This window comes from Diadema antillarum, unplaced genomic scaffold, assembly GCF_040938485.1.
Source record: "Diadema antillarum isolate AM-2024a unplaced genomic scaffold, OU_Dant_1.0 seq00001597_RagTag, whole genome shotgun sequence".
NCBI classification, from domain to species: Eukaryota; Metazoa; Echinodermata; class Echinoidea; order Diadematoida; family Diadematidae; genus Diadema; species Diadema antillarum.
Genome location: NW_027272313.1, coordinates 147,802 through 219,890, shown reverse-complemented (window position 1 = coordinate 219,890; position 72,089 = coordinate 147,802). Strand labels below are relative to the sequence as shown.

The following is a 72,089-nucleotide window of genomic DNA, read 5'->3' as shown; positions in this document are numbered from 1 at the left end:
TTGAAAGGGGAAAGACATTGACCACTATAGATACCTCTTGACTATATTATACACATAGGCAAGGTTTCCCTTTCTCCAATATCAACATCAGCTTGATTATGATTATGATCATTATCATCATCATCATCAATCATCATAATTATCATCGTCATCATCATTATCATCATCATCATTAGTAGTCTATCTCCGTCTCCATCTCTCGCTCTCTCTCTCTTTTCCTCTCACACTCTGATGCACTGTATAAGTAACGCTCTCGCCGCTTCTTTTACTCCGACCGTCTAATAATCATATCATAATCATAATCATAATCATCTGAATGTGAAATTTCACCTGCAAAATTTTGTCATAGTTATCAGTTCTCGTTACCCACATTTGTGAGTTGTGTCGATTACACTCTATTTAGTGTCCAAGCAATGAAGTGTGTGATACCTCCTTCAATCAAGTAAGAATTATCAGCATATGGGAATCTACACCCTATATACAAGCAATGCTTCTATGTAGATTCCTCATATTTCACATGTTAAATTGTCTTAAATGCTGTACTTCACAATTCATCCATGCTTTTATATTGTTATGTTTATGGTTTATTTATTTGTTGAAATGTGGAATATAGAATAATAAAAAACAAAACAAGCAAACAATTATTAGTCAGTTTACTTGTATAAAAAAAGTGGAATGATAATACAAAAATTCAACGTGTACTGAAACAGATTAGTGTATAACTTTAAAATTTAACATAGCTTTCCTATTTTCTTATTCATTGAATGTTAAATGGAATATGAATATAATTGTTTCATTTAAATGTCATTGATTAAAATGTAATTGACTTGGGTTTCAATTTCTCCTTGAGATACAAAGCCTTGTGATTGCTCGTCATCTTTGCTAATCTCTTATTAGTGAAGCCATGTCAATCAAAAGTACTTATGGGCCGGGAATGCAGTTCAAATTTTCGTGTTTTTTTTTTCTTAAGACTCCTAAAAGGTGCAGAATCAATCTGATGACACAGAATTCTTGCCGTCGATCGGGTCTTTTGGGGAGGACTTATGTAACGATCTCCGATTCCTCATCGAGTCAAGGGAATGAATATCAAAATCTGTAGGACACATATGCGATCTGTCAGCTTTGCCCGGCAAAGTGACCTATATATAGATCAAGAGGAAAGAGTGAATCAAAATGATTACCTAACTTGCAGTCCCATCCGTTGAGAGCTAGGAAGAGTGACGCCCGTGTTGGGTTTAGGCTTTCCCGGTATACCCATGTTCATGTTGGATCATAACAATTTTTCAGTTTAACAGATGGCTTGGTCAATTTGGTATTTACTTTTATGATTCATAACATCCCGAGGCACTGCGGGGGCGAGAACTCGTTAAGTGTATACAGGGAAACATAGAAGAGAAGAGAGACGAGAGAAATAAGAGAATGAGCACGCGTGCCAGCCTGCAGGACGAAATATCAGTACAGAAATAGCTTGAAGACAGACGTACAACTAATGAGGCATAATTGACAAAGTACATGATCAACGGTCCAAGGATATAAAACGCCAAATAGACTCCCCTCAAAAACAAACAAACAAACAAATAAACACACACACACACACACACACACACACACACACTCACACACACATACACACACAACAATCTAACAAAAAAAATCGTCGTAATAGTCCAAGAGCATTAGGTCAAAATAGGCCTTAACCTGGACATTTTTGGTAACAAGCTGATTTTTTCAGGATAGGTCCAGGAATATGTCTAGAATAACATACTAAAAGTCCTCATAAATCCTCCTTGAGCGTTTTCCGCAATCCAAGATGGCGTCCAAAATGGCCGCCTCTTCTGTTTTTCTCATAACTTTGCAAGTAGGTTTCCCCAAAACACACTTTAAATGTCTACACATATGTTTTGAAGTGGTAGGAACTCATTAGAATACATCTTAAGAGATGTTGAAGTACGCAAGTACCAATAAGACCGCTTGAGTTCTTCCAAAAGTCCAAAATGGCGTCCAAAATGGCCGCCATTTCATGTTTTTCTCATATATTTGCAAGTAGGTTTCCCCAAAACACACTTTAAATGTCTAAACATATGTTTTGACGTATGAGGAACTCATTAGAATACATCTTAAGAGATGTTGAAGCATGCAAGTACCAATAAGACCGCTTGAGTTCTTCCAAAAATCCAAAATGGCGTCCAAAATGGCCGCCATTTCCTGTTTTTTCATATAACTTTGCAAGTAGGTTTCCCCAAAACACACTTTAAATGTCTAAATATATGTTTTGAAGTATAAGAAACTCGATAGAATACATTTTAAGAGATGTTGAAGCACGCAAGTACCAATAAAACTGCTTAAGCTCTTCCAAAAATCCAAAATGGTGTCCAAAGTGGCCGTCATTAACAATTTTATCTCAAAATTGTTTAAATATATATCATTTATTAATAACCCGTGATATTTCATCCTGAAAATATTCAACAAACATTTCAATTAAAAATGTGGTTGCTGTCCATACAGTATTCAAATCACTTTGAATGTTAAAGTCTTGAAGTGTGCTCTTAATCGCTTATGACATTACGAGGGAAACACTTTATCATCAGTTTGATGCTAAACAGACAGGGCGACATATTTTGCCATATGGTCCATTTTCGTCACCTTTCGTCACCTTTGGATTTTGGGACGAGTTCAAGTGGTTCTATTGGTATAGATATGGTTGTTTCAAATTTGCGAATAAGAATTTATCTAGATTCCTTGACTCCCATAACATTTATAAAGACATTTTAGTGTGCGTAATTGGGTTACTTAGTTGAAGGGTTATGAGAAAACAACAACAGGGAAAGGGGCATTTCGGGCGCCATTTTGAATTTCAGGATGACCTCAAGTGGTTTTATTGGTAAATGCGTGTTTTTAAAAAATATCCAATAAGTATATGATTCATTTCATTGAGTCGCAAAACATATATTAAGACATTTAAAGTGCGTGTTGAAGTACGTTGGTGTAAAAACAGAAACGGCAGCAATTTCAGACGCCATTTTGGATTTCTGGAAGAGCTTAAGCAGTTTTATTCGTTTTTGTGTGTTTCAAAATCTTCCGATATGTATTGTATTGAGTTCCTTATGCTTCAAAACATATATGTTTAGACATTTAAAATGTGTTATAGGTAAACCTACTTGCAAAGTTATGAGAAAAGAGGAAATGGCGGCCATTTTGGACGCCATTTTGGATTTTTGGAAGAGCTCAAGCGGTCTTATTGGTACTTGCGTGCTTCAACATCTCTTAACATGTATTTTAATGAGTTCCTCATACTTCAAAACATATGTTTAGACATTTAAAATGTGTTATATGGAAACCTACTTGCAAAGTTATGAGAAAAACAGGAAATGGCGGCCATTTTGGATGCCATTTTGGATTTTTTGGAAGAGCTCAAGCGGTCGTATTGGTACTTGCGTGCTTCAACATCTCTTAAGATGTATTCTAATGAGTCCCTCATACTTCAAAACATATATTTAAACATTTAAAGTGTGTTTTTAGAAAACCTATTTACAAACTTATGAGAAAAACATGATGTGGCGGCCATTTTGGACGCCATCTTGGATTGCGGAAGAGCTCAAGCGGATATATTGGTACTTGTGTGCTTCTACATCTCTTATAATGTATTCTATTGAGTTCCTTGTACTTCAAAACATATATTTAGACATCTAAAGTGTGTTTGTGGGAAACCTACTTGCAAAGTTATGAGAAAAACATGATGTGGCGGCCATTTTGGACGCCATCTTGGATTGCGGAAGAGCTCAAGCGGATATATTGGTACTTGTGTGCTTCTACATCTCTTATAATGTATTCTATTGAGTTCCTTGTACTTCAAAACATATATTTAGACATCTAAAGTGTGTTTGTGGGAAACCTACTTGCAAAGTTATGAGAAAAACATGAAATGGCGGCCATTTTGGACGCCATCTTGGATTGCGGAAAACGCTCAAAGAGGATTTATCAGGACTTTTAGTATGTTATTTTACACACATTCCTGGACCTTTCCTGAAAAAATCAGCTTGTTACCAAAAATGTCCAGGTTAAACCCTAATGCTCTTGGACTATAAAGACAACGGGGAAAAGAGGAGTCGTTTGCTCCCAAAAAGAGTCCCAATCAGCATTGACAAAACAGGTTTCATATAGCCCTAACAACACCGCATACCACAACATGAACACATGCATCATGTATGTTCTCTATGTTGTCCGAGATCACAGGATGAGTCTGACGCACTTGGGAGTAGAAACTGTTAAATATCTGTCAAAGAGGGCGTCTTCACTTTAAGATATACAGAATCATAATGTAATTCAACAAGAATTCACACAAGCGCAAAGGCAACGAATGATATTTTTTGATAAACAATATGTATTTCAAAATATTTTACAAGAGAATGTACAAATATATCACAAGTTGCACATGAAGCTCGAGAAAGCTTACATTGCTTCCCAAATTTTTGCAATAATAGTGTTTGTGGAACACGGTGCATGTGATTGTAAATGCTTAACTTATTCAGAATGTTAGCACGCGACAAAAACGCTTTACGAATGATTTGATGGAAAACCAACGCAAATGGCTGTAAAATGAATCCCCATGAAAAAAGAAAAACCAGTAAAATGTAACATCACGAACCGTGACCTGCACGAATAGTTTAATAACACTCTTCACCATCTAAGAAAATTACAAAAGTTTATAAGTGGATGCTACGAAAAATTGAAAAACACGTAAGTTTTGAGGCAAATAAACGATCGCTTCTCAGGAAGATTACCCGCTGCTACACCTTTCGCATACTTCCAAGATTGTGATAATCATTATTTTGTCGATTCCAAATAGAATTCTTCATCGTTTGGAGTTAAAGCTGTAAAAGTTCCTTTCACATTCAAAAATTGCTGAGTGTCCTGTATAGGGAATAGAGATACATTGTAATGTACCACCTACAAGTACGTACCGTCAGCTGATCGGCCACGTTACGAGTCATATTATCATTTTTTTTTTGTCTGTTTCCCTTTGATTCAAAATGGTGTTTTTATCTTGAAACCTTTCAGCATGAATCAATACAGAAAAACAACTTTAAACAATGGCATGGTTAACAGGTTTTAATTTCATCGTTGTCCACACTATAAGCCTATGGCTTACAATGTTATCAGGTTAGGCTGGATTAACCCGTTGAGGACTAGCTGATTTTGCTACAGCACATAACCCCATAGACACTTGCTTGAGTATACTCGGGACTCGCTCTCAATGGGTTAAGGAACAAATTAAGGAAAAATTACTGCAGTTCGAAAGTTCAATACATTATTAAATGTTATACTCAACGAGAGTTCGTAGTCACTGTAGTACCGGGGTCCGTTATCGGTCAATAGTTTTATATTATTTTCCCAGGTCTTGAAGTTGATAGCTTTCCTTTCGTCTGTGGAAGCAAGTTGAAGGTAGAGATTGATAAAATGATATAACTGACGTCGTGAACCAATCCAAAGGCATCTGCAATATTATGATAAAGTAAGAAAATGATGGACAAGGAAGTGACATCAACGCCGTTTGACGAAGTAAAATATTCCGCCTGCTACGACAGCTACTAGTGCGATGACTGCGATGGCGATGCCTGCCTTGGCCCCGTTCCCGACGGCACCTTTGTCCGTCAGACCGCTGGCGCCATTCCCGAAGAGGTTCGGCATGCCGGCACCATCGCTGTTGAAGTCGTTGTCGTTGTCGTTGTCGGATTCTTCGTTGTCGTTGCCGAAGAAGTTGTTGCCGTTCATCTGGCCACCTTGGTCGAGACCGTTCCCCATATTTACGGACGACATCTCCCCGGATGAACCTCCGTTGGATTGGGCCTCAAGGAGAGACATTGATGCTGTAAGAGGAGAGTGAATACAAGATAGGAAGAGATTTAGAAGACAATCTATTAAAGGTATTGTATGGTATTGGTGGAGATGAGAATTGGGCTTTTACCTTTTTGTGAGATACCAAGAAACCACTTATGAAATAGTACAGAGCATATCATATACCATTTCAAGAGAAATTCAAAGCTTATTAGACGAAAATCGGTTTTGGAATTGCTAAGACATCCAAAAACAAAGTAAAACAAAGTGATCCTAATAAAAGGTGGGTGCCGCTTTTTGTTAGGAATGCTCTTTTTTGGATATCTCAGCCATTGATTTTCATCAAATAAAATATAATGTTGAATCCCTCTTGGAATTACATGCTCTTTCACATTTCATGAGAGGTTTCTCATTATCTCCCCCCAAAAGTATTAGAAACCTGACGTTAAGTCTCAACCAAAACTATACGCTCCCTTTAGATAATTCTACCACAAGTTCTGACAACGATTATGTTTTCGATGAAGGCAATGGCTGCGTCAGGCAGTTAGTTCGTAAGTTAAGCAGATATAATTATTACTATAGTAATAGAAATAACATTCGTTGCACATGAGCACATAACGCAAAGAAGGGCGTCTGACATGAAAAAAAAACACCCTTAAAATAAAAACTTTGGTCTTGTGGGTATAGACTGTTTCCTCTTCATTTGCTTTCACACATTAGGCATGGATGAATTAACTTCCCCTGTCAACGAGGTAAACGGATAGTATGATAAATCAATGCCCTTGATACTTGACGAGGATAAAGAAGGCGATCATCCTGTCGAGAAATTGTGATACGTTGTATTATAGTTTAAATTAGTGACGGCTCCTGTCTTCAAGGAAAATGCAACGTATCATAAAGTTACAGAAAATGATACACAAACACTTTTCTGGGAGATTATGATTCATTAAACCACTATCATGCATCGTGTACGAGAAATCAAGCTATAAATGAGAGCGACTATGAGCTTCTTCCTTTCCAGTCGTGTTGTTTTTCTTGACGTCTATAAGTTCTACAAGTTGTGACGAGAGGGGTAGGCTGTCAAGTTAATTGATTTAGTGGACTTGATGCATGCTTGCTCCGGAAATTTGACAAAACTTTTCGCCGCCCACACTGTAGCAACAGTAACTACATTTAGTGGGAGGGGGGGGGGGCACTGAGAGATCGCTAGTTGTTTAACACGGGTAAACGGGTAAATTAATATGAACCGGTAATTCTGGTTGCAATTCAAAAGGCAATATACCACACTGGTATTGTATGTTACTGAACCTCCAAATGCAAATATACGTGAAACTAAGCTCGCAAAATCACATAAAGCCAAATTTATCACCCAAAGTTATACAATTATATGTTGTAGAGCTACGTTGACAGAAAATTCTTCCACTCATTAAACAACACGTTGAAAACTTATAGTTCACGTGAAATACTTCTGTTTATCTACATCTAAACAGAGATTTAAACACTTTAAAATCTTGTATCAACATCATTGAAAGTTTGAGGAAAATCAGACAATCCGTTCAAAAGTTATGAATTTTTGAAGTTTTTGTGCAGTCTGGAGGAGAAGACTACTGCAGTGTATGAATAACTTACATGTCACATGCGTACAACTATATAAGGAAAATATAAAGAGAAATTCACAAAATGTACACATTCCCCTGACTCGTTACCGATCAGAAAGAGGCAAGTCAATTGCATTATGTCTTTCCTCTTTCCAAGTCGTCAACCTGTTGCTGTCCAGTGCATTTTCTCAATCCTTATGCAGTGCAGGGGGATCTAGGTATTATATGGTTAACTCAGGATTTCCTGTGGTTTAAAACCCTTAATCGAAAATGAGGCCACATGAGGCCCCCACTGCTCTGTCGCATCGTATCGCAGGTTTGATGGAGCTTAAATCAGGTCACCAATTTCTGCACCAGCCTGATATTCTACAATATTTTCATCGTTTCATCTTTTAGGTTTATAATCAATCTATATCAAATATATATATACATATAGTATGCATGAATGTAATAGGGCCTCCTCATCTTGTTCATAATATGCATATTTCAAATAATACATGTGATGATCAGTAATTTTGGGGTATATAATATACTTTCCTTTTTTTTTCAACTCATCATAGACATAATGCAACTATTTAGCCAGTTACCAAGTATGAAAAAGAATATCGTTTATAATATTGTGTATACACAAACACAGTACCACAATCATTGAAATGTGAATATACATATGTATGTATGCGCGGGAGATTTTGGTAGCAACCACTTGTGAAAACGCAAATGAAAGCGCTTAAACTAAAATTCTGATTCTGATTAATCAATAAATTACAAACTTGGTCACAGGCCATCGGAGGTAAGTTCTGAAATTTGTTACTGCGATTTAAAAAAGAATAGTGTCAAACAGTCTTTGGCATAACTTCATTATTATACTTAATGTGTCTGGTTTTGTGTTTTAATCTATTTTGTATACTGAAGAAACGCTTGTAACTGTATAACGTGCATATTGAGCAAACAACTGTAACAAAAGACTACGAAACCAACGCCATTGAAACCACTGAAACCAAGACTAGGCAAGGAGGACAAGTGCCTAGCCTTGCCTATTGTAATAGGGATAACAACAACCGCTGGCAGCTAGAGGACTCGAAACAATGACCTCAAGGATGAGATTCAGTAGTCTCATCCACTGGGCCACAGAGGTTTCATGTCACGGGAGCATTTTGGCTTGAGCGCCAATAATGGAAAAGGCCATATTAATCTCATCATATCTGTAATTTACGGAGGTCGAGAAGTTTGAGTAGACCTAATTAGCTATCAGGATGACACTAGGCTACACCGTAAGCCATTACTTTGATCCCGTCAACAGGTGATATTATGTAGGCGGCGGTTTTTTGGTCACCGCGCAGCTTGTACTGCAGCTTTTACAATCTAAGCATACACTGCGACACGAAACTTTTGGTGTAACGGGATTCTCTAATAAGAAGTCGAATTAATGTGAAGAAATGGTATGTTTTATGCACGTATGTACATATCTACTTCAAAAGCTCTCTGTCGCTCTATATGTATTTTGTATAATAGATGTTATTTACTAACTCACATTATCTGATTATGCTAATGAATAGTACACATAATAATCTGTATTCTTTTCACAATATTCCGAGATACGTTTAATAGTTTTGGTACATAAAAGTACACAATCTTGTTTCGGGGCAAAAGATGCACACACACACACACACACACACACACAGTCGATCACACGCACACACACAACGTTTGTATGCAGTAGGTATACTATATCATGTCGAGTAAAGACACTCAATAGAGAATGTAATCACCACCCTAGCTTTATAGTTCATATCATCCGGGAATTCTGATCTAACTATGACGTCATTTTCTATTTCCGGAAGACTTGGGACAGAATGCTAAAGTTTATAATCGATAGTGATAGCAAAAATAGGAAAAAGAAATGGAGATAAGATAGAGGAAGAAGGAAAGGAAACAAGAGAAAGGGCCGTGCCGAAAAACAACAAAAAGGTAAGGAGAACTCTTGCTTGTTTCATAGGCCACCTGTTGGCAGTATGCTGTTTGTCACTTTTTCTTTTTAGCTCAATCATGTAGCCATAGGCAACAGTATTTTGAAGCTGCCTTTGAGCTGCCTATTTTAAGACTTTGGGGTCTATATTTACGCCACTTCTATTACGCGTGCCAACAAAAATTTTCCTGGACGTCTATTACTGGACGAGTTTACGACACGTCATGCTCATCTCGTGCCACTTGTTTACCTATGATAGAATAAAAAGAAAAAATAAAAACAGCCAGAAGGATCTGCCCTATATTTCTGCCATTTCTGTTGAGTACACGCTCATGCACTATAGTCTCTCCTATGGTTTACGTCCGTTTTAATAAGCTGCCTACTTTGATTTTGGCTTGGGCCCACATTCGGATTTTGCACGTATCGTCCTTCTGTCGAGCTATTTAGACATTTATAATGCTATTTTTGCTTATGATCTCAACTTTTAGTCGGCATTGTTCATTGCACGATACCCTTTGCTTCCTTTTCCCCAGGTATTCCCCTCCCCCCTCCCCCGTTGCTTGGGGGACTTGGCAGCGCTTCTCAACTGCATGTCGGAAATGCACTAAAACTAAAAATATCATGTCAAACTCTTCTTACTCATACAACCTCCTACACATTTACATCAAGGTTTTTGCTAATCTAGTTATAATCTAAGCTATATCTTATTATCACTTTGTGCATGAATGTTCTTTTAATAAAGTTGTTAGGATTTTTACAAACATTTTTGTCACCATCTCTTCACAAAGTGGTTGATGTTTTCAACAATAGTTCCAATTAAAGAAAGATTCATGTACTGAATGTTGCCAGGTAAAAATGTCAGAGGTTAAATACTAGAAACGTACTGCCGGAGATTGAAAATCAGTTGATTAATTCCTGTTATATTCCACCTATACAATTTTAGATGAGATAGTTTTACACCAAATAAATGTCATCCTTCCATTCAAAGCATGCAAGCGCTATTGTCAAGGTCCTTGGATATGTTGCCCGTATTTTTAATTAATTAACGATAAAAAAGAATATTGCATGAAAATGATGTAACGGGGGAAGCACTCTTTTTGTATATCACTGTCATTCCACCAATGCTTGAAGTCAAACTCCTACACATTATATAGGATAAAGGGAAAGAGGAAGAGAGAAACCACCCATATCAATTTCAAATTTACAGTTGTTAACTTGAAAAAATACACGTTTTTATTGTTTTCTAAAACATTTTACGGACACTCTTATAGTATCGACACCTTTAATACGATAACGGGCCATAACAAACTTCATATAATGCTGCCATGATGGCTTAAAGGGAAATGAAGTCAAAAAAGAAGTACGTCTTATTATGTGGAATGAGTGAACACAATCAGCGAAAGTTTGAGGAAAATCGGATAACCCGTTCAAAAGTTATGAATTTTTAAAGTTTCATGCTGCCATCGCTGGATAAGAAGATTACTAAGATTACTGTCACTAATTTATGAAGAACGATATAAAGAAAATACAGCAAAAATTCCATAGAATTCATTTAAAAAAATGAAAAGAAAGCATTCCATCGACTTGTTGTTGATCATCTCAAGTGATATGATTTCCCCTGCTTTCTAAAAGAGATTAATCAAGTGCTCTTTCGTTAACGCTTTAAATCATATATAGAAAAGTGATAAGATATAGTGCAACCGCTACACGATATAATATATTTGCGATGCTGGAACATGCCCGAAAGTCACAAAAAAGGTTGCAATCTCCAATGTATATGCTTTTGAGTTGTAATTGTTATTTGTAACATGTTGCTTAACCTACTGTATTTAGCGAACTTCCCTTGACTGACTCTATATGCAAATTGAATTGTATTACTTTTGGTAATTTTGCAGCTCCTCTCTCGATCTTCAAGATATTGCCTTCGTTGTGATAGATGGGCAGCATCAAAATGAAATGTAACTTTCATAGTATCATATAGTGCGTTGATTATATCTGCACATTGTCGTCACTACCGGATTTGATTTGATTTGATTACTGCATTTTCAGATGATAAACATATCACAACTAAATCTTCTAAACATAATTATACCATGAAAAATATCAAGTATGCTTATCAAACAATATGTGGCAATACACTAATGGAAAGTAATAAATCATTAAAACAAATATCACATGATCACAAAGAAATGTAGGAGATTGCTATGTGAAGCGGAAACGTGAATTTGATAGTGGCTATAAATAATGTTTTAACGGCATTTCACTAATAACGTCAAATAAGAGCATCACAGCTCAAAATTACACACAATGGGATGGAAAACCGTCATGTTTGGATAAATTCTGCATCGTATTGTGACTCAGTGTTTCGCAGTATAAGGACGAATCAAAATAAATTTTAAAAGCTACCAAAGAGTTTTAAAACAGACAACCAATCTCTCTTTCATAAGCTTGTCATTGCTAAATCTTAACGACCATTATGGACTAATTTCTCACGCAAAGATGACCCGCGGAGTTTTAACATCGGATGAAGAGATATAATAAAAAAAAAATACTTTCAACAACAACAAGAAAAATTAATGAATCACAAATCAGTCCAAATAGGGGATGTCAAACAACTTACCAAAGATGCAGACAAATGCCAGGAATGCCTTCATATTTGAGATGGAATTATTGACCGTGGACGGGTAAAGTTGCAGAGAAACGAAAATGTCCGTATCTTAACGCAAGTACCAAGGAAGTGAGCTTCAAAAATGATCCACTAGTGTTTATATATAGCTGGCTCCTATCTTGCCCGTCCTCACCACGAATATTTATGTCTCATGAGATTCGATGACATACGGCATAAATGTCGCTAACACTTGTTGACCACCACAGCCGCTTGGCGAACCTCTCCTAGTTAATTTAGATATAGAATATCCGTTGGTTATGCAAGTGATCTGTGGCTATAAGCAGGTCAAGGTCCACCACGTGATTTGTGACGTCATATCCGGTTCTTGCCCCCCTCTCAAAAGCTTCAAATTATTAGTCATTTCAAAAGTTTGCATGTATTTTCCGATGTACCTTAATCATGATGATATGATTATAAGAAATATATTCCACTCCAAAGTGCTTAAATTGGAATTCTGCCTGCTTATACAGATTTGGTTGAGATGGGGCTTCAGGTTTCCAACTTTTTGTGAGATAATAAGAAACCTCTTATAAAATATGAAAAAGCATATAATTCTCAGAGGAATTCAAACTTTATTAGATGAAAATTGGTCTTGAAATGACTGAGATATCCAAACAAAGCCATCCTAATAAAAGGTGGGACAAAACCTTTCGTCGTAGGTTTGCTTTGTTTTACTCTGTTTCTGGATAACTCAGCCATTTCCAAATCGATTTTCATCAAATAGATTTTGAATTCCTCTTGTATGTTCTTTAATATTTTATAAGTTGTTTCTACTTATCTTGCCAAAAAAGTGGAAAGCTGAACCCCCATCTCAACCAAAACTATAACATCCCTTGAACTCCTGCATGAATAGATAACAGTAAAATCTTGTGTGTAACGTAACGAGAAAGTCTAAAATGCTGTGTTAATAATAGGAAAACAATTTCTGTCACTTATGAAAATTGATCTATTGATGACATAAAGCGTATAAATCCTATAAATCCTTTCATTGAAAGATAATGACATTCACACGCCAATATTCACAAGTTTGTGGCGAATGACATCTCCAAGAAACCTATGAAACTCCAGATTGATGACGAGTTAAATCAAAGCACATCTTTTGCTGAGACTCTGCAAGCAAGGATGGCAGATTTTAAACATATACTAAACAGATGTCTGCAACATTATTCAACCCCCTTTTTTGATATGTCAATTTCCTTTAAAATGATATATGTAAAAATGATCATATTTCCAGTTTCATATCATTTGCATGACAAAAAGAAAAAAAATGAAAATGAGGGGATATCTATTCAAGACTTTTCAGACTTTTCTGACTCTCCAGATCAGTCACGCACCAAAGTACGATCATTCCATCATTCATAATACAGTATATATAGGGAAAAACACTAAGAATGTTCTAGGGTATGAATACAATACTGTCAACTACACACACACACACACACACACAGACACAGACACAGACACACACACATACACACACACACACACATATGTATAATCATATTCTCACATGGTAATATCACGTACCATCTAATATAACAACTTACCTTGTTTTTTTATAGCTTGTAGCGTCTTCCTTTTCAGTCTTTCTTTGTGACGTGTATTTTGTTGTGATTATGATCATACATTGAATATATCTTTTTTTTTTTAAAGATTAACCTTGGAAGGTTGTTCTTAGCGTATACTGGTTCCTCAGCTTTCTAAATATGTTATATTTATATTAGGTGTACTCCGTTTTAGGTAGCCTCTATTTTGTACGTGTTCATAATACAATAATTCTAATCACTATGCCCGTATATGCCTTAAAGGGAACCCAAACCCAAAGAGCAATGTGGATTGAGTGAAAGCAGTAACATTAGTAGAACACATCAGTGAAAGTTTGAGGAAAATTGGGCAATCGATGCAAAAGTTATGAATTTTGAAAGTTTCGGTGTTGGAACTGCTGGGTAAGGAGACTACTAGAGGTTATGACGTATGAGTGGACTATACAATATAAAGAAAATATAAAGGGAATTCAATAAAAAATGATTTTTCATGAAAATTACACATTCCATCAACTTGATATACTGACATATATTATATTAGGGGTATAATCATTCCCCCTGCTTTCTGAAAGCGGTTAGTCAAGTGCTCTTTCATTATGCTTGCAAAGTGAATTTTGGTGGAATTCTCTTTATATTTTCTTTATGTTGTTGTCCACTCATACGTCATAACCTCTTGTAGTCTCCTCATCCAGCGGGTCCAACACCCAAACTTTAAAAATTCATAACTTTTGTATCGATTGTCCGATTTTCCTCAAACTTTCACTGATGTGTTCTACTAATGTTAATGCTTTCACTCAATCCACATTGCTCTTTGGGTTTGGATTCCCTTTAATATAATTGTGTATATCAGATTTGTGGAATATAAATTTCATTAAATTGTATCTATACTGGATGATTTTTTTTTTGCGACGAAAAGATCTCGACTGTCATGACTGTTTACAAGAGTGGGGATGATTTTCTATTATACTTGCAGAACTTTGCGATGCTCCTTAATGCTGTAAAACGCATTGCATATTCCTTTTGCTTTGATACAAAAAGATGCGGATAAACTTGTGGTATTTGCACGTTTAGAGAAACATTTTGAATATAGCCACTAGCCTTAAGTGATTAAAAAAAATGCAATGGCACTAATTGACAAACTTATATACATAACTTGTTAAAGTACATCATGATAATAATATTGTAACTTAGCGAAACGTTAAAAAGTGGGAGTTGACATCGCTAGGTCATGACATTGTACCCCACAATGAATTACATGAGTATCTCATTGTGCGGATTCGAATGATAATGATAACTTGAATGTGTTTTCAGGATATCATATCAATTACCGGAGTTCCTTTTTTTACGAATAATTAAGGATGACATGCCGTAGAACTTTAGATACATCATAGCAATTTTAAAGGGATGGTACAGTATTGGTGAAGATGAGAATGGGCTTTATCCTTTTTGCGAGATACCAAGAAAACACATATGAAATAGTGCAGACCTTACCATTCTTAGAGGAACTCAAAGTTTATTTGATGAAAATCGGTTTGGGAATGGCTGAGACATCCAAAAACAAAGTAAAACAAAAGCGATCGTAATAAAAGGTGGGTCCCACACTTTATTGGAATCGCTCTGTTTTGGCTCAGCCATTTCAAAACCAATTTTCATCAAATAAACGTTGAATTCCTCATGGAATTACATGCTCTTTCATAATTATTTCATAAGAGGTTTCTCATTATCTCACCAAAAAAAAAAAAAAAATGTTAAAAACCTGAAATTAGGTCTCAACCAGAACTATACGATCCCTTTAATTTCTATCACCAGCAGATGACCATCCAAACATCTAGGAGGTAAAAGGCATAACTTCGTAGCTGAGTGCTGGATATATTTTAGGCATACATCCAAGAATATCTTCGCCAGTTGCTCTGAATCCATCGCGAATTAACGGACTCGCTGGCAACGCCTACATCGACACTCAGGAAGGACTTTGGCCGCCAAAGTCGTTAATATACACAAAACTATTTTTCCCCTTTTAAGCCACAGAAGTCATGAGGAATATGTGACACATCAGTTTCTCTGAGATCCAATGAATATACCATTCGAGCGATGCAGCAAAAAGTATAAACAAAACAATGTAATTATAACTTGTGCGAGATTGAATCAATCATCAGCCATGGCATAATTGTTCCATTTTTTGTTTTCTGTATGAAAAATTTATTGACCTTATTGGCAATGACTCTCTTTCCCCAAACATCATTTGAATATAGGTTTCAATGTAAATACAAATAGTCATATAGCAGCATGTAGCATACATCCCTGACCAGATATGACAATTTCCTATATGCAAGCGTGAGTATTATCGTAATCCTTCAACGTTCAATGACATTACGTTCGACGTTCTCCTGGTATGTTCCTAGAACATAATGCTGAAGTAGACCTACAGTGACTATAATATTTGCGTTAAGAATCATGCGATTAAGTATGAACTGGGTGCGATGAGGGTACTGCTATAAAGGATGTCATTATTTTCGTGTAAACTGGGTGTTAACCTCTATTTAAAGATAAAGCCTTAAAAAACAACAACAACCCGAACGTTTCCAGTTAAAACTCGTGGTCAGACGCAACTGGATTTTTTCTAAAACAGTGCATACCCACCTTTTTATCTTTCTTATTTTTTTTTCTCGCAATGTTTTCATGCATTCTTAATTGGAAAATAAAATTTGTCCGTAGAAATACAATTTGTAAGAACCAATTTTCACTTGTATAATTAGTCTGTGTATAAAGATACCTTTACTGGTTTAGGACCTAATAAGAAATCAGTTCTGTACCGAGCGCAAGGTTTGTATGATTCTGTAAATGTATTCCACGATGTCTTCCTTCCTCTTGCTCAATTTTCTCACTGCCAAGACGGCAATCGTAATTAAGCTTTCGTTGCCAACTGATTGACTCCACACTAAACATGCTACAAACCCGCTTGCTCGGGTAAAAATCCACCCTTATCATTTTCAACATTTTCGATAATGTTCCCTCCAGAGGCCTGGTCTAATATATACATTAGACATATCATTCTTGATTGTCATAGGCATTGAATATTTTGTCCATGCATTTCTTCATCAAAAGTATGTTTATTGTCTCATTGTAAACAAAATAGAGACGTGCATTTAAATCTCATTTGGATATGTAAAAGTAACATTGTACTTTACTTTGTTGCAATTGTCATATTATTGTATACTTTCGTCGGAAATGAAATAAAGTGAAATGAAATGAAATATAGGTCTAGATGTGCGCCAGTGAACAACAACAATAGCAACGGCAGTCATTTTCTTTACACTGCGATGTTACACAGTTGTACATATTACTCAACCTACTTTGAAATGTTTTCAATTTGTTATTCTTTTTTACTTTCATTGGATTATACATTGGATTATCATTTTGTTCTACATATTTATAAGGGCCCTTTGTATTAGTACCCTTTCCCAACTATCATCGCACAGCATTATACTGCTAGGTTAGCTTATTCATTTTAAGCACATCAATTTTTCTGCAAATTCCTTGATCATTAATAATATACTTCACGTCCCTGTAATCCTATCTTTCATTTTACAAGAGGATATACCCCCTATATTTTGTAGTCGATCTCTGAATTACTTTCCACTCCGACACCTGTCCGACAAACAGATGCAAACTTGTCACTTAAGATCCCTGCCGTATAAGTCAATTATTTAACTTATCATGAATATTCACTAAAAGTGGGGTAGATTGTTGGAGTAATTACAATTTATAAGTGTATAAAATACATTAAGTTCATTCAATACAAAGCAAGATCCTTGTAGATGAACATGAGAAAGACCTTGGAGTGACCTTTGATTCTGCACTTTCGTTCTCTGAACACGTCGCTGAGATAACCAAAAGAGCCAATCCCAAGCTTGGCATTCTGAAAAGATCCTTTTCCAGCCTGAATGTAAGAGGATGGCTCAAGCTCTACAAGTGTATCATCAGACCCACACTAGAATATTGCAACTTGGTATGGTGTCCAATGTTAAAAAAAGAAAAAAAGATGAGTATTTGTTAGAGAGAGTGCAGCAAAGAGCCACACGTTAACTTCCACATCTTCACCACCTGGAATATCCAGACAGACTGAAAGCCCTGAGTTTGGAGACTCTCGCATACAGGAGACAAAGAGCAGAGGTTCTACAAATCTATAAGATCATGAACGGGATTGACCACCTAGATGTACACAATTTTTTTTCCAATTGATGGATAGCTGCAGAACCAGAGGCCACAGCATGAAAGTCAGAAAACCAAGATCCAGATATATGTTGCGTCACAAGTCCTCTGTTCGCAGTTGTAACAACTGGAACTCCTTGCCAGACGCAGCTGTCAGAGCAACAAGTGTAAACCAATTCAAAACTATCCTCGAGAAACACTGGAACAGCCATCCCTAAAGTACAGCCCATATCAGAGGGATAGTGAAACCTGGAGGGGCAAATAAGCAGCGATTTACGTCTCTACATATCCAAGTAAACTTACAAGTAATACATTGAGCGCACTGTGCAGTTAGTTTACCAAATTTTGCTGCATAAAGGATCACCTTTTGAGGATATGTTTTATTGAAATTAGTCAATATCAGCATGTATGATTGTGATAAAAGACAAAGGGAGCTCAGTAGATGGAGAGGGGGAAGTCAACAGAAGTCATCAAAATCAGATGTACGTAGCATGGGGCCGTTTTCAAATTCAGAGTTTCACATGCTTTCAAGAAAAGAAATATTCACCAGGGCCGGCGCAGTGTTTTCAAAAGTGTGGGGGACTTCCGGGTTTCATGAGCTAACAAGCAAAAAAGAAAAAAAAAAGAAAAAGAAGAAAAAAAAGGTCCTCAGCTCATCTCTCCCCGTCCACTTCATCTATTTCTATTTTAGTGCCACTTACGTATACTTCCGGGTTGAAAAAAAGTGTGGGGGCCCAAAGTGATGACACCTTATGTATTCCTTTGTATGGTGCACAAAAAGTGTGGGGGCCCGAGCCCCCACGGCCCCCACGGCTGCGCCGGCCCTGTTCACAACCACAATACATGATATGCACATTAGGTGAGCAATGAAGCGCTGTCACCTCAGAATTCTCCCTTCGTCTTATTTTTTTTATAGAAACATGTTTGTTGCTCGTTTCCTAAAAACAGCATGACCTTTCCTTCAAGGTCATCAGTTTTAAGTATGATTATACATCTCCACAACTTGATGCCAAGGATCTAACTCTCTATGTTATTTTCTATTTCAATCTCTACACCTCATTCTATGAATCATCGATTCTGATTGGTCAAAGGTGCAGTCAATATTTTTCGCTATACTTAACTCACATGATGCTGGCCGGCAATCAGATTTAAGTATATCTGCGCCCCTACATCTATTTGTACACTATGAATTCATAAAATTTACGTAATTTCTCTGACCGGTAGCACGACATTGAATAATTTCAATGTTTTAATTTAGCATAAATATATTAGTTAAGTGGGACGAAATAAAACAAATGTTTCTTTTCCGGTTACGGATAAAATTATAATTGTCCTCGGTGTTTTCTCAACAGTGCTATCCCCCGAGACGAACTTGAGGGGCATAGTAGCACTATTGATAAAAATTCTGTGGGCAAATAATTTTAACCTTACCCCTCGAAGCGGTCGATATTGTCATGACCATTGTATAATTATCATAAAGAATGACAATGACTTTAAGATTTGTTTGCAGGTCAATAGACAATATTTATGAGCAGATGACGTAACCTCTTCTACTTTATGTGATTGGTTCCTTATCCTTACTTGCAATTCAAATGAAACTCGTACCGTTTTGTTGGTGTGGTTTTTATCAAAGCTGGTTGAAACATGGAGTGTGGTGTCCCTTGAAGGAGACTATTGTCTGCATGGCGAGTCCCTTGACAGCAAAATGACAACGTCGGAAAGGACAATTAAAGTGTGGCTTTTGTGACAGGTGCTCCACCGCGATCCTGCGACTTGCGATAAAACAAAAACCTCATAAATTGCCGTGTTTTCGTTTGTTTGTGTTATTTATCTATTCTTTTTTTTTGGGGGGGGGGGGCATCCATATACAGTCGACTCTTGTCATTACGAAGTCGGTCGATCCTCGGGACCAACATCTTTTTTTTTTTCGTTATATCGAAATTCAGTTATGATCAAAGAAACAAAATAATAGCTGATAACTTTGGGGTCCGAATTTCTACTTCGTTGTAACCGAAATTTTGTTATAAACGTGCTCTTTATAGGGGGAGTGCACTGTAGACTAGCACGAGATGTAACTGACCTTCCATTGAATTACTTACCAAAATAAAGTCCTTTGGTCGACGGTCGCTATCGTCTTATTCCTTCACACGGAATCACACCTACTAATGACGTATTCTCCTGCCACGATAACACGGACGAGAAAAGAAACCCTTTCCAAGTCATTTATGACTTTTATGATTTCAATAAAAATTTTCATTATACGACAACAGGCAATCATTATTACCGTGTTACCAATCATTACGAAATTGGAAACAAAAAACTTAAGAATTATACACTGCATGATACCACATGATTGATATAAGAAAAGGGACGATACAAAACAAAATCAAGGAAGAAGCAATATAATGCTAGTATGCATATGACATTGTACATTTTGTGAGAATTCGAAGGTCGACAGGTAAAAGCAATGAGCAATACAATGCGCATTGTAGAAAGCTGACCTCATCAATTACATGCGCGTTGTTTAGGAAAAAGAAGAGTGAAGAGAGAGAGAGAGAGAGAGAGAGAGAACAGATACTAAAGGATATTAACCTATTACTGTGCATGTGATGTATTTAATCAAGTCATATCACACAAACTGTAATAGCGTAGAAAAGCTAACAATGTATAATTCTATAAATGAGACACAATAAGGGGAACTTCGTATGAGTGTTGTGAACGTATCAAAATCTCACCTCTATAAAGATAAACTCCAGGGAATGAATTTGTTAACTATAACTTAATCCGATCATGTTTACCTACCTTGACATAATACACGTGCAACTATATTAACTTTTATTATCTGTCAGCGGCAGTACCTCTAAATATCACAGTTATTACTATACTATAGCTTATAGGTATGCTTCTATCGCTATAACCTATAGGCAGGCGTTCATGACTTTTTGAAGATAACTGAGTTTCAAAATTGGCATATGCACGCCATGAAAATAAAACAGGATAATGTCTTCTATCCCGCCCATGTCATTAATTTCTCTTTCCTGCAACAGAGGAAGTAAGCGTCCGATGTTAGCACCTTTCATGATGCATTGGGATATATTCAACACTCAAGGGATGAGTCATTCACTCCTCTAACAGTCCTATAATGTAATTGTCAGAAAAGGAGAAATTATCAATTTTAGAACACTTGGATGGAACTGTACATTGAGAGAGGTTCTGGCTGAGAGCCATCCCTATTTTTTGTACGAGTGTTAAATATCACTCGTGTTTTAAAGGGAATCGAGTTATGTTCTCTGACAACTTATAAATGAGTAATTTGCTCTTCACGATAAGTGGATCAAATGGATGTCATTACAACGACCTATTTTCCCTTTTATTTACTCTCCATTATACTTTAATATTCTTTGGATTAATCCCCTCCCCCGTCCTCACACTTTTCGTTAATCCCTCACCCCCCCTTCAAAAAAAAAAAATAGCTACACAAAATAATAAAAAGTACAAACTCACACAAACCCACTACATATTTCTCGTGGATTCGGTCCCGAAGTTCCTCCTTTGAGGAGATGGGGGATGACCTTGAGGGAAAAGGATCGAGGGGGCGTTGTTTCCCCTTGACACCGGCACCATGCAGAATCATTACAATGAATATAAATGAAAATGAAATGAGGACACTCTCCAGGGGCGGATCCAGGAATTCTGAAAAAGGGGGGGGGGGTGGGGCGCAACTAATATTTCTGGTGCCACTTCCGGGTTTCATTTCATTTCATCTTTTTCTTTTTATTTTTTTAAGTGTTTAACGAAAAATAAAGGGGGGGGGGGACGTGCGCCGGCTGCGCCCTCCTCTGGATCCGCATACATCTAAACATCAAACAATTATGAACAACTATAGTAACAAAAGAAATCAAAGACTAGCGAAGAGAAAGAAATGTTTGATATAAAAAAAATCGCAGAATACACTTAAAATTAATCTAAAGTATGTAAAATTTCATTTGAATTATAGAGATTATGTGTTGGAGGAACTGAAAAAAATCAAATGCTTTACTAGTGGAGATAGGCCCTATGAAAAAAAAATGTAGGCAAGCACACGATAGAGAAATGAGAGAAAAAGAAAGGAGAAATAGAGGAAAGAAAAAAAATCAACTCAAGACAGTTTCCACCTCTCCTTGGGTACATTTTCTCCCATGATTATTGAAAAATTTTCGTTGTTCGCATTTCCGTCGTGTGTTCTTCGTGTACGTAACATGCTGTACTTTAGCAATGATACACACGACATTCGCACATACGTCGTGGAAACTTCGCACAAATTGCGCAAGAATGGTTTTCGGCTTCATTGTCGGAACACATTCGGAGAAAAACTTTTCCGAATGATGGACTCTGTCATTCGCGTCCTTCGCAAATCGTTCGCGTGCTCCGTGAAATCCCACCCTAACCCAATTTCTTGGCAATGGTCTAATTATAGCCTAGTTATACAATGTAGCAAGATTATCAGTCTTCTATAATCAGATAGTTATAATAATATGTCATATATGACCCTCCCCGCTGTTGGTCACAAAGATATGCATGTATGTAACATAACGTATGTGACATATTGAGTTGATTTTTACATCGTATTTTGACTAGTTAAACTCTTACTGAATTATGGGATACAGGCGGTCAGTTGTAGCAGATGGGCGTTTCCGATTCTTCAATTCTGAAATAGGGTTCCGAATAGGATTAGTTTCAAACAACCGACAAATTCCGAAATAATGATATGAGCGGGGCTTCTTGGTGTTAATTGCCAGATCTTCCGAATGTGCTTATACCAGGGAGGTGGGAAGAGACCTCTCTGCTTACTGATCGGGTGCATGTTTTGCTGCAAAGCAAGCCGGACCGGCCTTTTCGAAGGAAATTTCGCCACATGCACTGCACATTTCAGTGGCGGATCCAGAGCTCGGTGCGCACCGGGCGCGCGCCCCCTCTTTATTTTTTGTTAAAACAAAAGAAATAAAGAGAAACAAAATGGGGGGGGGGGGGGCGCTAGCGCCTCCCTTTAATTTTGTAAAGGCGTCCCCCTTTACGGAATTCCTCGATCCGCCTCTGCATTAATTTTGATCACGCTGCATGCTTTGCTAGCTTCCCTTCCAAAAACCTCGATAGGGGTAATTTTGCTGGCTTCCCTTATGTACAGTCCGTGATGGGAGGGGGGGCAAAATCCTAACCTCTATAAGAATCTGGAAAACTCAAGCTTTGATGACATGAGTGAGGTCTATGGTTGACCACCTAAAGGTGGGGGGGGGGGGGAGGGGAGATCAGAGTTGACAGATAACGGATCTGGATAGTAAGGTATTTAATTCTTTATACTATAGGCCCTATAAGTAGTATATAACTTTTCTTCGTAGCTGGAAGTCCTCCAAACTAGATGAAAAAAAGTTAGTCCTGCAGTCTTAATTATGTTAACTTATGTTATGTGCAGATGCTCTATTTTGACTTGAATCATGGGCCTAATTGAATTGGATTGGGTATTAGGATGTTTTGTGGATGAAGACTGTATCCTGAAGAGTGTTCAAAGAGTTTTATACCGAGTGTTGCTTGAATTAATGTATATCAGTTAGTAGGTCAAAAATCATGATCACCATCATCACCGAACCGCAACAAGCATCGAGAAACACACGGACTGATCAGCTACGACGTCGTCGTGACGCGGCGCGCGCTACTACAATATAATACGAAGCACACGCAGTTGTAGTGTACTTGTACGTAACGTGTGTGTACGTACCGTGGCCGTACGTACGCATATGTGCTGAGAGAGGTATGAGAAACGCGGAGTTTCTTCGGAGAACTTGTTGGACTCTAGAGTCAGGACCAATTCTCGCTAGTAAATCATGGGGAGAAGTGACAAGAAAAGGCGGAGGAGTAGATCTAGATCGAGGTCTAGGTCTAGGTCCCGTGAAAGGCAACGAGATCGTGAAAAATATCGGGAGCGGCATAGACAAAGGTTTGTGCATACAAATCCCAAGATAATCAAAGCCAATTCAGCGTAAACGTATAATGTGTAGTCCCATGTATTTTCATCTATGTTAGTATTCCCGAACAATGTATTTTTACGTGCACATCGAGCACATTTGATATAGGTTAGCTGCCGTGACTTTCGCCCAGTTACGTTATTAAATGTGAACTAGGTCTAACTTGTTAGTGGCAGCCGGTCTAGTTAGAAGCCGTAGAACTAATTCCCACGTTGATCGCAGGCTGAAATACAGTTCTATTTCTGGCATGCCTGTCGAGAAGAATTTGTTGTTAGTGTTACACTGACTGTGACAAACTGTGTGGTGGCATTCGTAGAAAACAAACGCAAACCCACCCAACCCAAACTTTAAAAAGCAACAAGACTAATCCCGGCGCAGGGCGCTGTAACCAGTAACAGCGCCCTGAAGACTTGTAGACACTTTCAGGGGAATAGTGAAGTAGTTCTAATCAAGTGCACTGCGATGCTTGCAATTCAGTAAACAACCCATCGTTCAAAATGACACTTGGATTCGCAACGAAAAGAAACATGTTGTAATACCATATTGTTGAATATTGTAGGCAACAATGTATCACTCACCATTACCTCCGAAAACAAGATCAATCGTCATCATCTTTGAGACCATCTCCGCGAGATGCGAATTGCCATTTTGAACATATCACGTTCAAATAAAATGATCTGCGCATGCTCGTATGAATATTCATTTCAGTTCTCAGCAAGCCGTCCTGTTTTTTTTTTTCCACACGCATACATTGTGTATCATAATATGTGCTACGTTTTATCCATACCCGATCGACAGCAAGGCTGTTGGCGCATGCGCTGTGTAAGTTGTACTACAATATACGAAGTCCGGAAGGACTAAAACCTTGGATAAAATCTTTCACTGGGCTCTTAAAAGAGATCGTATTGTAAATTGATTTCGGCAGCTCTGATTGTAAGTATCTTATCTAACAGTATGGCAATAATTTTCAGTGTAAAACCCTGTATTTTGGTCTCTGGTCACCAAAATGCTGAGCCATATTGGGTGTTTCTTTGATAGCCATAGGGCTGCCATGCGACCCCGACTCAGTACGGGTTAGGGTCGCTGGTGTGGTTACAACAAGACATGAAATGAGCCATATGAGTATGACATCATTGACACTTAACAAAGTTGAATTGGGATGTTTGGGATTGGCCTATTGGGTATGAGTGTAAGAATTAGCTTATTTACACTAGTAAGTGATCATACATCATGTACTTCAAGTGTTTTTAATATTAATTTTATTTATCAAATAATGAATTTCCATTTTTCCTTCAGAAGCCCCTCGCCCCCCAGCAGTGGCAATGAGCGTGATCATCAGAGACACAGCAGAAAGAAGGCAAAACAGAGATCGAGGTCCAGATCTCGAGACAGGGAACACCGCCAGAGCCACAAGCACAAGCACAAGAGAAGGTCTCGCTCCCGATCTCGTTCACCCAAACAGCAGGAGGTTGTGAGGCCAAAAACAGATGGTGTGATAGACAAAAAGTAAGTTACTAGGCCCTAGACCTAGTTCTTTGTTTATTATTTAGTTCTTAATTCATTAATTCATTTGTGTTTTGTGTGCAGTAGGTGCATAGATCTTTGTAGCATTTGATTTGACTTGGAATCACACAAAAGAAGAACAAAGTTATGGAGAAGAACAATTACAACAGGATGTCTCGTCCCCCAAACCTACAAGTATATGAACTTTTGCAGAAGGGTTGGACTTCTGTGCTTGCCTAGAAGTTGTATCTATAGATAAAATGTTGTGAGTGCATTCATAGTATACATTGCATGAAAAACCCATATCTTGATTCAAAAGTAATAAATGGCTTAAGAAATCAGGAGAGCGTGATATGTACCTGTATTTTTTCTGTTTTGTTTGTGTGTCTTCAGATCTCTCTTATATTCTCTATATGTGTGTAAACGCACTATATGCAGTGACAGTAGGGTATATGGTATACTGAACATAACTACACCATTTACGAATTGATGTTATCATGACATGTTATTGTGGGTGGATAGGAAAATTTAAAGCATTAGTGTGACACTATTCTATATGTTTGAAAGAACCTAAGCTAATCGACTGCTATTCTCCACTCACTGCTCCAAATCCATACCTACACTATCGGTACCTCCCCACTCTGCACTGCCAATGAATCAAGCATTGCATGAATTGAAATATTAGTTTGTTGTTTAATGGAAATTACCTTTACTGGTAAATTGATGTCATTTGATTCAACCAGACTGACTGTCTTCTCATATGATTCAAATGTTAAATTTTGCAGAACCCAGAAAGCATTGATCAAGGCTACAGAGACGATGGAGGAGAAACGAGCCAGGAGGCTGGCCAAAAAACAGCTGAAGGACAGAAAGAGGAAAGAACAGATGGGATGGGATGAAGAAATGATGGTATGTTGCATGCATATGAAAGGCTAGGTTTTTGTTTATGCAACCAGTATCCAGCCAAACTATTTCACTTTGCGTGATGACAGCAAACTGTGAAGATTTTCAGGCCACAAGGGCCCGAATTCATGAAGGTGGTACTAATGAAACCATGGTTTAAACCATGGACAAAAACCATGGAGCGCCAAGTGTCGCATGGAATATTTCGTTACGAAATCAGTCATTTCGTCGATGAAATGATTATTTTGTAACAATATGACAACATTTTGTATAAAACTAAATGAACATTTTATCCACGAAATGATAATTTCGTTAACAAAACGGTCATTTTGTCAAAGAAATGACCAATTTCGTAACGAAATATTCCGTGCGACACTTGGCGCTCCACGGTTTTCGTCCATGGTTTAAACCATGGTTTCATTTGTACCACCTTTGTGAAATCGGGCCTTTGTGTCCATGCTGTTTACTTTGGGTTCACTATTAGCAGGTTCAAATGTGAGGGCCGTACTTCTATGCTTCCAGACTACGTCGTTAGCAGATTTGTGATAGTACATTGGCTTGATAAAAATTCTACACCCTAGATTATTCATCCCCCTTCTTTTTGTTCAGGCATGGGACGGTTTTATCATTTTGTTGTTGTTGTTGTTGTGGTTTGTGTTTGCTAGGACACACAGTGTTCAGTACAGTGTTATAAAAAGTTTCGTTATAACAGAACAGCATAGTGTAAAGAGGTATAGAGATGATAATTTGGGGACCTGGATTTTGATTTCGTTGTAACAAGAATTTCATTATATCTGTGTTTGTCATGATAGGAGTGCACTGTATGATGCACATTAAAGAGCATATAACCGTTAAATTTCTGAATAGGATATATCCTTGCTGGGTTTTATCTGTCCTCACAGCATTTAAAAAAAAAAAATTAATCCCAACACTTACCACTGGGATTGCCATTAGCATGCAGATAATCGTTTTGAATTAAACTCTGCTATTTGTATGACTTCTTTGATTGATAGCAAATATTGTAAAGTTTTGTGTTTTACTGCCTAGTTAAGATAGACTCACAGACAGTTCCAGATGATATTGTTCATTAATACTTGCTATGATAGAATGGAATTGAATTCAGTGTTACTTAGTGCCTATATGCTGTAGTTTATAAGAACTTGATAGTTGAAGTTGTTCCTTGATATGATAAATAAATTTGTTGTCATGGTTCATGACTACAATGAGCCAGTCTTTGAATCAGAGGTTGCTGAAAGTTATATTTGTTTGCTTGTTTTCATTTGCAGGGATATACCAATGAAGACAATCCATTTGGTGATCCAAACCTTCTAGATACATTTGTGTGGCAAAAGGTAATTCTTCCTCATGAAATCATGAAACATTCACTCTCAAAGTTTGTAGTTTAGATTTACTGTGCATTATAGCTTGCAAAAGATTGTTTTTAAAGACATTATTTAGCATTTGCAGATGAAACAAAAAACCCAGCTTTAGTGCTTCAAAATAGTTCTGAAATGTGAGTTAGGGATAGAAACAACCAATGTAGAAATGTTAATCAGTATAATCAATGTTAAGTATTGTTAAATATATAAAATGTGAACAATAGTCATAATAGAATTGTTTCCGAGAATAAACCATCTACAGTTATGGTTTATTGGGGAAAATAGTGATATCTCCTTTTATATTAGGCTTTATTGCAAAATTTTTGGTATGGTAGGATGGTTTGTGAGACAACTGACCTACACATATGCATCAAATGTGATAACTCAAACATTTTTAGAATTTGAAACAATGTTTCAAAGAAATCAGTCCGTTCATAATTATCCAACACGGCGATCAAATGATTTCCATTTGCCACTTCTGAGAACTTTGTTGGCTCAAAACACATTTATTTACGACGGGCCAAAGTACTGGAATTCACTTCCCAGTAACATTACAACAGCTCAATCTCTGAATTCCTTCAAGAATAAATTAAAATCATTTTTATTGAAATTTTACAACATCCAACAGAGTTAGTTTCCCTTTATCATCTCAGTCAAGTCATCATTCTTTTTTACATAAGTCCTAAGTATGTCCCTGTCTGTGTTCTAAATATAACGATGTGTTTTTCTTTTTCTCCTGCATTTTTACCAACATAACTACATATAAAAAATGTTTTGCATTACATTCAATCCAGCTTGTCTTTTGTCACTTATTTTACATTATGAAATCTAGATTGCTTGCGTCCACGATGGCACATGCTGTAGTTCCCTCTTTTTTCTCCCTTTTTTCCTCTCTTTTTTCCTCTTTTTTTTCTTTCCTTTTCTCTCTTTCTCCTCTTCCCAATCATTTTTATGTCAGTTGACATCAGTTCGTTTATTGTGTTTTATATTGATGTTTTGTGTATTTTCTGAGGGTCCCATATCGTACAAGCTTTGCTTATTAGTGGGACCCTCCACTTCCATCCTCATCCTTAGTTGACTTGCATTATACGCTTTATGTATTTAACAAAGATGTAATCGCATCTACTTTTCATTTTCATAATTTTCTTATGTACCTTTTCAAATTTTGTTCTGTATCACAAATATCCCGTGTATATGCAAATGTACATAATTTCTTTGTTCATTTTGATGGAGGTGAAAATAAAGTTGAAAGTTGAAAGTTGAAAGAATCACTGCTGCCAGTGGTAAACTGCCTTTAGTAAGCTGAAATCAGAGCGTGATAGCTTTCTTGTTGATAATCACAGGATGGTTTTATAGGGATGTGCAATATCAATTACTGTATTTGAAGATATTTAAGCATTCCAATTTTCTCAACATAGAAGACAGAGAATATGATTTGTTAAGCCAAAGATAGGTGTTCTTCTGTAACAGGCTTTTAAGAGAAAGTCGAAAAAGTCTGGCCCTGGTGGTTGATTAAGCATTGTGGTACTGAGTATCTTCCTTTACTCAAGTGAACTGTGATTTTCTTTGCTTTATGAGGTAACAAACCTTGCAGCAGATTGTGAGCATAAAGACTACTAGTTAGGATTGACTACACAGGAAAAAGAACTGTAATCCTTGTGTGATCTAGGCATATAGGACTTCCTTCACCAGTTCACATGTGTCGCAGTTTGTATGTTTGTGAAAGGAAGAGAGAGCTTCTTAATATTTTCTGTGGCCTCCCAAAGGTGTACATGATTTCATAGGTGTGAACCATGTTAGAAATATCTATAGCAGTGGTAAATATTCCTCTCTTTGTCTTTTTGCAGAAAAATGAAAAATTGGGCATTGGTGACGTGGACCCGGACAGTATGAAGAGAATGGTGAAGCGAAAACAAATTGAGAATCGGGTAAGTTATGGTTTGTGATTGCCAGTAGGATTTGTTCCAGACTTCTTTAGTTGAGATGGTTGTAGGATCATAAGTAGTAGGAGACATTAAGCATTGGTCCAGAAACATACATACATGATTCATACATACATAAATGGATGAAATGGTTGATTAACATCTTCAGGGATAAACATTGTCTGCTGTTATATTCATAACATATATCTTGATAATGTATCACCTTTTACAATGGTATTCCTGTCGCTCAAAACTCTGCATGTATCATCCCACTAAAAACAGAAGTGGGTTATCAAATCAGTTGTGAAAAAATGAAGTCGCAATGATTGTGGCAATAGTAAACATATAAAACAGCTCTTATTTCATAATGTGTTAGATAAATACAATATTGTAATTGCATTTATTTTTCTTTTTTAATTCTTTTGAGTCTAGAGTTTTAATCTCATTCTGCAGTGCTGATTTACAATTGTTGGTTCACCTGTAAATGCCTGTGAAATCTTAAACTTGAGCATTCTTACAGGAATCAATCTAATGCATCACTATGTTCAGATGTTTCTAGATATTTTGAGTGCCTTTTTGCTTGGCATTCCTTCATTAGTACTTTAAAGATGTTAGAATTTAGCCTACTCATGGTTTCTGTCAAATCTTTTGTTCATCCACAGTTGGAACTTCAAAAGGTGAAACAGCGCAGAATTGAAAGAGAGAAGGAGAGAGAGCAGAGGGACAAAGAATTGGTAAGCCTTGCATAAAAACTAGTTCATCTTGACCTGAGTAAATTTGGTATATTTAGATATGTTCAGTCTGCCCATGATGTGCTTCACTTTAGTTTTTTTTTTTGTTGCACTTTGTTATGAATCTGTAGTATGGTTATGTCAAACTTGTCCTTGCCACCTTGCTTTCTCCTTTGAGATTTTAAATGTGAAAGAGTTTTGCATACTTATGAATGCACTGATTTAATGTTCTGATGAGGCTGAGAGCAAATCAGTGTAGTGCATCCATTTGCCCATTGACTGTATGACCAGTGGAAGCATATTGACAGTCTGTTATTATAATGAAATTTTCTTCATTTGACTGAAAATTGTGAAATATTCTGTAAATGCTCAAAGGTCCTATGGAGTTATATAAAAAAAATAACATTACACAGGGAAACTGCTCCAATTGATTTTCAGTGGATAGTAGTGCATGGAATTTAAATTTGCACGTTCTGAAGGAATTAATGAACTAGTCCTAACTCACCAATACAGATGTGCTTGCTGCAGACTGTTGCATTCTTTAATTCTCCAGTACAGATTTGGAAACATGGGATAACATATTATGAACACAATGTTGTGTAGTTTATAGAATATCTCTCTTTATTTCCTCAATCATTATATGCTCTGTGTCCAAACAAGCCATTTTGATATACATCTCACCTTCATGTATGTGCTATTTAGAGAAATAGGAAATAAATGAGGGACATGGATGGGATTGGTTGGACAGAAAACTGTACTTTTGAGAAAGAACTTTGGGAATGCATTCACTCATCAAATTTTTGATTAAATTTGTGTATTGTTCTACAGGAGGAGCTACAAAGGGCCAGGGAAGCTGAATATTTCAAGGAGTGGGAGCGACAAGAGGACACTGTACGTATCTCCTTTTTCTTTTATTTCAGACTAAACACTAATGATACGAGGATGACAAGCTCTATAGTAGCAATTTCATGGTGTAACCTTCACCTACCCTCATTATGTCATCGACTGTATTAACTATCAATGCTATTACATTTGCATGACAGTCATTGTTTTTCAGCACTCTGTGCAAATGCTCTTCCAAGATATAATTGCCCTGTTTCTTGAGCTATTATTCGTAAATACACACTATTCAAGGAGCTCTTGCCAAATATGCAAGCTTGATGGTTCTTATCTTTCAATAATGTCAGTAATTTTCTATTTCCTCTGAAAATATTCTTCGTAACCGTGCTCTAGACATGCAAATATTAAGACAATGCTTTCTGATGTTCTATTACTTCATACAGGATTTTAAAGATGAATAGCAATACTTCTTGTCATTTTTAGAATGAAGAAAAGAAGACCTTATGCGACACCTCGTTCAAAGTAAACACAATTTCTTCAAACAAAATAAAACCAAAATGATTATTTTGAGATGTTTCAAAGTGGAAAAATGTATGTAAAAATGCACCAGAAGAAGAAGAAGAAGAAGAAGAAGAAGAAGCAGAATTGTAGTTTATTAATGTTATTACTCCTTATTTTTGTTTAATCTTATATTAATTTTGCAGTTTCACATAAATCAAGCCAAACTGAGGTCAAAAGTGAGGATCAAAGATGGACGAGGTGAGCATGATGCAAAGTGCTCTTTATGCATGCACACTTACATCGCTTCTGCTTGCACATGATTCTTTTGTTTACAGTTGACTCCCATTATAATGAAAATTCTGTCATTGTATCAAAATTTTTTTATAACGGCAGGGAAGTTTGCACCATTGGCTTTAATGGTAATAATTTTGGGACCTTAATTTTCGCTTCGTTGTAATGAAGTTTTGTTACTATCATGGTTCATTGTAACAGAAATACCATATATTTAGCATTTAAAAAAAAAAAATTATTATTTTTTAGGCTACAACCAGACTCACAACACAAAGTTATGATAAGAAGTAAAAACAATAGGGATTACGCAAATAAGTATCATGCAAGATTCCTGCAATAGACTGGGAAGCAAATTATACATCAAACTTTTGTTAATAGATTTGGCAAATAAAATGGCAGGTTCAAAGTAGGTTCAGATAAACGGCCAACAAAAATATCAAGTTTAGAGGAAAAATATGGCAAAAATGATGATAACATACGTGTTAATGTAAGAGATGAAGCAAAGTAGTCATGGAAGAAAGTTACAATGGAAAGAAAGAAGACAGAACTGACAAATGAAAAAGAAGTGAAAAAGCTGTCTAAATACTCATTCTTTGCTTGCCACACCTCTTCTATGTCTAGCCAAACCTATTGATCTGCTGGGTCAGTACATCAGCGCTGAAGACGATGAGGATATCTCACTAGAGATGCAAGAGCCATACAATGTCCTCAAGGTTTGTGACAGGCTTTCTTCCTCCTATTCTCTTCCTTGGGTCTGTTTCATGAAAGTCTAATAAGAGACTTTTTGCTCATAAGACACACTTATGAGTGACTTCACAAGATGGATATTGAGAATCTCATATAGCTACAAACGAGCGACTTTGGCCATTCTGAGATTTATGTAAAGACTTTTATTTGATGACTTGATGAAATGAATCCCTTGTCTCCATTATTCTCATCCTTCATCTTCTCTTCTCCTTCATATTTCTTTTTCTCTTTAGTTTTTGTCCCCTTCTCCTCCTCCTTTATCTTCTTCTTCATACCTTTCTCCTTCTACTTCTTCTACTCTTTGTTCATGTCATGCATGTTCCCAAATTATTTTGTTAAATATATATAATTATGTCAGCAAGGTAGTGTAGACTTATAGACCAGAATTTTTGAAGGTGGTTTAAACTTAGACCATGGTACAAATTCAAACCATGGTCTAAAATGAGTGTGAAATAGGTGTACCTTTACATGAGCGTAGCAAGGCGTGTTTGTTACTGAATGTCTATTGTACGCAATTTGTCAATTGTATTTGTTACACAGAAGAAATTTGCATAGACCATGGTTTAGATTTAAATCACCTTTGTGAACTTAGGCCATAAAGTTGATTTCTATATTTTCAAGCATTATCCATATTCTGTTGTTGTTGAAACTTGTGCATGTTAAGGATATACTTGTTTCTCTAGTCAACTTGTTTTTGTTTTGTTTTTGTAGGGACTGACAATAACTGACCTTGAGGATTTGCTGGAGGACATTAAAGTGTACGTGGAGTTGGAGGAGGGAAAAAACTTGGAGTTTTGGAAAGACATCACTGTGATTGCTGAAGATGAGCTCACAAAGCTTAAGAAGATCACACCAGAGGGGCAAGGTAAGTAGACTGTTATTGCTTTTCTTGTTGTCTTTAACCTTGGGACCACCACCTCAAAGTTCTGTAGGCATTATGTTCGTACTACATGTTAAATGCAGTAATGGCAGAGTTGAAATGAAAACAGATAGTAGCCCGGACTAGCCACCAAAGAAAAGGGTGATATGAAAATTGACAACAGAAGATACAGAGAATAGAAGATCATACCTGCCAACTGTTCAGTTTTAATCTGAATATTCAGATTTTTCACTGAAAGAAAACGCATTTATTTCAGTGTGTTCTGATATTTTTGTGTGAAATATCTGTCAATAGTAAAGTATGTGAAATTTAAGAAAGTTCAGATTTTAAAATAATTTTTCTTTGTTTGTTCAGATTTATTAAGCCTCAGGGTTGGCAGGTATGAAAGATGTATCACCTTAGTATGTGACAGTAATATTTGAATTATGATTTGTTGTGCAAGTTGCTGTTGGAGAAGCAATGAATGTCTCTAAGCAAGCAACGTACAGGACCGATGGCTTTATGTCCTCTCCTAAGGACTAGAAAACAAGGATAACTTGCTTTGCCTACAGTCACAAATGCTGCTGCCAGGGGACTTGAACTAGGGACCTCGTGATTTCATCATTTGTGATCCTATCCACTGAGCCATGACATTTTCTTATGATATGCTGTATAGATATAATTGTCATATTTTATGATTTCATTTCTGCTGTCATCTTTGCTGTCGTGATCATGTTTGGCTTACTGCATCATCATTATTTTCATTTTTTTACTTGATGTGTAACTCCGCAGAAGCCATTGACAGACGAGAAGGCATCAATACTTCGGTCAGCTCAGAGGTTGCGGATGTCTTCAAGAACAAGACCCATGGTCAGCTGCTGGCACTGAAGGCTCAGATAGTTGCCAGGATACAGAGCGGCAATGCCTTAGATATAGGTAACTACACATGATTATCAGTAAAGGTGAAATGTTATTGCAAGTGTGCACGCCTTGGTATGTTAGACTTTGTGTGTCAAACTGTGATGTCTTGTAGCAGGGTAGTGTCATTTTAGAATGTTTTCACTGTTTTCAGTTTTATGTGAAGATGGAAGAGATATGTTTATGCTGTTTTTAAGGCTGATGTAACTGGTACTAATTTTAATTTATGTATTTAGTCCAGTGGTGTAATATGATGTAGGCCTAATGGAATGAAAAGAACAGCAAATTCATGCACCAGAATGAAGAGTTGTAAAGAGAAGTAAATAAAAGAGAGCAAACAATTTGAGAGATTTTGTGTTGATAACCACCCATCCTCAAGATGAATTCCATGCATGTGACACACTTTGGGAGGAGTTTTAATGTAACATTCTTTTCATCCTACAGGTTACTGGGAGTCACTCCAGCAGCAGTTGGATGCCCACATGGCCCGGGCCAGGCTGAGAGAACTGCATCAGGAGAAGTTGAGGAGCAAGCTGGCTGCTCTTCGCCAACAGGTGAGGCATTGTACAGACCAAAGAGATTATGCCACAAGAGGACGTAGTCCAGTAGTGGAGAGAGCTGCCATTTCGCGTTGTGGGAGCTGCCATTGCTCGGATCCTGTACATTTATTGAACAGTAGATGGCAGCACACTGTTTAAATGCGCTCTACTTGCGGCGTTTTATAGTTATATCACAACGGTCAAGTAATCGTAATGTTTGAACATCATAATGTTGCTGATGTTGTTTGATTTTATGGCGCGAGTGGGACCATTGTACGCGAAACAAATGTCATAATGCTCAAACTACTTCCTAGTCTACACTCAGGTTCCCATTGTTTATTTTGTGAATAACAAAAAGGTCTGTACTCTATGAAATGGTTCATATGATATATCATCGTAGAAACTAATATCTAAACAATTAACCACATTGCGTTTCTGAAAATTAAAATGTGTTGTGGAGAATAAGAAATCATTCCAGATATGATATGAGAAGACATGACATGAACGTAGACTGAAATCAGATGCCTGGATGTGAGGGTGCGCTCCCTCTTCAATTTTGTACACACGCGTATGGCGACTGCTTACTCTAGATATAAAATCTCTTTGGTACAGACACACTGACACAGACACAGACACAGACACTGACACTGACACTGACACAGACACAGACACAGACACAGACAGACACAGACACAGATGCAGACGCAGACACAGACACAGACACAGACACAGACACTGACACTGACACTGACACACACACAGACACACACACAGACACAGACACAGACACAAGCACAGACACAGACACAGATGCAGCCATTGACACTGACACTGACACAGGCACAAGCACAGGCACAGACACAGGCACACACGCACACACACACATGCAAATGGAGACAAGAATTTACAATGCATTTGTCATGAGACTGAAATCCATGATCTGGCTAAATCTGTAGCTTGAAATTCTACAGATCGCCCCCATCCTGATCAGCCTACCCCGAGATGTAGTAAAGTACCATCCAATCTTCAAATTATAGCATGAGGGCATCAACAGTTTCAGATAGTCCAGGGGCACTAATCACCATGTTCTCTTCTCTACATTCACATTTTTAAGGCGTAGAAACGGGATTATGCCCTTTCATAACTTGTGACTTTTGTTTAGAACTCACGAGAGCAACCACAAATGTGCAAGTACACTCTCAAAATGTTTCTGCACAGCACATGAGAAAGAAGAAGATGCAGGAAAGATATGTCATAAACATTTCATAATTATTTCTCCATGAATGAACACTGTGTGTGATCACAGAGACTGAAACTAAAAGAAGTGTACAGATATTGCTTGCTTTCCAGTGCATTGCTGATATTATTGCCCTGAGTGATCTCAACTCTGTGTTATGACCTGAGGAGCTTGCTCCGAGACTCAGACTAGTCTTCATCGAGTTGAACATCTTGTGATATTTTTTCCATTTTCCATGGCAGCAAGGGGTGGAGGCCCAGCCCCTGTTCCCCTCCGCTGGGGCGACATCATCCGAGTGGGACCCCTCTACTCAGCCGATAAATCCGGCGTCGGCAGAGGGCGCAGAGATAGAGCTACCAGATGACGATGACGACGACGTAGGGCCGTCGCAGAGGAGAGAAGAAAGTCAAAGTTCGCAGGAAGCGGTAGAGGGCACTGTTGCTGGTGGAGAGGAAGGAGGGGCTACAGGAGGGGCTGCTGCCAATGAAGAGGAGTAAGAGTCGTTGATGCATTTATGTTGGCCTCAGACTAATCTGAGCTATGTGTTGCTCTTTCTCCTATATCTTCTGTCCCATGTTATCTGTGGTTGGCATGCTGGGATACGAGAATACCCGTAACAAATTACCTATATAGCTTTATAAAACTGACCTCTGTTTAAGGATGCACACTACTGAAAAATCTTAGCTGGATTTGACTGTTAACCATGAGCTTAAGCTTTGATGCACATATCGTTTTCACCTGTGTTATTTGTGATTTTTGAATGTACCCCTATAGGTAGCAAAAGCATCGGGCCACCCATGAAACACCACGTCACCTTAAAATCCTATGCCCGATCAATGTCTGTCAGCTCTTTACCGTTTGTGCAAATGGTGATGGTACCTCATAGAGGGCCCCCAGGGTGGGGCTCAAATACCCAAACTTTGGAGGGTGTTGCCTAAGGTGTTTGCAACAATCCCCGAATCTCAAGATTTTTGGTAGTTTGCTCCAGGCCGAGTGCCATGAAGGTTTAATGCGCCACTTATGCGGGCACCAGACATACTTGGTCTTGTGTTAATGATAATTACCATATTCTATTCTGTCAATCTAAATTCAGACCGGAGTCGATATTGACGGAGGAGGACTTGGCAGAGGAGAGCTACATGGAGTACTACCAAGGTGGCTACAGCCCACGGCTCCTGGAGCAGAAGGATCTCTCCATCGAGGTCTTTGTCCAGGATCCCGAGGAAGACAGACTCAAGCTGGAGCAGGCTCGCAAGCTCCTCATCAGCACGGGGACAGCAGAGGTGAGCAGAGAGGTGCTATGGACACAGGAAAATGGAACAAGAAAATGATGAAAATAAAAGCAGTAATACAGCAACAGTATATAAGTTTGTAGTGATACTATCAGATAATGTTATTGGAGTGTGTATCCGTGTAGTGACTTGTGCTGACTAGAACACACACACAAGGGTAGTGCACAACCGATTTTTTTTCAGCTTTTTCCATTTACTTAAGGTTCGTGAATTATTGTGCCGTAAGAATCTATTTTTGTACTTTGCGTAACTTTTTAGAAAGTATTGCCTAGCATTTTGTTATGAAAGTGGAATGTTACCATGAATATAAAGAGCTGATTATGTAAAGCAGCAGCCAAGAATACACTGTTAAGTTTCAAAGATTAGTAATGCCTTCTGAACACCACCGAACCAAATGGGCGTATATTGTCGCTGGGGCTACAAGACCTCGTATCTAAAAAATGTCAAATGTTCAGGAGAGCCAAAAAACATGGCGACGAAAGCACTATATCGAATGGGATACCTTTTCCTTTGACATGCTGTGGTGGCTTTATTTTGGGGGTAAGACAGCTAAGATTTGGACAGGACGTAACTTAACTGATTATCTGACCTTTAATGAAAAAAAAGTCATTTTCACCAAAATTTCAGATACGAGGTCGTGTCGCCCCAGCGATGATATGCAACTGGTACCCAATGATGGGAAAACATTGTTTGATCGAAGGTTTTGAAATGTTTCAGATCATTTGATATAGAAAGCTTTTGCCTTTCATAAGATAACTTGCTTGTGACATGACATAGACATGACATAAACATAATTTCCCTTCAATGAGAATGTGAAATAAAAGGCAAAGCTTTTCGTCGGTTAATCTCTAGTGACATGATTAAGCTGTCAACTTTTGTTAATCCGATAACTTGTGTCATTTTGCAGACCGACGCTGAGACGGAGTTCATCAAGAAGGCCAAAGAAGACATGGGGAAGGATGAGGCATCCTTTGCTGTGGAGGTCACCACTGAACAGAAGCCATACATGTGGGCAGACAAGTACCGCCCTCGCAAGCCACGATTCTTCAATCGTGTGCACACTGTGAGTGCTTAAATCTATTTCTCTCTTTTCACCGTGTCTTACTATGTTTAAATATACATTTATGTTACATGCAAGCGAAATACATGTACATCAGTTGAACCTCATTATAAAGAGGTTGTGTAACAGAACCCTCTTATTTCAAAGTGATTTTGTTGGTCCCAACTTGTGATATTTCTTTATTTACATTATCTGATATAACAAGGTATTTGTCAGGGTTTATATGTCCTTGTCATGACAGGGCTCCCTGTACTCGTTTTTTTTTTTTTTGTTTTTTTTTTTTTTTTTTTAAAATAGTTGAAATGCCGATTGTATCACATTGGGGAATGTTCTGTTTTGTTTTCTGTTCATATTGTTTTGTGTAGATTTGTTGTGGTATCCTCTCAAAGATGCCCCTACCACATCAGAGGAGGCATGACAGAAATGATATGATGTCAGTTATTCCTGGAGCTCATGTATTTTCATGAAGAAATTGGGAAGAAATAGAGAAATATGAGAAATATTTTGCAACTGAAGTGGCAATCTCTGACTCTGGATTCATATTGTCTTTTCCTGTTGACAGGGTTTTGAGTGGAATAAGTACAACCAGACTCACTACGACATGGACAACCCTCCACCGAAGATTGTTCAGGGCTACAAGTTCAATGTGAGTACTCTACATCTTGGGCCTTGTGACTTTAATTTGACTTCATAATTTTTCTCATGTCAGAATGATCGAAAATCATCCTATGCTGTCCTGTCAGGCATGAGTAATTTAAATATTTTTGCCTCAGTACGTAACACCAAAGACCACACACAAGTTGTACAAATGTTGAAGTTCACACAAGTAAAAGTTACCCCAGGATTGATATGTTAAGCGTGTTCTACATGTATTGCGTAATTTTCTGTTGTGTAAAGTAGAAACTTAAGAAAATCTTAATATGAAGGATTTTCTGCAGTCCCTTTGGATATGGCATAGGCAAAGTTGACTGTAATGAATTTCTGGTGACCATTCATCATAAGATAGATAGCATACAAATTTGAATAGATTATAAGAACAATGTGAGGACAACACGCATTTAGTATTTACATTCATTGTTTCTCCTGTTGTGCATTGTAGGATTTCATATTTCAGAAAAGGTTGCTTTCATCTTTCAGGAATTGATCTTGGTTGATATTTGACTGTTACAGATATGACTGGTACTAACATCATGCTCATTATTCATGCGTATTGTTGATTCACTTCAAGGAGTATCAATGGCGGATCCAGAGGGGGTGCACTGGGCACGCGCGCCCTCTTTATTTTTTTTTTGTTAAAAAAAAAGAAATAAAAAGAAAAAAAAAATGTTGGGGGAGGGGGGCATTCACCCCCTTTAACCCTAACTAGGCCGGGCTATTTAGATAGTTGATAGAGCCGGGGGGGCCTCCCAGGCCCCCCCTCCAGATCTCGGCCGTCGACCGCGTGATCGCGACGAAAATTGGCACACACATTGCCTATGATGTAATCTAAAATGCCATGAAGTTATTTGTTCAAAAAAATCATCATTTATGCTAAATTATGCTAATTTATGCATGATGATGCATAAAATCAGACTATTTGGTATAAATCACAAAATAAAGCTCTCAACAGGCACATTTTTTGTGTAAATATTCTTTTTAGTGTCCTTAGCAAATGTAATGAAAAAAATTGTGATATCAGAAAAAATTCTTAAGTATTCTATTGTTTTTTGGAATTTCTTATGTATTTCTTTGTTTTTTCGACTTTATGTTTTTCCTTGTTTTTTCGATGAAATTTGTCCGCGACATCGCTCCGAACAAGAAAATATATTATTCATTGATTTTAATCAATAAAACACCAAAATAATCATGCTTTTATGAAATTTGCCTGTAAGCACAGTTTGCATTGAAATTGTACACGAATTAACGTTTTTGAGCTATTTTTGGTCTGACATGCATGTACATATTTATGCGTAACTTCAGAACCGCGCGCCCGGACGTCGCAAATTTGGTGTCAAAAGATGCGGGAGACTCGAAAGAAAAAAGTCATGAAACGTCGCGGCGATAGCTTTTTGCTATTGCGATACATCGCACGGAAGGTCGAAGGGGGGGGGCTCCGAGGCCCCCCCCCCCCCCGGCCTAGTTAGGGTTAAATTTGTAAAGGTGCCTCTCCTTTACGGAATTCCTGAATCCACCCCTGAGCATGGAGTTCTAAAAGTGTGAAATATTTAATGTCTGTGCAGATTTTCTTTCCTGATCTGATTGACAAGAGGAAAACACCGGAGTACATCCTCACACCGTGCCCAGAGAATCCAGACTTTGGCATTCTGAAGTTCCATGCAGGCCCACCATATGAGGTATGATGAATCAGAATGATAAAGTAACCACCACAGATGTATTGCCAATTTCAGCTTTGAATGTTAGATCTTCCTACATTTGTAACTGCGGGTACATGTACTATATTTGAATGTGTTAGCAGGTGCATTTGCACATTCTCTAATGATTGTCTCACGTTTTTGGAAATATTACTAGCAACTGTTGACATGGAACAAAGATGGTGCTTTCACTCAGTGAATTATGGCCCGGTTTTCAGGATGTAAAACTTCCTGTATTGCATAAAAATTCTGGCACATCTCATGTATGCAGTTACCAGAACATCATTACAATCACATAGAGGAACTTGTTTGTTAATCCATTGTTAGGAAATATTTTACAATCTAATGTTGATTGAGGAACTTCCACTATTGTAACACTTGCACTGTTGTTACTAATATTACATGCTAAATGGTATGTATTTTATAACATTTATGTATTAACAGTGAATTGTGCAAGTCTCAAATATATGACACTTGATAAATCAATTTGTTTGATCACATTTCCCCCCGCTTCAGGATATTGCCTTTAAGATCGTCAACAGAGAGTGGGAATACTCTCATCGCCATGGTTTCCGCTGCCAGTTCACCAATAGCATCTTCCAGCTCTGGTTCCGCTTCAAGAGATACCGCTACAGGCGGTGAGGTCAGGAAGTCGCTCTGTCTGTACGGACTGAATATCCCCCAACGTGGTACAGATGCAGAGACTGACGGTCTGTTTGCGATTGGTCACCAGCTTGACTGGTGTCATTTCTTCCAGCAACTGTCCCAACTCTCTCCTGCATGTCTGTTTGATGAGGTGCCATGAGAAACTGTGACCTAGCAACGCGTTACATTCTGCCCAGGAGCCAATGTACTACCTGCCATGGGTTTTGCTTCTGTTCGCACTGTTTCTACAAACACTGTCGGAAGTATTTACTTTCTGCAGTTAATCTTCAGGCAATGATACTTATCAAAGTGACAAAGTAACCTGAACAGTTCAACACACTTTTGTGTTATCTGATATCTACTAATGTCAGACCAGTTTAGTTTTGTGCCAATCTTATCTGTTGTAACTCCAAAATTAATGAATTTATTCTCAAGATATCCATGAGATTTTCAGTCTTTATACTTCTTTGCATTATGCCACTTGATTTTGTTTTTTTCGGTACCATCAATGTCAGGAAAATCTAACCAATGTTGCACATGTGGACCGCAAAATCCGATACAGGGGAAATAGAATGCAATGCACATCATGTGAATAGAGGGTTTCCCAAAATATGTGCTGTAATAAGGTTTATCTGGTGCCCCTGAAGTAAAGAAAAGCACAACTTCTTGAACCCCATATTGTAACATTTCCTTGTTTTGGAGCATCATTTATTCCTTGCTTGCAATCATCAAGCACACCAAACTACATGTACCATACATACTGTGTACCTGTGTACTTCCAAGAAGCTGGGATGAATTATGCACAAGTTGTGTAGGTTGTAAAATTAGCATGTACATGTATATCAACAGTTTGCCTGGGCTTGTAGAATCCGGACAATGAACATCTGTTCTTGAAGAAGCTGGTACTCAATCTTTATCCAAAAGAAACTTATCAGACCAATCAGTGTCATAAAGACTACACAGTAAATACGTTGACAGTGCAATCTAAACATAAACTATCGTTTTCATTGCAAAGTACACAGTATGTCATTGTGATGTTCCAGTCTACCATGTTTTGTAGATGTAACTTAGCAATGACTTTAGAGCTCATAACATATTTTCCCATGTATGAATATTCATGTGTGTTATGCCTATGTACTGCTCCTGTATTGGGCATGGCAAAGAGAATTGCTGGGTTTCAACATCAGAATGTCTCTTCCTACCAGGTATTCCATGTACCTCACGAAGGTTAAATTCCATGTAAAGCCCAGCCTACACTCTCTATCACATTTAAAGGTCCAGTTTACCTTTGGGAGCAGTGATTTTAAAAATGTTCAAGACATCACATTTGATGCCTATGTGTAGGTCTGTTGTATCACAAAACATCCTACCATATAAATTTTTGCAATAAAGCCTAAAATATAAGGAGATATCAGTGTTTTTCTGAATAAACCATAACTGTAGATGGTTTATTCTGGAAGCATTCTTATTACTATTGTTCACTTTTTGTGTATTTAACAATACTTCACATCAATTATACGGATTCAAATTTTTATAGTGGATGTTTCTATCCCTAACTCACATTCTAGAACTATTTTAAAACATTAATGCTGGGTTTATGTTTCATCCGCAAATGGTAAATCATGCCTTTAACCCACAATGCCGGCCAAACTTATTGGCCCAAATTCACAAAGGTGGTACAATAGAAACCAAACCATGGTCAGGTGTATGCAAATTTCTTCTGCGTACATATGATTAACAGATTGCGTACACCAACAGATATCCAGTAGCAAATGCACATTGATATGCGCATGTCAAAGGTATGCCTAGTTCGTGCTAATTTTATACCACGGTACACATTTTGTACCACGGTTTATTAGTTTAAACCACCTTTGTGAATTCGGGCCATAGAGCTCCAGGCCTCACTGTTCATGATGAATTCACTCAAAATGTATTTAGACTATGTGGTGAAAGGCAATTTCAGTGTGCTTTTGAAAAATATGGTCACATAAAAAAAAAAAAAAAAAAAAAAAAACCCATTGCAGATTACCATACAGATAAGGCTGCAAGTACATTAATTATTGGGAGGGAGTGGGGAAGTACTCTCACAACATTTATATACATACAATTGAACTTGGCGTGGGAACAACGCATTACAATATTTCAAAACAAGGTTGTTCATCTAATAATGTACTGTAAATTTAGAAATGTTTGTGATTTGGAGCTGACAGCCTTTCTTGCTGTATTTTTTGGGAATTGTCACTGGCATTCAGTGCATAGAGTGCAGACGAACTTTCACTTGCATTTCAATTTTGCGAATCTTGGCTCTCATGAAATTCGTGAAATTAAAATGCATACAAACATGTCTGGTTTTACAGTATTGTGTTTATCTTTTTAGGAAATTGGAGCTTGCATCATATTCACATGTGAAAAACTAATGTGTATCCTCACATTTCAGAACAGTCTGGGAACCTTGAGACAATATAGTTATTGCTACCCTTGTGCATCTATGAAACTTCTGAATGGACACTGTGATACTGCAGGATACTACTATAAAGGTTACATTTGTAGTACATGTTGCCTTTCAACATGTAAAATATATGTGAATATTGAAATTTTGTTAATAAAAATGAAAACATGACTATGTTCTGTATTTGCATTTCTCTTTAACTTATTTCATTTCATTTTGTATTGCCAGAGAGACATTAACTGTGTTTGCAGTTTGGGTTTCCTTGTTTTGTTTTTTAATACTGTAGACAAGTCAGTCATGTACGCATGGTTGTATAAGCCTACACAATGTGCAGAGGTATCAAGTCTCTAATATCATTTAAAGGGATGGTATAGTTTTGGTTAAGATGGGGGATTCAGATTTTGACTGAGATAATTAGATATGACTTTTGAAATGTTGCAGAGCATACAATTTTAAAAGGAATTCAGAGTTTATTTGATGAAAGTTGTTTTGAAAAACAAAGTACAGTAAAACAAAGTGGTCTGTTCCACCTTTTATTAGGACTGCTACAGAGTGTATGTTTTTAGATATCTCGGCCATTTCAAAACTAAGTTTCATCAGATAGACTTTGAATTCCTCTCAGAATTGTATGCCCTTTAACATTTCATAAGTGGTTTATAATTATCTCACAAAAAAGTTGTACACCCGAACTCCATCTCAACAAAAACCTACACCTCCCTTTAAAAATTACAAGCACATTTACAAGAAACAAACACAAAGTAAACTCTGTACTAGTTTATAAAATAAGAAAATGTATTCTACATAAAAAAAAAAAAAAATGTCAGTTCCTTTGGTTTGACAATACACGATACCACAGCAGAGGACATACTCTGTATGATGCAGCCTGGATATTTATTGCACTTGCTTATGCATACATGAACATTATAAGGAAGTACATGTATTTTGTGCATAGAAAAGAGTGGGGGGGGGGGGGGAGACAAGTTTAGAGACATACAGGGGGAATAGCGAGTGCGAGAAGTGAAACTACAAGTTGCCTTCTGCCTATGAAATGTTATCCCCATATTCATGTGCACTCTGGGAACTACATCTCTACAGTGCACTCCCATTATAACAAAGTCTTTGAGACCGGTGGCTTTTTTCATTATATTGGAATGTGCATTGTAGCTGAACACTGAAGTAAATAAATGTCCATATACAGGGCTCAACACTAACGGTGGCCCGGGGCCACCAAAAATGAAAGTCAGGCCACCAAATTTCAAAAAAAGTGCAAATGTGGTGGCCCACCTCGGGCCACCAATTTTTTTTTTAAAGTGTCATTTATTCATGTTAAGATGTTGCAACCCATGTGCCTGTCAATGAATATTCATACTTAGTCTTACCATTCAGCAGTTAAATTTGTTTAAAGGATGGATGAAAAGGACTGAATGAGTGCCTGAGAGTGAGTGTTGCGAGTTTGTTGAGGTTTATTTATGAGTAGATATGTCCAGTTTCCAATTCTTACTATGATAAAACTTAAATACTTGACTCATCAAAAAAAGAAGAAGCAGGAATGTTAATGTTTTTTATTGTTTCTTGGGGGCCACCAAATTTTTCTCTTGGGCCACCAAAAATTTGAAATTGATGATTTTGGTGGCCCCATCGGTCCACCAAATAAATAAGTTAGTGTGGAGCCCTGCCAAATATAGTTTTTTCATCTGAATTTTTATTTTGCTGAAAGGAGCATTTCATTATAACTGTGTTCGTTACAACAAGAGTGCACTGTACAATTATTTACACATTGACTTTTAGAACCAGATGTCTTTGAAGATAGGTAACCCAACATTAGATGGCTATCTTCAGTTTCAGATAGTTTTGACAAAATGAGCTGTGCTTCCAAATTAAAGAGGCCTGTGAAAAGTTGTTTTGACGACATGAAAGTTGACAATGATATTAATGATTCTCAATAGTTGACTTGGTTCAAATTAACTGAGGCATTGGAAATACAGTAAGATATGAAGTATTTCCTGTGATTTTGGTGCAATTTGGTTCTCTGGAATTTGAAGAATCTACATGGATTTGAAAAGACATTGGCATCAGTCTTCCTCTGGTTAAGAACCACACTGGATCTAAAAGCAATAATGTGGAATGCATGAAATATGCACGAACAATGTATCTTCCTGCAATGAGTCATCATGTCACCTAAGCTACAGAGCTTGGAAAAGTTTCTTATTCAGTCACTTCCACTTTCATACAGGTCTTCAACTTTCACCAGCAACCTAACCAGAGGTTTTGCTGAAAATGGAAAGAGTCCCTTTGAGTCCAGTCTCTCAACTGCTAATCGAAGCCTTATCAGTACAGTCATAGTGTCATCTAAAGTGTAGAGGGAGGAATTTGCAGACTGTCCATCTTGATTAGAATAGCTGCTGCTGCAATCAAACTTTCTCTTGGAACTGTCCTGCTCAATATTTTGAAAGTTTGGTGAAGTGGTATGATGCACAATACTGTCTTCATGTGATTTTTCACTAACTTCTTGCTCTTTGAGTGTTTCTTTCTGTGAACACATCCATTGTGTCTTCTGCAATGGGTCACCTACATGTCCATCTACTTTTTGCCTCTTTGCAAAACCACCATATAAATCATGTTCCTCTGCTGAGCTGTCACTATCGCTTCCCGGAGAATTGACTTCGCGTGCTGCTTTTGGCACCGTCAACTTTTTGTCACAAAAATCCCCTCTTCCTTTACCAAGCGTCTTGCTAGAGCTGCAAAAGTCTGTACTGTATCTATCCTCTAATGACATGTGTCCACCCAATGTGTGAACACGGCCCTCTTCCTCCATTGTCTCCTCCTTGTTACCTTCCTCATCCTCCTCATCTACATCCTTATCATCCTCTTCAACCTCCTCCTCTTCCTTTTTCTTCTTAGAATCAAGGTCATAACTGGCTGGATCATTGCATGGCTCCTCAGATATCTTCCTTCTGCGGCTATGAAATGCCTTGAAACCCTGCCAATCCGATGACACGTATCGAAGGAAGCGGACAAAGTACTCCAGAAATTCTGTCTCGGTGGAAATACACAGATCTAGGAGAATACTGTGATCGTGGGTGATGTGACCCAAAAAAGACAGGAAGATGGCGTGCGGATGTAACATTGACTTATCATCACCACACCCCACCACAGTGTATTCTGTGTTTTGTCTCCCGTGACCGTGGTTTCTTGGATGATGTTGGGCATCACACACTTGTGTTGCTTTAGCCTGTATGACTTTCATTTGATGACAGTGAATTTTGAGGAGACTGTGCATTGTTGCAATCAGTGCATCATCTTGGTCCCCAAACAAGAGGAAGATCCAGTTATCATTATCCTCACTGTCACCACAAGCCTTTGAAGCTGCCTTTGATTTTGCCCTGATGAAAGCTGTCAGTTGTAAGAGATGCTGAATGCTATCTTGGCAATAGTCTGGCACTAAATGAGATGCATATTCAACACATAGAATTACAAAAGTTGCAAGTCTTCTCAGCAATGTTTGATCCCCTTTGCAATATTCCGCCAGATCCCCAGGTATTCTGGCGTCTTCACCAAATTGCGTACCACCAAATCCAATATGACTGTCAAAAAAAGGAAGACTGTGGAGACAGGCAGGCTCAAGAATTGCAGAAATTACATCGACGATGACAGTATTCAGTGTTGCAGGTGTGCTGCTGATATGGGCGTGGCTTAGCATGTGATGCCCTGGGACCAGTTTCTTCACACATGTACTCACACATGTGATGGCAGTACTGAGAAGCATCTTCACAAAGGCAGCATCTCGGCAGCCACCCGATGTCAGGATCCCGCACAGAGGCTGCAACAGTGATGAAACGTATGAGAACATCTGGTCATCGTCAGCTTTGTGACAGACATACTTGGTGAGTACATGGAGAAGTCTCGCATAGGAGAAGCAAACAGTCTGCATAGAGCTAGGTTCCAGTGAAAGAAGCCAGGTGAGGAAGTTTTCTGAAGGACCATCAGCAACCTGTCTAAGAGCTGAAGCACTGACGAATGTGCCCAGCATCTCACACAGATTAAGGATCCCTTCTTGGATAGTACAACAGCACGTCTCTGCAATACCTGGACAGGGGTAAACAGTGAATCAATACAAATAGAGAGCAGGTGAGTTCAAATGAATGCAAATTTAAAACACAAAGATAACTCTTATCTATCAACACACAGTAAGAGATTGCAACCCATTTCTATAATTCCATCAATTTGACACTGAAATACAACAATTTGATCAGCTCACTGTATTCTCAAATATCTGGAGGTCTTTACTGGAACAAATGTACGTAGTTAGGACATTTACTGGAAAAAATATGTAGCTTTTCTATTACTCAAGAAACTGATCCAAAATTTGGAGATTGAGGATGAAATCTACAAATAGAAATGTTTTGAATGACCCATTGGCAAGACATAATAGTAGGCATATCCAGGGCCTCTAAGGAAGACCTCAAAAGGATGTATTTGACTTAAAAAGTTTTATATTCAGTTAATTTGATGCATTAACACATGCCACTAAGTCAATATCAATATCAATATCCATATCAATATCAATATCATAATACATGTATTGACTTATCAGGCTTTTTTGACAATGATTTTCATGCAAAAAAAAAGAAACAAAGAAACAAACAAAATAAACTCTGTTGAGCAAAAGTCAAAGGTTCACTACTGCATCAAAATTTCTTCCATTTCTTGAAGATCAAAGAGTACTGGCCTAGAAGAGACTAAACTTTGTAAAAACTTACTCTCAGTTTGTGAGGATTGAGAATCAAGAGATGAATCTGTGTTCACTGATGTCATACACGGTGACGCATATCCATTGGAGCTGCCTTGAGTATCCGCTCTCAACTGTAACAGCTCACTGAAGAGGTCAAAGGTGAAGATGTGTCTGTAGACATCTGATGGGGTGTTGGTATGTCCTTTGTTTTCAAGGATACAGTGAAGAGCATGACAGAGGAAGTTCCTAACCTGAGAATCAAAGCAAAAATTATTTTGAGTTTCAGGTGTGAGAGGGTTGTAATTCTCATTTGTAAAAAAAAAATCCAATATGAATTTCGCACAGGAGCAAGGTAAAAACCTTGTGAGGTTTTCTATTTCACTCATACTCTGGATTGATGGTGGATCTGTGACACTTACCCTTTGTGGTTTGCACGAAGTATGGTATTAGCCACTGATTGATATTAGGCAAACACCTTTTACTATTCAATAACAAAAAAGAAGAATGCAAGCAATGTCCAAAGTGGATTATTATTGTGAGTTAGTCAAATTAACTGAACAAAGTATCGACCCACATAAAACAAATGCAATTTACACTGTCTTCAAGATTGGAAAACATTATGTCTGCTTCTTGAAAATAGTAATTTCGTCATGTATTCACTATCCAAGTATTTGTTGACTGTGAATTTAGCCATTCATTAATTTGCCTTCAAGTCCTGTGTAGAATATTTTGTGATATGACTATCACCTCTTCTGCTGTGAGCACTTACATCATGTCTACCAGTTTGGGTCAGGCAGAGCAGCAGAGTCCTGGTGCATTTCATTGCAGAGTATGCCACCAGCTGATCCGGAAAAGACACCAGTGCCCACTAGGGAGTTAGAAAGCAAAATGTTCAGTCGCTAGTGTCAACATCTGATCGAAACATCAAACCACAACAACGTATCTATCAAATATAAATTTACTCCATATTTTGTGCCCTCTTGTTGCTAGCATCTAAAATGGTACATTATTGAAGGATACAAAATACATTTGTTGACTGTCTGAAGAGCGATAGCTCTATTCACATCAAGTTAAACATCAAACAAATAGCTGCTTAGCCTGTTAAAGACAAGTCTCGAGTATACAACTGTACTCTGGAATGTGTCTGTGGGAAATGCGTGTTGTAGCAAAATCAGCCCGCCCTCAATGGATTAAACTGCTCTTACTCTAGAATAGTTTGATAATGACAAAAGTCCACAAAGGACATGATAAAGTAACAAATTTTATGAACAAACAGAATCTAACAAAGGAAGACCAGTTATATTCCTAAGAATGTCTTTCCAAGTTGTAGCAGGACACCATATGATTGACAAGCACATGAAATCTGTCTTGTTTTCACCAATATGACCATCTACAAATTTGTATTACAGGTAATTTGTTCTTACCATATCCTGCAACTTTTCATCTTTTCCAAGAGCTTCCTGAACTTCACAGACTTTCTTGCAGTACTGTCCAACTTCCATTATGTTGGCAATGAAGCTAACTTTCAACAGAATTTCATCTCTCTTCTGGGTCGAAACCTGTGCACTCATGTTGACCTCTGACCCCAGTGACGTGGCCTGGAACCCTTGGGCCATTTCAAGGTTGACTTGGTCAAGAATGTCCTGCTCTCTGTACTTGCAGAGACATTGCTTTGTGGTCAGGTTGTCATGGAGTTCCTGGGATGTACATAGGCTGGCCATGGCTTCATCCTAGCTGGTTCGCAGAGGTCATACTTGCTGGTTCAGCACAGGAATAGAGTGCCCGGTACTGTACAGAAAATAACATATATATATATATGACATGCAGTAACTCTCCACTTCACGCAATATAATTGGTACTGAACAGAAAATAACAATGACAGCTCCCAACTCTCTGCTAATTCGCTTAAATCATATATCAATCATCCTCTTCATACATAAAAATATAAAAAAAGAAATATTTTTCCAGCTGATGAATTAGTTTTATGCTCAACTGAATAATTGTAGAAGCTTAGAACACAGACTCCATTGGTACAAAATCTAAGTCATCAGGGACTACAAACATATAGTGAATCAAATGATGAATAACATGTGAATATATAAAATTGTAATAGTAATGATGCTTACAATAGGTTTCTCCACAACCAACATTATTTACAATTTCAATACTAGAAACACTCTTAGATATGTTTGAAGATGATAACTGTTTGTAGAATGAAGAATAATTGATAAATGATTATTACATTGGGGCTGGGAAGGGGGAGGGGCATATAGGGACTGCTGTCTGTAGAGCCCCCCCCCCCCCCAAAAAAAAAAAGAAAAAAAAAAGAAAGGAAAAAAGAAACATTGACCGCCCTTCCCCCAAATAACAAACAAACAAACAAACAAACAAACAAACAAACAAACAAACCAACAAACCATGACCATCCATATGGGGCGGGGGGGGGGGGGGGGGGGGGATGGACCCTAAATCCAACCATGAGCAGATGAGCAGAACTACGAACACAAACAGTCCTTTACCCCCCCCCCCCCCCCCCCCCCCCCCCCACAAAAAAAAAAAAGAGTTCTAGACCTATATAAATTAATGGTCGGCCAATGAGAGTGAGACTTTATCCACACTCTTGACTGAGACAAGAAACAAGGTCATTACAATGCCAAATTGTCATTGATATGATAGCTGATGACCTGCACTGATAATATAACTCAACTGTTAGGGTCTAACTAAACGTTAGATTTAGATATAAATCATATAAATTCATGTGCATCAATCAGCTGTCAATCAGCATGATCAAATGAATTTACAAATGGCAATCAAATCAATCCTGTAGCAGGCTGTATGGGTAATGGGGGTAGTCGACTCTATTGCTAAAATCTTCTCTCACCAATGCTCACCTCCAAAAGAAATCAGACGCCTCACTGCCCTCAGCAAACACCGCTGTTACATGTTTTTGCAGCCCTTCAGCTTCCTGCAGTGAGAGAGCAGAATGATTCTTCTAGCCAGTGAGTGCAAAGTTGATTGAATTCTAGGCACACGCTAGTGCTTTAATTTAGCGCTCTCGCGACCGCAGCGGCAGCTAACAACAGCAGGCGGGCCAGACCTGACCGTGCAGACACACACGTTTCGTTCACCTGCAGCTGTAGTTCCGCGGGCTTGGATCTTCATGGATTTGATGCGATGGGACCATGCCATGGGAACTTCATTGCGCAATCTCACACAATCAACGTCAACAAGAATCTATGGTAAGCCAATGAATACTGTATGGGGTGCCGAGTGTGGCAGAGTAACCTTTGCACTCAACTGGGGAACAAAGTGCACGTTTGTCATGACGTAGTGTTTATATTTTACCAGACTGAGCACTGCACGAGAAGCTGAGTGTATGCAGTATGTGCGTAGTCGTTTGATTGTGAGGTGCACGGTATACAATGCAATGCCCGGTTGCTCTGCTCTGGACCTGGGAACTCAAGTCGTAACACCTATTTTAGTGTTAGTAAGTTTGCTTCAATTTATTTATATACCATTCTAAAAGAAGCATGTAGGATGAGGATCTAGGCATAGGATAAATGAGATACATGATGTAATGTAACTGAACTTAAGGTCAGTGAAGTAGAGTAAGCCCTGCCTAAATATTAACTGTAAACTGCATGCTGTCCTCTGTTGTTGTGAACCCTTCTTTTTCACTTTCAGCTCAGCTCAGTGAAGTTTAATTTTGTCGTTGAAACCAAACGAGTGGAAGCATTTAGAAAATTGAGAAACATTTTCCAATAAATTACATGTAACACGTTAGTCTAATAGTAATACTACAGTAAAATTTACTAGTTAGTAGTACCAGGTATTCCAGTAGTTTTCACAATCTTTATTGATGGCACTTTCATCAGAGACTAGGTGGCATAAATGAAAACAAGGGGCCTACTATCAGAAGTGAATAGACAGGACTCGATCTACATATGATTCAGGAGGTTGGACACATTGTCATTGGTAAAACTGGTACAATAATAAAGTGGTATATCTGCTGATATGATGGGCATGAGGTCATGCACGAGTAGGTGAGTTTTCGTACCTACTAGAAATCTGCTTCAAATCACTTAAATCAAGTGCTTGTGAAAAGTGTGATACAAGAATATGATCTAATGGAAAGTAGAGCATTGTTCCTGCCTAACAGTTAGTGTTTTGTCTTGTTTTTTAATGTATATATAAAGCAGATTTATGTTGCTGGTAAATCCGCTTGTGAGACAAAAAACAATACATAACACAGCCCATGAGTCTCTTAGCAGAATTAAGTCACTGTGCACGGTGGGATGCTTCATGGCGTCTCTGGTTCGGCAAGTGGCCGTTGTGAGACTACAGTACTTGGTAGGCTTCTACAAACATGCAATCCTTTGTTATATTTTTGTGCATCCATACTGTCTCTTTGCTAAATGTACCGGTGTTTATACTGTGTTTAAAATTACAGTGTTCTGTGTGGCTTTGCCCTCATAAATTATATTCATCATGTAGATGGGGCGATCATCCATTGTATCCCTGGACGGATTCTTTCACCGCATATGAGTCGCCATGTCCATCGAACGACAACTGAGTGGAGATGATTGGGTGGCTATACAGCCTGACCCCTTTGCTACCTCCCAGACGAAGTCGTCCCGTCTTAGCTTCCAAGTCCAGTGGATTGAGCCGTCTCACCTGATAGGAATTAGGTGTCAGGAGGTTCAGTACAGGGTTATCCCGCGGACACTTAGCAGTAAAGTGCCCTCTCGCGTTGCCAAGCAGACTCACAAGGCTAACACAGCCCACCAGAATGGTATCTCCAGGAAGAACTCATCATCTAATGGGGTCAAAACTTCTGGTGAAAGTTGGGAAACCAAGATGACAATCAACAAGTTGCAATATGCGCATGAGCAGATGTGTCTTGTGAATTCTTCACTGTCAAATTACCCTCCAAAATTACCCTTTGACCCCCGAGGTATCTGGAGCTGGGTGTATACTATCCAGATTCCGGACGATTTCAGTGAGACACTTGAGGAGTACCTGGGCATAGCCAGTGAAATCTGTGGGCACAAACTGCTAAAGGACACCCTCTTTGACGCGGGTATGGGGATTGAGAGCTACGTTGAGAATTACGGCAAACTTCGGCAAGCTGCTTACGAGAGTGACGCAGAGAAATGGAAGGAAAAGCTGAAACTCTCGCACCAGGGACACGCCTCCGTGAAGAGGATGGTGGAAATGATGTCCCTGTATGACCAGGAGGATGGCATCCTAGATGGACTGCTTGCGGCAGAGGCAGAGCTCTTCAATCTGTACCTTCAGCCGTACTTGGACCTGAGGGAGGTGGCATTCAACCATCTCCTTCATCTACAGGAGGTGCTGGAAGACCAAGTTTTGGAGGAGGATGAGGAGGAGGATAGAGACCGGTATACGATGGAGTACAGTGAATGGCAAGAACAGTATGTAGAATCCATTGATGCAGTCAACAAGCTCAGGATCAGATACTTTGAAAAGAGCATGGATACAACAAAAGGTACATACACTGTAGGCTTCCTGTATGACACAGGTTAACTCCAATTCTACTTATAGTTGCCATGCCAAGAGCTCCAACAAACTAATGCTTTTAGACTGATGAGTTTTATTCAATATGACTAAAAGATAAAACATAAAATGGCAAGTTGAAATTCTATTATGGTGCATTCCAAAATATACCAGATTTATTCTCTTCACTCTTCACTTTCCCCAAATGAGCCAAAATGAGGTTTGACTGTACTTCCAGTATCATTGATTACATGCTTCATAACAGAGTTGTGTAAAGGTTTACAAACCTCTTTGATTTTACCAAGAGTTTATGAGGTGTAATGATTTCCTTTTCTATGAAACACTAGTACTTGCAAGTAACTATGAGCTTGCCGAGCCTTTAATGAATTTGCATCTGAGCCTCATACTTGAATACGATCTTAATTATTTTGAGAAGCCTTTTAGAACAATTCTCCTTGAGTGCACCCTGCCATTAATGTCATTCTACCAGCAATGGCAGTGTACCCACACATTTGTAACTAGGTCAGTAGCGGAGTACTGAAGATATTTTTTGCACCTACTTAGATTTGAACCCAGCATTTCCTCTTCAAGCATTCCACAGCAACATCCATTATACTATGTTGCTCCCACATGTCTTGCCCCCTTATTGCCACAGCCGTCATCAAGCAAATGAGCTTGGACAGCGAGAAGTTTGGCAAGGCATCTTGGGAAGCTGGTGGCGAAGAGCGCTTGCTCAGACTCCAGCAGACGTTGTCTCAAGATAATGTGCAGCTTCTCCAGTCTAGGAGGGACAAGTATAAGCATGAAATTGGCAAGATAAACCAGGAGGTATGATGTGTGTTGCAACTCGGTATGAAAATAAACAATATACTTCAAAAAGATATGCTAACTTTCAATTTTAAGGTGACAGTAACCATGAGGAGAGAGAAAAATTGCAGTGAAATTTAAAGGAAATTTGATTAAAGTTTGCTTTGCTCTGCAGGGGAGAGTTTGATCTAAGATTTAGCTTGTTTTTTTTTTCTGCTGATGGTCAAAACATACAATTTTGTGGAAATGTAATAATTATAATACTGATGATGATGATGATAATGATAATGATAATAATAATGATAATAATGATAATAATAATGATAATAATAATAATGATAATAATAATGCTGATAATAATGATAACAATAATAATAATGATCATAATAATAATGATAATAATAATGATGATAATAATAATAACAATAATAATAATAATAATAATAATAATGATAATAATAATCCTGATAGTGATTATAATAACGATAAGATAATCTTTATCAGGGGAAGCCTCTTCAGAGGGACCTGCCATTATCATTACCCATTTATATATCTAGGTCAAGAGAGACACTGCAATGGGTAAAGTCATCTTATCCGAGGATGTATATGATTGGAACAACCGTATTATGTCAGGACTAAGTAGTATACAAATGATGCACAGGATAGAGTGCGTTAGTGTTCACCTCGTGCATGTTTCACAATTGTAAATACCCTCGAGTGCACTATACGCCTCCACTAACGCCACGAAATAATCCTGTGCATCATTTGTTTTATAAAATGGGTCAAAAATTCGAAAACTAACAGCATTTTTCAGCGTTTTTCATGTACCTTTGTGGGTCAAGACGTCCGAAGATGTTCGTCCCAAACATTTACGCACGTCGCACTCGGAAATCCCGCACATGTACAATGTAAGTATGATGGGGAGTTGGGTTTCCGGACACTTAAGTTCCCGCATGAAAACTTACTTATTTTACATAGAATATGCACCCTTTACCTTAAAGACTTGGATAGACTCCTCATATAGGCCTACTAGACAACATACTTTGAAAATGGCGTGAGAATTAACCTGCTAAATCGTTGGATTTGCCCTTCAAAATGACTCCATGTACGCGTCCGGTCCCACAACGCTTGGTCTACTGTACTGTACGTATAAGAGTATACGTACGCCACACATGTTATGCACAAGGGAAGAAAGGCCGGCGGCCGGCAGCCCGAACTAGAAGTTGTTTACAGGATTGACAGCGCGTATGCATGCAATTCAAAGGAGCCGCCGCGCGCACAGATGATTGGCAATAGGATTTAACACGCAGTGCAATGGGACTGAGTAATCAAAGCACATGTGACTCATTTCAGCGCTTCCTATTGGCTACATTCTTGAACCCATTTTATAATGTTTTTTACTGTGTTCGCCCTACATACCAGCTGGCTTGCCTGGATGAGGGACCGGGGTTCAGAGAAGAGGTGGAGCGACTCCAGAGCAGGGCTTCTGAGCTTCAGGTGAAGCTGTTTGACACACAGCTCAGTATCCTCCAAGACCAGGAGATGCAATGCAGCAAACAACTCAAACAGCTCCAGGCAGAAATACAAGGTGAGATAGTCCTGCACTGTCCCACCAGCAGTTTGGTAGTAGGGTATTAGGGCAAACTCTCTGTTTTGTGGAAAGGTTCAGGAAATTTGTGATGAGGTATATAATCATATATATTATATCAGAACTGGTCTATTTTCACAGCATCTCAGTATGAGAGAGTTGATTTTACACTATTGTGAATCAGGTTATCACAAGATTATGGAATTGCTGCTTTTTAAAAAGATGGTAATGTTGCTTGGCTTGTGTGGTATAATCAACTTAAAGCTTCTTAAAATTCGTAGATTATCTGGAAATGCAAGGTGCAATAAACACTTTTATCATTTACTTCCAGAAATAGGAGTGAAGGTAGAATCTCTCTTGTCTACATGATCTGAAGTTCCTCCAGTTTTGCTTGCAGATGTGAAATTTCAGCAAATTGCATCTGTCAGACCATTAGACATGCTATGTGTAAACTTATTTCTTTTGTGTTGCATTATATTGCAATTCAGTGATAAATGCAAAGCTGCCTCAAAAAAAGAAGAAAAAAATGAAAGAAGAAGAAATAAATATATTCCTGGTGACTGGTCATGAATTCGACTTTGTGATAGTACGTTTAGCCCAGGTGAATAAGTGACCCAATACAATGTAGTTTACAGTCACAACACATCTAGACTTCCCAAATTATTTTGCAAAGAACGTTTGTTGCCAAAACACCTGTTATCAGTGAGAGTAAAGCAATCTTGTAGCAAATATACCAAAGCAGGCAGTAAACAGTGTGTACATGTCGTCCCTTGGGCGACAAGACCTCATATCTACAAAATGTCAAATGTTCAGAAGAGCAAAAAAACAACAACCCCCAAACATGGCAGCCAAAGCACTGTATACAATGGGATAGACATTCCTTTGACATGTGGTTGCTTCATTTTTTGGGTAGGACATGTAGGATTTGGACAGGACATCATTTAACTGATTTACTGACCATTAATCCAAAAAAGTAATTTTCACCAAAATTGCAGATACAAGGTCTTGTCACCCCAGTGACGATATGGTGACGATATGTGAGTTTGAATAGAGTGTTACTAAGGAGCTGTTTTCTACTGTTTGCTAGTTGATAGATTATATATACTTCACAACAAGTGGTGATAAATGTTCATGTTTAAGGAAATTTGGCTGTGAATCACTGATGACTGGCTAACACTGAAGTATAATCCAAGCATCGGCAAAGCTAAGATTAAGGCATAATCAGAATGGCAAAAGTTGTAGGGGAGTTGGTATTGCTGGCATGTTGCCGAGATTGAGTGACATTAAGAGGAGCAGTTCGTTCTGTTCTTTCCAATTTTCTCTCTGTGACATGGCAGAGGCTGAAGATAACGTGATGTTCTTTGATGCTGTGGAGAATGTTGAGGATCTAGAAACAGAGATGGATGCAGAGGAGGAGGGACCAATCAGAGAGGAGGAGAGTAAGACGCTGGAAGAGAAGTATGCCAGGGTGAAGTCCCTCCAGTCTCGGATCGCTCGCATCGGCAAGCGGAAGGCACAGATCAGGAACAATAAGGTTTGGCGTTTGCTCCTCTGTAGCACCTTTTACGCAGGCACATGAACACAACAGTACCACAATGCCAGGGCAATGCCTTTTATACGATTACTAGTTGAGTATCAATCAGCAAATAAAGTAAGCTGTTGGATGTGTTTTCTAGTACAACAAAAAAAAAAAAACTTGAAAGGTTTATAGGGAGTAGTTTAAAACTATGATCCCAGGTAAATTTCTTCACTTACTAACTAGTGAAACCAAATTAGACAAAGTTTGACAAATGCTTCCCTTTCACACTTAAACAAACTTTGGAGAAATTAATGCTGTGTACACATTAGATTGTTTTATTCATTTGTATTCCCCCATGATGCAGCAACTGTGTCAAAGGCAGAACCAGAGCAAACATACCAGGAAGAGGAGAGAGGAGGAAGAATTTCAGAACCATCATAAGGTCCAGCTTGTAAGTACTATACAATGTGACTTTCCTCGTACATTAGATGGTGCTGAATGGGTACCCAGAAAATATTGTATGAGTCGAGGACACGTACTGCATGAGTCAAGATACATGTAAGTGCATTGAGTGGCCCTTTGGAGAGTTATAGTTTTAGTATTCCTTGAATTAAGCCTATGCAATATGATTGATGTTTGTGGAGTAATTAATAAACCCCTCTTTCAGAATGTCATCCATTTCCTTTCCAATCCGTGGCTGAACTTTTTAGCTGCTGGATATTACAGTACTCTCCGCATAATCGGGTAGGCTCGGGCAGAGCGTTTCTTATCCGATTAAGCGGAGTACCCGATTAACAGAAGAACACGTCTCATTCACAATTGACACACACAATGTGTATGTACATGCATTTTACACTGCACCAAACACCTACACTGTATGCTTAACAAGCGTGCTTGCACGGCACGTTATACATATCTTCCAATAACACTTGCTCAGTCACGAGCAATAATTTACAGTCTTATATGGACAAATACGTCTTCAGAAAACTTCGTCGTTTGACTATAGACTCCTCGCTAACACGCAGGCGTTTTCCGAAATGAACACATCTTTTTGCGTGCAATTATAGTCACGTAGAACGTCGGGTTACTTTTCGAGAAGTGACTGCATGGGGAATAGTAAAGTTATGAAGCTGGTGCATGGCCTGATTTTCGTTGCAAACTTCAAGGGAGGAGCGCAAGTGTGATCAACTTCTGTCTGTCTATGCAGTTGTGAGTGCCAGCCACATGTGTAATGTTCGTTTACGTGTGGCAAGTCGGTACACATGTGTTTGCATGTTAAATCACTCCCCAAATGATCGGTCTTGTTTGCAAATTAAGTAGAGAAATCGATTAGCAGTGGAAAATTTGACATTCATGATTTCTTAAAGTGTTTATCTACGATAAAATATTGGTAAAAATTAGATAAGAAAATTATTTACCCATTTATGCGGAGAGGCAGCCCGATTATCGGGTAATTTTAATGTGCATTGGAACTAATTTTGAAATTACTACCCATTTAAACGGAGTACCCGTTTAAGCGATACCCGATTACGCGGAGTGTACTGTAGTACCTGCTGTACTGTATGTATGTGAGTTTGTGTTGCTCGAGACATACAATGACTCCACGAAATGACCAGCATTTGTATCTTTTTAGATAATGCGATAACTAACGAGATAAAGAGATTTCTTGTGTGTTTGTCAGCTTGTTTTTTTTTTAGCTCACCTGAGCCGAAGGCTCAAGTGAGCTATTGCGATCGCTCTTCGTCCAGCGTCCGCCGTGCGTAAACTTTTACATTTTCATCTTCTCCTTGAGAACCCCTCGACCGATTTTCACGAAACTTGGCAGGTAGCATTCCTAGGGGGATAGGATCTCAATTTCTTAAAGTGGGCACCATACCCCACCTGGGGGGCCCCAGAGGGGCCCAAACCCCCCAAAATTAAGGAATCTTTAATAAAAGATATTCTTCTCTAGAACCAGAAGTGATAGAGCTAAGTTAATACTATGAATTAGTATATTGATGACTGTAGTTTCAAGTTTGTTCATGGTGGAATCATAGGTGCCCTCCCTTGGGACCCAAGGGAGGGGGGTTTGGAGGGGTCCTAATGGGGGCCCAAATTGTACATTTTCATCTTTTTCTTGAAAATGCTACGATGAATTTTCACCAAAGTTGGCAGGTAGCATCCCTAGGGAGAAAGAATCTCATTTCCATCAAATAGGCAACATGCCCCACTTGGGGGGCCCCAGGGGGCCTAAATTTGGACCGAAATTGTAAATTTTTCATCTTTTTCTTGAAAACCCTATCACTAATTTTCACAAAACTTGGCAGGTAGCATCCCTAGGGGGATAGAATCTCAATTCCATCAACTGGGCACCATGCTCCGCCTGGGGGGCCCCAGGGGACCCCCTTCCCCCTCCTGTAAGGAATCTTTACAGATTTTCTCTAGAACTGGAAGTGATTGAGCTAAGTTAATACAATGAGTCAGTATATTGATGACTGCTGTTTCAGGTTTGTTCATGGGAGAATCAGGGGTGCCCCCACCCCCTTGGAACCCAAGGAAGCGGGATGGGGGGGGGGGGGGGGGGGGGGCGGGTGTCCAAATGCGGACCTAAATTTTCATCTTCTTGCTGAAAACAACATAATGCATTTTCACCAAACTTATCAAGTAGCATTCCCATAGGGATAAGATCTCAAAGTGTTTGAATGGGCACCATGCTTTCCTTGGGGGCCCCAGGGGGTCCAAACCTCCTAATTTAATGAATATTAAATAAGTTTCCAATGTTCTCAGGTAAGAGTCTGCAGGAATGCGTGGAAGGTGAATTTGCGATACTCAGGTGAGCACGTGACCCCCGGGACTCTTGTTTTAATAGAAATTAGGTAACTTGTATTCAATTATAAGTACATGTATTCAAAGTTTTGTAGAAACTTAGAACTGTCACCATTTGATATGTACGATCATGACATGTTTCCCATCTTTCATTATGTCAGAAACGCAATGAACAGGCTACTGCTGAGGCTAGCAAGAAAGATTTCTTCAGTGCAGAACGGCTGAAGACGCTGGAAAGACTGAAGAGCTATAAACTTGTAAGAAGAGGTTTCACTATTGATTTACACATTAAGCCTTCATGCATACAGAGAAAGTTGTACATTTGTCATATAATCAAACATCACAGGTATCGGAATATACATGTAGGTCAAAATTGACTGCTTAGTAATTGGGGAATGGTGCAGGTGATAGCCATACTGGGATCTTTAAATGACTGACTAGTGTATTATCTTCTTTTTTCTTTTGCAGCATGGACCTGCAATAGTGTGTGCCTGTTTATGTTAAAAGCATACCTCTAATAACTGTCAGTACTACTGTTTATGAATGTCATCTATGTATTTACAGGTAGGTTTATTTGCCAACCCTTTACCTGATTGAAGTCACTTCTCATTTGCAGAAATACCCTTCACCCAAGACGATCAAGCCACACCAATACAAGAAGCAGAAAGAAGAAAAAACTCGACCAGGAAGTAAAGCCACCGCCGCCACAGACTCCAAGGCTCGCAACGATAAAACAGGCCCAGCGAGGAGGACGGTAAAGACAAGTGCATCACCACGAAAGACTACATCCTCCAGGAAAGCACCATCCAGTGCCTCTAAGGAGTCATCGAGGACCCCTCCTGCTCCGCCTCCTCATCCTCCACCGGAGTCTCCATCTCTGCCACCACCACCGCCGCCACCACCACCACCTCCCCCGCCCGCCCCTCCCACTGCCCCGCCCCCTCCCCCTCCCCCTCCTTGCCAACCCAACCAGGGCCACCATCCTTCCGTGTCAGGCGGAAGAAGGCAAGAACAGAAGGGTGCAGGAGAAAAACAAAATAAAGCACCAGCTGGCATTGACTTGGGAGCTATCTTGCAGGGTCGCCAAGCTCTGCAGAAAAGAGAACAAAATACTGAAGAAACAACAAAATCAAGTAAAGGTACATGAAAAAAAAAAGACTGCCTGTGGGCTTTTTGTTTGTTGTGTTTCTTCCCCTCTTTTTTTTCTATCACCATCAACTATTATAGTCCACTCCCCTTTAAAATGAACATGGTTATAATGATATTTTAGTTACAACAAAATGTGATTCAGGTCCCAAAATTTTCATCCGTGTATCTCTATAAACCGGTACTTTACTGTTTGTCTGTAGCAAAATTTTGATGTAACGACAGAAAACCACCAATCCTGAGGACTTTGTTATGATGGGAGTGCATTGTGGAATGACAGTGTATCATTCATGTTCATAACCATAACTTTTTTTAAAGATCTACAATTTTTGAAGCAAGGGGTGTTGTGGTGTGGGAGATAAGACTAGAGTGTCAAATAGAGTTTCCATGCTCGAGTCCCTTTTAGTGCTTACAATTGTATAAAAGATAGTGAACTCATTATGTCCCTGTTGACCCAGATGCATAAATGGTTATCTGGCAATTCTTGGGTAGTTCTGTGGTACAGCAATGGCAATATAAAAAAGGTTACCTGGATGAATACGACCGTAAAACCAATGCTTTTATTATTACTGTTATTATCATTACCATTGTCATTATTATTGTCTATAAATTTATCATTATCATTATTATTGACACGAAATGAATTACATGAAATAATTTGTGTTGTAAGTTTTTTGAAACACAATTATCAATATCATTACCTATATCATTATCATCACCATCATAAATGGTGTCATAGCTAAAATTTCTTTTGAAGCTGTTATTATTGTTGACAGCATCATTTCTTACAAGATGTTTCAATACTTTGACATTGTAGTCATTATCAACACTTATTGTTGCTGTCGTTGCAGTCGATACCACATTCATCATTCTTGTGATGAGTAGCATTCAGTAATAAATCATTCTTGTTATGAACATCATCATCATCATCATCATGGGAATTACTTCTACTACTAATAATACAGGGGAAACTCGGTATAACGAACACTGCTATAACGAGATATCGGTTATAACGAGGAAATTTTCTCGGTCCCAAATTTCCTTCCACACAAGTCTATGTAAAATGCTACTCTTATAGCGAGAACGGCTATAACGAAATAACTGCTATAACGAGATAAATTTTGTGACTTCCAAACAAAGAAAAACGTAGTAAATCAAACCTGCTATAGCGAGGTAAAGCAAAATGCCTTCGGTAAAGCTTTACTTCGCCTGTGCTATCATCTTCCGAGATTGTAAAGCTTGATGCGCCAAAAACTGTCTTGTACACACATAATCATTTTCTTCAGTGCACTCCAGCTAGCACTGCATGTTGTACGTGTGAAGTGTGTGTGTGCACGCACACTGATACATGCAGAAAATGCGGTGGGACGGCCATATGTATACATGACATCATCATGACGTTTAGAAGGTGTGAGGCAATCTGATGCTGTGATTGGCCTTCTACTTAGGGAATTCCCCGTCTTCACACACACGCAGTCATAATGTACATACAGAATGTGTCACATACACACACAGCATTGTGCAGACCATATTCAAGCTTTCCACGCAACACACACCCATACGATAACCACATACCAATCCACAGACGATCTTGATACAATCGCAAGCTATATAAATTTACAAATTCAAACATCTACAATTAATAAGAAACACATTCTTGATATTGGATTTCCTTGCCGAAAAACATCTTCTTACCCATAAAGGTGAGTAATTCCCTCACACACAATATCAAGTTATCAGTATTAATTGAAATATGATGGGTAGTCCCACATGTGCAAATTAATGTCTTTATTTTATGCCTTCTTTTATGCCTACTGATATAACGAGATATCGGCTATAACGAGGAAAATGACTCGGTCCCGACCATCTCGTTATATCGAGTTTCCACTGTACTACATTTTCCTCCCTGTTTTTATAACTTCTGCTACCATCACTTTTGTACTACCTTGATACCATGTTTTTTGGCAGACCCAATGATGGACATGCTGCACCTGATTCGCCAGGGGGTCAAGCTGCGTCAGGTCAAGGACAGCGAGCAGCCCAAGAAGGTCACCCAGTGGGAGAACTCGGAACTCTTCAGCGTCATCAGCAAACTTCGATCACAGGTGGAATCAGCCGAGCAGTCCGACTCCGAGGATGAATTCTCATGAGTCCAGATTCCAAGCCACAGCAGTTTTATTCATCAGAGTGAGGGTATATATACATGCATACATACACTCAGCAAAAAAAAGAATGTAAGCACTTTTTTGACTTCATATTTTTCATAGAGGATTTAGATGAAAATCAATATATTATATACCATATTAAAGGTAATTCAATTGGCTATCAAGCTAGTAAGATGATACAGAAGGACAATTTGCACATAACAAAAAAGTGGAAAACTAAAGGGGGGAAATAAGAATTTTCTGTCAACTCAAACTTCAAATGGCATAGGGAGTAATGTGCATAAGATTCTTCTTCACCCATTATTTTTTAGTCTTTATTGATCTTTTTGGCTTTAAAGATATCATAGAGATCACAATTTTATTTTAAAAACTTAATTCATGTTTCTTTTTGTGTGAAATTTGTTGTTTGTTCTTATTGTTATATGGAAGAGCACCTAAGCATGAATGGCAACTTGTTCAGTTTTGCAAATGTTACTTTTTTGACCTGGAAGATAAAAACAAACGTGTTCACTCATGCATAAAGATTCACTTTTTGTTGACCTACGAGGTTGATAGCCAATTAAATTACCTTTAATATGGTATATAATACAAAAACTTTTAGCCAAATGTTAGATGAGAAATATATACTTGAAAAAGTGTTAACTTTATTTTTTCGCTGAGTGTGTATTAACATTTCTTGTACAGTATGAAGTTGTATATTCGTGTATTTGCATTGCATTTTACTGTGTACCAACACAAATCATTCATCTAAAGCATTTATGCGGTGCTATGAGTAAAATTAATCCCCAACATGTTCTTCAAATGTCCATTTAATGGCCTCTGAGGTTTTTTTTTTTCATTTCTCATGTAAAATTTCCATTTTATTTCTTGAATAAATTTGTGTCATTTTCTCATGTAGCAATGTTTGTCATCATACTTAAATAATACAATTTTATAACCCATTGTTCTGCCCCAACATCCAAATGTTGAATTGTTAAATTATTGATATGAGATAAGGGCTTTTTTATGTATTGAAATTGATTTGGTAGGATAATGCAAAAGGGACCAATGTAACTATATATTTAGATCATAACAATTTGTCAGATTATGTCAGGTGAATGATTAATTACATTTCTGACAAAGTAATACCTGTATAGCCATTACTCTGATAATGTGATTTAGAGACTATGACAAAGGCCATTATTTCAATCTTCAATGAATCAATTGGTATTGAAATAGCCAAAACTCATTCCCCAATATTTTTCAAGGGTTAGAGAACATAGAGTGCTATGTAATTTGTAAACATAAATATTACACAATGTGGAAATATTTTAGAGGGATGGTACAGTATTGGTGGAAATTAGAATTGGGCCATTAACTTTTTGTGAGGTACCAAGACAACACTTATGATATAGTACAGAGCATACCATTTTAAGAGGAATTTAAAGTTAATTTGATAAAAATCGGGTTTGGAATGACTGAAACATCAAAAAACAAAGTAAAACAAAGCAATCGTAATAAAGTGTGGGTCCCAAACTTTATTAGAATTGCTCTGTTTTGGATATTTCAGCCATCTCAAAACCAATTTTCATCAAATACATGTTGAATTCGTCATGAAATTACATGCTCTTCATTTTTTTCATAAGAGGTTTCTCATTATCTTACCAAAACAATGTTAGAAACTTGAAATTAGGTCTCAAGCAAAACAATACAATCCCTTTAAACTCAAAAACTTTACACTCAATTGAAAACCTCACAATTCTTTCATCACTATTGAGTCTTTTGTTTGGCAGGTGTTGTTCATAATAGGTGTGTTTGTGCAGGTTGGCACAATGTACATGTACATTGAATTTGCTGTTGTAGACTGGCAATACTGAAAGTGATATGCAACTGAAACTATAAGTTGGAATGCTAAGCTGAGTTGATTATCTTTATTTTATTTGAAATTCAATGGTTAAGAGTGAAATGTAGAAAAATTTGGTCTCAAAGCATTTTCCTCCTAGAATTCTATGCGCAGACATGCATGTCATTTTATTGAAGAATATCATGGTGGGCAATTTTTCTGGTGATGTCAAAATCATGTTGAAGATCTCACCAGATCGGTAAGTGGTAGCAACTTCATCATTTGTCTAACTTTACAAAGGCATATTTAGTGTTCTTGCTTTTTTTTAGGGTGTCATTTCTTTCATCATGAGATCATATTACACTTTTACTGGTCAAAGATCAGCATTGTATGCTTTAAATGTATAGAGATCCTTTACTTATGATGTTTGACCATAATGTTAGATTATGTGTTCACTTTACTTTTACAGTTCACAAAAATTTAATATTACATATGTAAGAGTGTAGTCCCATCTTCATGAATTTTAGTATCGAGTGCTAACACAGTGAAATAAGTGGATAGTAACAAATTGGTGTGCATGTTGGAAATGTTGGGCAATGTTTCATACCCCATGGTGTTCTAATATACATATACATGTACCTTGTTTTTACTGCAAGTGGGTTATTGAGCCTTCTTGAGGAGGTTTGAAAACCCGCGTAAAAAAGCAGTTTCTTGTCTGTTTATACTGCGTGAGCTAATTTCACTCAAAGCAGGCCCTAGCAGGCTGTAGGAGTACTGACTGGCTCTGTTTTCATGGTAACCGAGTTCCCCTCTGATATGCAGCACCGGCTTTTGAATTTCTTACATAACTGCAAATGTGATTGAGCATGAAATGTGCCGGTTGTGTGGCGTTTATCAGCCGCGGGTGGTGTAGGACGGCTTGGTTGTTTACCTGAGCTGGCTATAACCTTCAGTGATAACTTCCGTCTTCCGGGTTGGCAAAAAGACAAAAACAAAAAAACCCCTAAAACCCACCCCCCCCCCAAAAAAAACAAAACAAAACAACAACAACAACAACAACAACAACAACAACAACAACAACAAATAAAAAAGGTTTCTCGAACTTGCTAGCATGTTCATTTAAACTGCAGTTGAACCTCTGAGGCTGCTGGTATAACAGGCTATGAAACCATCCACTTGAGATGATTTCAGAACCTGACCTGTGCGGACCTCCTTTTCCGAATTCTGTCTGTTTGTATTGAGCTGAAAAGCTGCACGAGGCCGCTGTAGGAAGCTTCAAAACCCCCTTTTTGCTAATAGTGTAAACGGGGTGATATTTTCAATGTTTGACCCACACCAAAGACAAAGAAAGAAGTTTCAAATAAAGACAAAGCAACATACTCTGTCCAATTCTTCTGTATTTATTGGTGTCTGTTCATATCAGGGCTTCAAATATGGCAATGCCTTTCATATTTAATCACAAACTTTGTGCATTCTGCATAATACAAGTTACTGGTTAGTGTTTAACAGTGATATTTACTGAAAAAGATCTTGAGGAATGCAGAATGACACAACTTAACCACACTCAATTTTTGATATTCTTTTCAAATATTGCAAATTATTATTTTAGTTTCTATTACATGATACTTATTTATATGTAGCTCTGTGAAGAGATAACTGCCTTTGTAGAGATTGACATACTAAATGTTTTGGTGTTTTGGGTTTTTTTCCCCATTCTTACAAGAATAAATGATCAAGTTTGATAGCAATGATTGCTATCATTCAGTTTCTGGCATCCGTAGCTATTTCACCTTTTCATCTTTGTCTTAGAAACAGATGGTTGGATTTTCCCAAAGTTGGCAGGACTCATTACTGGGTGGAGGGGATTATGGCAATTTGTGTACATGGGTGGTGACACAAGGATCCCTGTGGGGCGCCCCAAGTGCCTCAATACAATGTATAAGTAATTATCATATGTTTATCTTCATGAAAACTGATGGCTGTGATTTGACCAAACTTGGCAAGAACATCAACGGGGTAGGGGATTTTAGTTTGTTATAGTTGTGGTATTATAGTGCCCCTGAAATCAGGAAGTTTTTACCCAATGGCATGCAATTCTCAAGTCTCAAGATTCCTTCTTTTGGTTTGTTTCTGGTTTTGTTGTGTTGTGTTTTGTTTTGTTTTGTTTTGTTTTTTGCCTGAGGTGGAGTGACCCGAAAGCAAAATACTCTACTTTAGTGTTGTTGCTTTTTCATTGGAAATTAACACTGACCTATTTTCTGCCATAATTACCAGTACCATAAAATCAATCAGTCAAAGTGATTAATAGTAAAGATAGGTTTGTAGGAGTTTCGTGACAGAGCTCTGTTTCTTTAGGAAATGTACACAAATCACAAAATTTTGTACATTTTGGGTGACATGCAGTTACAAACATAGGTGTGGGCTCGTAACTGTACCCACGGACGTAACAAATTTAGTTTCCTAGTTGCTCGCGACTCGAATAAAAAACAAAGTCACCAAGTCTCATGACGAGGCCAAATTCTTGCGTTGTAGAGTCATTGCACAAAACGTGTGTGTGTGTGTGTTGGGGGGGGGGGGAATCTGCCCACAGCTCTCAAGTTTAGGCTTAAAGGATATTCTTAAGAATGATAGTACAAAGTATAGGCCTACTTTTGCAAGTAGTTTTATAATACATTATTTGAAAAAGTCCTTCTGTCTATCAATCACTGGGTCCATAGCTTGAGTCTCATTGCTGCAGTTGTGCCTTGGTGCGACACTTTAACTTCATTGCCTAGTCCTTCGGATGAAACTTGCTAAGGCCGTCAACCCCTTGATCGCGTGTTTACGTGCATTCATTAAAACAGTGTACTACAATTCAAACAAACTTGGAAACGTCTCGACGGTGTTACACAGATGACAAGTTCCTTGAGAATCCACTATTTTTTCATATTTGAAAACTTGTGCAATTCAAATGAAAATTGATGTCATCTCCATGTAAAAATTCACAAACGAGATTGGCAGAAATGATTATAATCGAATGAATAAAAAAATAATGATATACCAACCTTTCTCTGCTGTAGTATTCATTTCGTAAGCAAGAAATATATAAAGATGAATGAACAACTTTATGATTATAACTATATGTTGTATATATATATATATATATATATATACTGTATACAAAATATATATTTATATAATTACATATATCTTGTGTATGTTCATGTTAAGACTGTGTGCAGTACACGAATTGTAAAATTAGTGTTTTTACTCTCATGTATGCAGTGTAGGCGGAAATGTACTACATTTAATCGAGGCAAAAAATGTCCATGATAAATTCACACGTTAATCACGTGTTAGTAGAATGAGAAAAATTTAGGCCGTGGTAATACAAGGAAGGATGTAGGAGTGAGAGTGTCTCGTGACCGATCACACCTTCCTGTCATCGCGTGACCAGTTATCATCCTACTAAGTAACCGTACTTAAGGAATTCAGAAGACGTTAAGAATCGTTTTGCTCCAGGTTTCTATCATGGTGTGGTTATAGATATGCACAAGTATGACAGGAGATATTCGTGAGAAACACTGGGAATGACAGGAAAGATGATAAATGCTTTGCCTTGTTATTTGTTGTGAAACGATATCAAGAAAATGTGAAGAGGATTTGACATGTTTTCACTTTTTTTTTCCGGCGTACCTTTTTTTTTCTTCAGAAAACGGGGAAAAACCTTTGTGCCAGAAAAAGTCGAAGAAATTAGCACTTCTCATTGAAGAAATACACTTTTTATTAGGGATTGTGCTAATACTTGTACTTTCATATATTGTGCTATTGTGACAGCACGAATTGTAGCCTTCTATCCTGAGATAACGACACATTGATACAACCAGCAAGCTTTCAAAAGAATAACAACAAGAACAACAGGAAATCAGACTAATCATGATCACGACTTAACCCTGAGGTTATCTGCTATCCCATACTCCTTTGATCGGTAAAGATTCACGTGAGGATTGAATTATGGCATCAAAACATCGTTAGTCACGACAATACAGACAGTTTGAGGCCAGGATTGATTTATGGCTCCGAAACATCATTAATATTATTGTGGCAGCTGACGTCTGTTGGAGAGCGTATTCTCTCGGTATCTTGACACCTCCCTACTTTCTCGAGTGTGTTTTTCTATTGGGGGGTGCGATTGGGTTTTCATAACACTTCAAAAATGTTCTTGTGGCACTTCGATCCCAGGTTCAAGTACGTGACATAGTATATCGCCATCATATCTTAAGAACGGATCTACAACTCGGATATGCTCAGCAATGACAGCACCAGATTCTCCAATGGCAAATTCTTGAATCCCATTGGTCAATTCGGTGAAGGAGGAGGGTTCACTCCTTCAGATGAGGGCGGACTGGTAAAAGGTTGCTGCTTTCGATCTCCGGACAAGCGAGAGGAAAGACTTATATGTTTCTCTCGAATCACTCCTTATTTCCCGCACTGCAGCGTATGAAGATATCGTCCGAACTCACTATATCTCATCATAAATGAATTGAAGTAGAGTTGGTGATTGTTAGAATCACGCGAGAAGATTCATTATTTCCTGATATTTGACTTTCAATTGTTCTGATACTCAAAGAGAACAAGATGAAAGCCATTATATCTTTGTCCATATCTCTTGCCTTTACAATGATCGTACTTGTTTGTGACGGCCTCTACTTGGAGTGCGGCGATGTTGACCCGAGGAATGCAGAGAGTACATCAGTGCCAAGGAAAAACAGTTTAAACTACTGCACTTGCCGTCTGCAGAGGATAATGAAGCGTACTGAAGTCCTGTTCTGGTCGACTGCGGACGGGGAAAATATCGGAAACTGTACGGTCAGTAATTGTTGCGAGAAAGACAGAGAGTGTCTTACCATCAACAATGACACGATTGCCTCATTTTATCATCATTTGCCCACTACATCGGGCAATACATCGTATCCAACTTACAGGTGTTCCCTTCTGAGTGGCGACGGGTCAAGTGCTGAGACGGTGTTTGCTTCTGTAGATGGTTCGAGCAGTAATAGAGCGGTGTGTCGCTCAGTCGTGACCCACCGCACAGGGGTCGTCAAATCATGCCAATCACTGTGGGTGGAAGATGATGATACAACTGATTTTTCGCGTAGACAACTCTTGGGTGTATATAATGTGACTTCCAATTACATAACAAATTTGACGCATCCAAAGAGCTGGATATCCCATCTGCTGCTGGAAGAGGCAACTGATGCTGAGTGCTCATGTGCCGTCTCTCTTGCAGAGCTTGAGAGACGGTGTAACTTGTCCAAATCGGTTGTATCGGAACTTCACAATTTAATTGTTACTCGAGAAAATGAAAACATAACATGCGTGATTCGCAATGGAGGTAAAGTGTCGTATGGCCATGACGCTGAGCGAGGGAAAGACGTGAAGTTTGATGGAAATTTTGTGTATTGTACTTGGGAATACAGCTTGTACTGCGATGTGGACAATGCAAACGCAGTGAGCAAGGTAATCGTGAGGCAAAATTGCATGAATTGTTCATTGTACGAAGGTTTAGTACGTGGCAGTGATGATGAATTCCAAACTAGTCTGTCTCCATATAGTGTGACTAACACGTGGCATCCAGGTGAGAAAGAACACGTATATATCTCTGTATCTGCAAAGGAAACAAATGATATGTATAATTCATCTTCGTATGATAAAACACATTTTACGACGTCCAGCTTTGAACATCAGGAAAGGGAGGATATTTTAATACGGTCTGAAATCGTTTTTTACTTGATGGTCATAGCGATCGCATTGGCGTTGAGCACTGGCGCTTGCCTGTACGTTTTCCAAATTCGAAAGAGACAATTTCACCCCTTCATGTCAACCAACCGAGGTACCGATGGTGGTGCAGCAATGAGTTCTCTAGAGCGAGAAGCAGTTGAGCTGACGGTCACCTCTGCGAACCAACCAGGGAACAGCGAGGGAAACGCGGCGGGATCACTTCTTGCTCAACCCAGCTT

At 38.2% G+C, this 72,089-nt stretch overlaps 4 protein-coding genes across 4 annotated transcripts; 2 read left to right on the top strand and 2 right to left on the bottom strand.

Moving 5' to 3' along the window:
- Positions 1-5,541: 5,541 nt before the first annotated feature.
- Positions 5,542-12,053, bottom strand: LOC139710975 (uncharacterized). Its single transcript, XM_071622890.1, has 2 exons — positions 12,020-12,053; positions 5,542-5,867 (listed from the first exon to the last, which is right to left on the bottom strand). The coding sequence occupies exons 1-2, from the start codon at positions 12,051-12,053 to the stop codon at positions 5,542-5,544; spliced, it is 360 nt and encodes a 119-aa protein (XP_071478991.1).
- An 11,628-nt stretch (positions 12,054-23,681) lies between these two features.
- LOC139710987 (splicing factor Cactin-like) lies at positions 23,682-43,488 on the top strand. The gene is made up of 18 exons (XM_071622902.1): positions 23,682-23,794; positions 25,119-25,328; positions 26,111-26,234; positions 27,515-27,580; positions 29,455-29,535; positions 30,192-30,263; positions 31,089-31,151; positions 31,805-31,859; positions 32,514-32,605; positions 33,351-33,504; positions 34,291-34,434; positions 34,861-34,970; positions 36,435-36,685; positions 37,286-37,475; positions 38,392-38,547; positions 39,107-39,190; positions 40,764-40,877; positions 41,412-43,488. The coding sequence occupies exons 1-18, from the start codon at positions 23,682-23,684 to the stop codon at positions 41,535-41,537; spliced, it is 2,205 nt and encodes a 734-aa protein (XP_071479003.1). The 3' UTR covers positions 41,538-43,488.
- A 2,710-nt stretch (positions 43,489-46,198) lies between these two features.
- Positions 46,199-50,442, bottom strand: LOC139710984 (uncharacterized). The gene is made up of 4 exons (XM_071622898.1): positions 50,146-50,442; positions 49,491-49,589; positions 48,750-48,972; positions 46,199-48,075 (listed from the first exon to the last, which is right to left on the bottom strand). Exons 1-4 carry the CDS (start codon positions 50,440-50,442, stop codon positions 46,199-46,201), a joined length of 2,496 nt encoding a protein of 831 aa, XP_071478999.1.
- Positions 50,443-52,135: 1,693 nt separating this feature from the next.
- On the top strand, positions 52,136-64,297 carry LOC139710977 (junction-mediating and -regulatory protein-like). The gene is made up of 9 exons (XM_071622893.1): positions 52,136-52,204; positions 53,216-54,230; positions 54,894-55,066; positions 56,468-56,633; positions 57,971-58,167; positions 58,517-58,603; positions 61,119-61,214; positions 61,574-62,096; positions 64,072-64,297. The coding sequence occupies exons 2-9, from the start codon at positions 53,273-53,275 to the stop codon at positions 64,251-64,253; spliced, it is 2,382 nt and encodes a 793-aa protein (XP_071478994.1). The 5' UTR covers positions 52,136-52,204; positions 53,216-53,272; the 3' UTR covers positions 64,254-64,297.
- Positions 64,298-72,089: the final 7,792 nt, after the last annotated feature.

Coding starts and splice junctions, on each gene's coding strand:
- LOC139710975 (XM_071622890.1), bottom strand. CDS start 12,053: ATGAAGGCATTCCTGGCATTTGTCTGCATCTTTG. Junction 5,868..12,019: donor GGCATTTGTCTGCATCTTTG/GTAAGTTGTTTG, acceptor CTCCTCTTACAG/CATCAATGTCTCTCCTTGAG.
- LOC139710987 (XM_071622902.1), top strand. CDS start 23,682: ATGGGGAGAAGTGACAAGAAAAGGCGGAGGAGTAGATCTAGATCGAGG. Junction 25,329..26,110: donor GATGGTGTGATAGACAAAAA/GTAAGTTACTAG, acceptor TAAATTTTGCAG/AACCCAGAAAGCATTGATCA. Junction 40,878..41,411: donor ATGCAGGCCCACCATATGAG/GTATGATGAATC, acceptor CCCCCGCTTCAG/GATATTGCCTTTAAGATCGT.
- LOC139710984 (XM_071622898.1), bottom strand. CDS start 50,442: ATGGCCAGCCTATGTACATCCCAGGAACTCCATGACAACCTGACCACA. Junction 49,590..50,145: donor ATGAAAAGTTGCAGGATATG/GTAAGAACAAAT, acceptor CTAACTCCCTAG/TGGGCACTGGTGTCTTTTCC. Junction 48,973..49,490: donor CCCAAACTGGTAGACATGAT/GTAAGTGCTCAC, acceptor TTTGATTCTCAG/GTTAGGAACTTCCTCTGTCA.
- LOC139710977 (XM_071622893.1), top strand. CDS start 53,273: ATGTCCATCGAACGACAACTGAGTGGAGATGATTGGGTGGCTATACAG. Junction 56,634..57,970: donor GCTCCAGGCAGAAATACAAG/GTGAGATAGTCC, acceptor GTGACATGGCAG/AGGCTGAAGATAACGTGATG. Junction 58,604..61,118: donor ACCATCATAAGGTCCAGCTT/GTAAGTACTATA, acceptor TCATTATGTCAG/AAACGCAATGAACAGGCTAC.